This window comes from Moschus berezovskii, chromosome 11, assembly GCF_049115385.1.
Source record: "Moschus berezovskii isolate FMDL1 chromosome 11, NW_MosBer_1.0, whole genome shotgun sequence".
Lineage (NCBI taxonomy): Eukaryota > Metazoa > Chordata > Mammalia > Artiodactyla > Moschidae > Moschus > Moschus berezovskii.
In genome coordinates, this window is record NC_142470.1 from 60,136,196 (window position 1) to 60,186,899 (window position 50,704).

The 50,704-nt window shown below is 44.9% G+C and overlaps 1 protein-coding gene across 1 annotated transcript; it reads left to right on the forward strand.

Moving 5' to 3' along the window:
• Positions 1-8,000: 8,000 nt before the first annotated feature.
• On the forward strand, positions 8,001-40,489 carry RPIA (ribose 5-phosphate isomerase A). Its single transcript, XM_088841375.1, has 9 exons — positions 8,001-8,315; positions 16,235-16,295; positions 18,538-18,593; positions 30,222-30,281; positions 32,330-32,394; positions 33,632-33,700; positions 34,400-34,541; positions 36,302-36,401; positions 39,548-40,489. The coding sequence occupies exons 1-9, from the start codon at positions 8,043-8,045 to the stop codon at positions 39,640-39,642; spliced, it is 921 nt and encodes a 306-aa protein (XP_088697501.1). The 5' UTR covers positions 8,001-8,042; the 3' UTR covers positions 39,643-40,489.
• Positions 40,490-50,704: the final 10,215 nt, after the last annotated feature.

Below are 50,704 nucleotides of genomic sequence, written 5' to 3' on the forward strand. Positions count from 1 at the left end.
GCATTCCTTACCAGGGCCTCTTGTTGTTAAGATAGCTCATGCAAGCAGCTTCAGTCTTGCTTTACTGCTGGGCAAGCTGTTTCAGTCAATACTTTCCCTAATAGCAATACTAAAGCAGGGAAGAAAAAGGGATTTTTTTTTCTCTCAGTAATCTTCTAAAAGGTTTAGGTTGACACCTGCCATTTCTATTATTATCTGTGGTAGGCTGAATAATGGTCCCTCAGTTCAGTTCAGTTCAGTCGCTCAGTCGTGTCCGACTCTTTGCGACCCCGTGAATCACAGCACGCCAGGCCTCTCCCTGTCCATCACCAACTCCCGGAGTTCACTCAAACTCATGTCCATCGAGTCGGTGATGCCATCCAGCCATCTCATTCTCTGTCGTCCCCTTCTCCTCCCGCCCCCCATCCTTCCCAGCATCAGAGTCTTTTCCAGTGAGTCAACTCGACGCATGAGGTGGCCAAAGTATTGCAGTTTCAGCTTTAGCATCAGTCTTTCCAAAGAACACCCAGGACTGACCTCCTTTAGAATGGACTGGTTGGATCTCCTTGCAGTCCAAGGGACTCTCAAGAGTCTTCTCCAGCACCACAGTTCAAAAGCATCAATTCTTCGGCGCTCAGCTTTCTTCACAGTCCACTCTCACATCCATACATGACCACGGGAAAAACCATAGCCTTGACTAGACGGACCTTGGTTGGCAAAGTAATATCTCTGCTTTTTAATATGCTGTCTAGGTTGGTCATAACTTCCCTTCCAAGGAGTAAGTGTCTTTTAATTTCCTGGCTGCAGTCAGCATCCGCAGTGATTTTGGAGCCCCAAAAAATAAACTCTGACACTGTTTCCACTGTTTCCCCATCTAATTCCCATGAAGTAATGGGACCAGATGCCATGATCTTCGTTTTCTGAATGTTGAGCTTCAAGCCAACCTTTTCACTCTCCTCTTTCACTTTCTTCGAGAGGCTTTTTAGTTCCTCTTCACTTTCTGCCATAAGGGTGGTGTCATCTGCATATTTGAGGTTATTGATATTTCTCCCAGCAATCTTGATTCCAGCTTGTGCTTCTTCCAGCCCAGCGTTCCTCATGATGTACTCTGCATATAAGTTAAATAAGCAAGGTGACAATATACCGCCTTGACGCACTCCTTTTCCTATTTGGAACCAGTCTGTTGTTCCATGTACAGTTCTGACTGTTGCTTCCTGACCTGCATACAGGTTTCTCAAGAGGCAGGTCAGGTGGTCTGGTATTCCCATCTCTTTCAGAATTTTCCTGTTTATTGTGATCCACACGGGTGTCCAAATCCTAATATCTCGTGTCTGGGAATGTTATCTTGTATCCCATGGACAGAGGAGCCTGGTGGGCTACAGTCCATGGGGTCCCAAAGAGTCGGACATGAATGAGCAACTACCACTACACCTCCAAGTGTGAAAAGAGGGATTTTTGGGTGTGATTAGATTAAGGTCCTTGAGAGGAGGCGGTTATCCTGGGTTATCTATGTGGGTCAGATATAATCACAAGGCTCCTAATAACAGGAAGGGAAGAGGTCAGAGTGAGTAGTAGGAAACGTGACCACAAAACCAAGTGACGTAGGAAGAAGCCCTAAGTCAAGAATGCAGGCAGCCTCTACCTGCTAGTAACAAAGACAGGACTAAAAGCTGATTCTTCTACCTTGTCTTCTTTTTTAATTGAAGTATAGTTGATTTTGGGTTTCCCAGGTAAAGAACCTGCCTGCCAGTGCAGGAGACATAAGAGACTCAGGTTCAATCCCTGGGTTGGGAAGATCCCCTGGAAGAGAAAATGGCAACCCACTTTAGTATTCTTGTCTGAAGAATCCTATGGACAGAGAAGCCTGGTGGCTATGGGGTTGCAAAGAGTTGGACACAACTGAAGCAACTTAGCATGCGTGCACCCAGGCACATAGTTGATTTACATTTCAGGTGTACAGCAAAGTGATGCTATTTTAGATAGATAGAGTGATTCTTTTCCATTATAGATTCTTACAATATACTGAATATGGTTCTCTGTGCTATACAGTAGGCCCGTGTTTTTTCTTAATATATATTTATTGAAGTATAACTGACTTACGTTTCAGGTACACAGCAAGCTCATTCAGTTATACATATACACATATATTGTCTTTGAAATTATTTTCCATTATAGGTTATTGCAATATATTGACTACAGTTTCCCTGTGATATACAGTAAACCTTTGTTGCTTGTTGCATATCTATTTTTTAATTAGAAATCTAGCATTTTATTCATACTTAGTCAAACAAGTGGAATCAAAATGTTATAAGTTTTTTAGTTAGGCAAAAATTCATAAGTTTTCTAATATATATATATTATACATATTATTATACAGTGGAAGTGAGAAATAGATTTAAGGGACCAGATTTGATAGATAGAGTGCCTGATGAACTATGGACAGAGGTTCATGACATTGTACAGGAGACAGGGATCAAGACTATTCCCAAGAAAAATAAATGCAAAAAAGCAAAATGGCTGTCTGAGGAGGTCTTACAAATAGTTGTGAAAAGAAGAGAAGCCAAAAGCAAAGGAGAAAAGGAAAGATATACCCATTTGAATGCAGAGTTCCAAAGAATAGCAAGGAGAAATAAGAAAGCCTTCCTCAGCGATCAATGCAAAGAAATAGAGGAAAACAATCGAATGGGAAAGACTAGAGATCTCTTCAAGAAAATTAGAGATACCAAGGGAACATTTCATGCAAAGATGGGCTCGATAAAGGACAGAAATGGTATGGACCTAACAGAAGCAGAAGATATTAAGATGAGGTGGCAAGAATACACAAAAGAACTGTACAAAAAAGATCTTCACGACCTAGATAATCACGATGGTGTGATCACTCATGTAGAGCCAGACATTCTGGAATGTGAAGTCAAATGGGCCTTGGGAAGCATCACTACAAACAAAGCTGGTGGAGGTGATGTAATTTCAGTTGCGCTATTTCAAATCCTAAAAGATGATGCTGTGAAAGTGCTGCACTCAATATGTCAGCAAATTTGGAAAACTCAGCAGTGGCCACAGGACTGGAAAAGGTCAGTTTTCATTCCAGTCCCAAAGAAAGGAAATGCCAAAGAATGCTCAAACTACCACACAATTGCACTCATCTCACACGCTAGTAAAGTCATGCTCAAAATTCTCCAAGCCAGGCTTCAGCAATATGTGAACTGTGAACTTCCAGATGTTCAAGCTGGTTTTAGAACAGGCAGAGGAACCAGAGATCAAATTGCCAACATCTGCTGGATCATTGAAAAAGCAAGAGAGTTCCAGAAAAATATCTATTTCTGTTTTATTGACTATGCCAAAGCCTTTGACTGTGTGGATCACAATAAACTGTGGAAAATTCTGAAAGAGATGGGAATACCAAAACACCTGACCTGCTTCTTGAGAAACCTGTATGCAGGTCAGAAAGCAACAGTTAGAACTGGACATGGAACAACAGACTGGTTCCAAATAGGGAAAGGAGTACATCAAGGCTGTATATTATCACCCTGCTTATTTAATTTATATGCATGAGAAATGCTGGGCTGGATGAAGCACAAGCTGGAATCAAGATTGCCAGGAGAAATTGCAATAACCTCAGATATTCAGATGACACCACCCTTATGGCAGAAAGTGAAGAAGAACTAAAGAGCCTCTTGATGAAAATGAAAGAGGAGAGTGAAAAAGTTGACTTAAAGCTCAACATTTAGAAAACTAAGATCATGGCATACAGTCCCATCACTTCATGGGAAATAGATGGGGAAACAGTGGAAACAGTGTCAGGCTTTATTTTTTGGGGCTCCAAAATCACTGCAGATGCTGATTGCAGCCATGAAATTAAAAGACGCTTACTCCTTGGAAGGAAAGTTATGACCAACCTAGACAGCATATTAAAAAGCAGAGACATCATTTTGCCAACAAAGGTTCATCTAGTCAAGGCTATGGTTTTTCCAGTAGTCATGTATGTTTGTGAGAGTTGGACTATAAAGAAAGTTGAGCGCAGAAGAATTGATGTTTTTGAACTGTGGTGCTGGAAAAGACTCTTGAGAGTCCCTTGGACTGCAAGGAGATTCAACTAGTCCATCCTAAAGGAAATCAGTCCTGGGTGTTCATTGGAAGTGCTGACGTTGAAGTTGAAACTCCAATACTTTGGCCACCTGACATGAAGAGACAACTCTTGAAAAGACCCTGATGCTGGGAAAGATTGAGGGCAGGAGAAGGGGACAACAGAGAATGAGATGGTTGGATGGCATCACCGACTCAATGGACATGAGTTTGAGTGAACTCCGGGAGTTGGTGATAGACAGGGAAGCCTGGCGTGCTGCAGTTCATGGGGTTGCAAAGAGTCGGACATGACTGAGCAACTGAACTGAACTGAATTATTTATATATATGTATACAAAATATTTTGCATGGAATATCCCATGGACAGAGGTGCCTGGTAGGCTACAGACCCTGGGGTCGCGAAGAGTCGGACGTGACTGAGCAACTTTACTTTCACTTTTCACTTTCATGCACTGAAGAAGGAAATGGCAACCCACTCCAGTATTCTTGCCTGGAGAATCCCAGGGACGGAGGAGCCTGGTCGGCTGCCGTCTATTGGGTCGCACAGAGTCGGACACGACTGAAGCAACTTAGCAGCAGCAGCAGCATACAAAAGCTTTTCTACTACTCTTGATAAAGGCTTGAGAAAGAACATAAAAAAAAAAAAGAGATGAGGAAATTGGAAAACATAAACTAAATGAAAAGGGAACACTGAATATGAAGTAGAAAAAGTGAAACAAACTGCTGCTGCTGCTGCCAAGTCGCTTCAGTCGTGTCCGACTCTGTGTGACCCCATAGATGACCTCCCACCAGGCTCCCCCATTCCTGGGATTCTCCAGGCAAGAACACTGGAGTGGGTTGCCATTTCCTTCTCCCATGCATGAAAGTGAAAAGTGAAAGTGAAGTCGCTCAGTCGTGTCCAACTCTCAGCGACCCCATGGATTGCAGCCTACCAGACTCCTCCGTCCATGGGATTTTCCAGGCAATAGTACTGGAGTGGGTTGCCAACTAGAGAAAAGTAAAAGATTATCATATAGTCCAGTTGTTTTTAAACATTGCTGCTCATTAGTAGGTCCCGTTGTTTATCTACTTTATATATAGTAGTGTGTTTTAATCTAATTATTTATTCTTTCCATTCCATCATACTTATTCTATATGATATGAATTCAAATAGATATGTTGTATATGTTAAATCATATTTTGATAAACTGTAAGCCATTAAACAATTTCTGGTTTGTACCAAAATCTTGACATGCTCATTTTGTCCATGCATCACCCAATCCATCTGTCTGTTCAGCCATCTAACAACCACTTACTGAGCACCTACCTTTGCTAGTGTAAAGCCCTGTGGACACAGACAGAAAAGGTAAGATGCCGGCTCTAAGCTCTGAATCAAGGAGCTTGCCCTCTAGTGGGCAAACAGATGTATATCAGCGTGAAAAGTACTGTGATAAGTTTATTCAGGAAGTGAGGCCCTAGTCAGGTCTTAGAGAATGAAGAGGCATTAGCCAGAGGAAGATGAAGTTGGGGGCCGGGGTTGCGGAAGGATGCGTGGAGGACATTCCAGGGTGAGGCACCAGCTCTAGCAAGGGCAGGAAGACATGACAAAACAAGGTGCACTGGGAAACTGTTGCTGTCTGTGATTGGTGCTTATGAGGGAGGAGGATGCCAGGGAAAGGTCAGGGTCAGCCCCTGGGAAGCCCCGCATGCCTTGTTAAGATGTTTAGAACTCATCCTGAAAACGATGGGGTGCCATCAAGATGTAAACAGGGATTACACAATCACATTTGTTTTTAAAAATTGCTTTAATTTCCCAGGTGAGTCAGTGGTCAAGAATCCACCTGCAATGCAGGAGATTCAGGTTAGATCCCTGGGTTAGAAAGATCCCCTGAAGGAGGAAATGGCAAACTACTCCATTATTCTTGCCTGGGATATCCCATGGACAGAGGATCCTGTAGGGCTACAGTCCACTGGGTTACAAAAGAGTCGAACAATACTGAAGTGAGTGAGCACACATGCACACAAGCATCCTCTGACCCTTACTATTCCCTCTGTAAAAAAGGACAAAGAGTTTCACTCATCATCCAGCTATACACAACCCTGCCCCAATAGTGCTCTCTGTGGGTGATTCAGGATGGAGTAAAATGGATGAAGCATTTAGTGTTATGGAAACAAGGCCCCTAGATAGTTATGATGTGTATCTAAGGAAGAATTTTAATGACTCTAGATTCTTGCATCTTTCCATACTTGGGAAAGAACTAAAATCATTGAGAATCTTTGTGTGTGTGTGTGATTAGCAGTCTTATTTCACCAAAATGCATGCCTGACTCTATCAAAAACTCAACATTCAATAAACTAAGATCATGGCATCCAGTCCCATCAATTCATGGCAAATAGATGGAGAAACAATGAAAACAGTGACACATCTTCTTTTCTTGGGCTCCAAAAATTATTGCAGATGGTCACTGCAGCCATATTAAGAGATGCTTGCTCCTTCGAAGCAAAGCTAAGACAAAGCTAGACAGCATATTAAAAAGCAGAGATATCACTTTGCTGATAAAGATCCATATAGTCAAAGCTATGATTTTTCCAGTAGTCATATATACATGTGAGAGTTGGACCATAAAGAAGGCTACGTGTGGAAGAATTGATGTTTTTGAACTATGGTGCTGGAGAAGACTCTTGAGAGTCCCTTGGACAGCAAGGAGATCAAACCAGTCCATCCCAAAAGAAATCAACCCTGAATATTCATTGGCAGGACTGATGCTGAAGCTGAAACTCCAGTACTTTGGACACTTGAATGTGAACAGCCAACTCACTGGAAAAGACTCTGATGCCGGTAAAGATTGAGGGCAGGAGGAGAAGGAGGGGGACAGAGGAAGAGATGACTGGATGGCATCGATGACTGGATGGCATCACTGACTGGATGGACATGAGTTTGAGCAAACTCTGGGAGACGGTGAAGAATAGGAAATCCTGGCAGGCTGCAGTTCATGGGGTCGCAGAGCCTGACGTGGTTCAGCTACTTAAACAACAATGCTTGACTACATTTCCAAGACCAAAAAGACATGTATGTACTGGCTCTTCCCTTATCTTTTTGCAATAGAGCCACAGAGCTGAAATGTTATTTCCCCAGCTTTACTCCCTACTAAGCTGCCAGAATAAAACTGAAACTCACTTTTCTTGCACTGTACTTTTTTTCAGTTGACACGCACAGCAAGACACTTTGTAGGTAGGGAAGAAAAGAGAGAGTTGTTTAGTTCAACGACAGTCTTTTTGAGTCAATAAGGTCACACACAGGCGTCGAGTCAAGCTCCATCTGGAGGAAACCTCGCCATCCAATGCTGAGCAGGGCAGAACAACACCTAAGGCTGGGGGGTTCTAAATTTGTAGCCTTGCTCCTGTGGAAGGAGGTCTAAAGGTGGACAAAAGCACAAGCCGCTGTCCGCAGGAGCGTTTCCCGTCTAAAGAAGTGAAGTGAAGTGAAGCCGCTCAGTCGTTTCCGACTCTTTGCGACCCCGAGGACTGTAGCCTGCCAGGCTCCTCTGTCCTTGGGATTCTCCAGGCAAGAGTACTGGAGTGGGCTGCCATTCCCGCCTAGAAAAGTCACTCCCACAAGGACATTTTCATAAGAGCGACTGCCCTGAGGCCTCATACGCCGCCACGTTCTTACGCCTAGAAAATCCAACAGGATTAGATCCAACACGCCCATCTCAGACGCGGGGGCAAACAGAAAACTAACTCTAGCCTCGATCCATTCGGGGCTGCTTGCTCTATCCGAGCTGTCACACCAACGTTCGTTTTCGATTTGCGCACCCGGTCGCGGAGCATTGTGGGGCTGGTAGTCCAGGCTGGGGCGCGGCTTCCGGTCACTGAAGACCTAGAACTACACTTCCCAGCAAGTACCGCGCCTCAGCGGAAGCGGACCTCGTACGTGGGATGCAAGACTTCCGGCGGAGCCGGGGGAGGGGACCGTGGCGGAGGCTGGAGCGAGGCGGCGGGATGCAGCGCCCCGGGCCCTTCAGCACCCTCTACGGGCGGGTCCTGGCCCCGCTGCCCGGGCGGGCCGGGGGCGCGGCCTCTGGCGGAGGCGGGAACAGCTGGGGCGTTCCGGGTTCCCACGTGCAGTTGCCGGGACGCTCGCAGTTCGGCGCTGGCAGCACGAGTACTGGCGGCAGGGAGACTAACAGCGTCTGTCCGGGCCCTTCCGCGATGTCAAAGGCCGAAGAGGCCAAGAAGCTGGCTGGCCGCGCGGCCGTGGAGAACCACGTGAAGGTGAGCAGTTCAGGGCTTGGGCGCCCGTGCTCGGCCTTATGGGCTCTTGCTGCGGGCTCTGAGCGCTGCCAGGTGCGCCAAGTTCCTGGCAGAGCGGGGGCTGCCTGAGAGGGGAGAGAGTACGCACTTGACCTGCCTTGAGACCTGCTCCTTCAAGGCCTTTGAAATATGGAATTGGTGGGGGCCGAGTGCCCTAAAGTTGAGCTGTCAGGCCAGATAACAGTTTGCCAAGTGGAGCGTGGTGGTCTGTGTCTGATGTTCGGAGAGGGGTTAGGAGGGACTTAGCGCGTGGCTTCCTTATCAACAGATAAGAGACTGGGAGTGCCGAGAGGTGTTCACCTCGCTTCACTGCCCAGGGAAGTCGTTGGGGAGCTGATTTGAAAAAAGTGTTTTGAAATTTAACTCCACGGAAGTGCTTAGCTGGGCGCGCACCGGCTCCTGAATGTACTTGCCGGCGGAAAGCGGAGGAGGAGTCAAAGACTTAAACCTCCTCCTTTTGGCAGGGCTCGGGTGGGCACTTGTAGTCTGGAGATCCTCTTTAAGGTCGGGATGTGGAGATGTTTAGCTGTTAATGTGAGGTCGTAATGTAGTGTCAGTGAGGTCGTGACCCCACTTGTTGGCTAAGTGGCGGGTGTGGTCCTCTTGGTGGAGTCTTTTGGATTTGCTGTCAACAATCAATTATCTTAATTGTAAGAATTTTGGAAGCTGGGAGCCAAATGGAGTATCTCTGCCCTTAGGTGGAGTTTCCTGGGTTTCATTGACTTTTAGTGTGTTCTGCTTTCTGGAAAGTGGTATCAGATTCTCTTTTCTCTAATAATGGTTCTTTATTCTTTACGTTTGGTAATGCTTTCGTGCACGAAGTTATTTTGCTGGATAGATGTTAGATCCTCCTACAGCCTGGCCAAGTGGGAGGGGCCCGCGTGGTAACCTGTGGCTCAGCGTGTTCTGTAGGAGGAATGACCGAGTATTCTTCCAGATCCAAACCCAGTGACTCCTGTTCCAGTGCCCTTCCCCCAGTTACATCGCTGCCCTTTTCTGGTGTAATAGTCTGGTTAGCAATAGGAATTTCTATGGGAATTCACAGAGATAATGTCGGATGTGTCATCTGGCTCTCCTTTTGGGATTCAGTGTCTCAGCTGCAACATTGGGACAATCAGCTGAAATTTTAAATGCCTCGAGAAAGTGAATGGTAATGGGCAAATGAAATCTATAAAAATAGAAAAGACCTGTATGTTAGATTTCCTGTTTTCCTATTACTATTTTGTCTTCCTGACCATTGTTTTTTTTATTATGTATTTGGTTAAATAAAAATTTGCAAGCCCCCACCTCAGGCCAGAGCCCCCAGCCACCTGTTGCCTGAAGTTGCCAGACAATCCTGGGGAGATCTCCATTGACCTTTTGGCATTCACCCCAGTCTCAGTTAACATTTTCCTTTGCAGACTTCTTTGCTGAGATGTCAACACTATTTGAATGGTTTTTTAAAAAATAATTTTATTTATGATTTATTTTTGACTGTGCAGGGTCTTTGTCGCTGCTTCAGCTGTTTTTCTAGTTGGTGGTGAGCCGGGGCTACTCTCTAGTTGCAGTGTGCAGACTTCTCATTGCAGCGGGTTCTCTTGTTGCGGAGTATGGGCTCCAGGGCACACAGTTTTCAGTAGTTGCAGTTCCCAGGCGTTAGAGCCCAGGCTCAATAGCTGGGGCGTACGGGCTTAGTTGCTCTACTGGGATCTTCCTGGACCAGGGATGGAGCCTACGTCCCCTACATTGGCAGGTGGATTCTTTATTACTGAGCCACCAGGGAAGTCCTGTATTTTGTACTTTTTACCACTGATTCATTCATTTCATTCCTGTTCTGGGAACTTGTTGAGTGCCTGCTATGTGTCAGGTAGTTGGTGTGGAGGCCAGAGATGTGGCTAAGGGGAGGAGGAGCTGCTGATCCTGGATATTTTGCAAACAAGATCATTTAATTCCAAGACAAGTTTATTGATCGTAGTCCTGTACCTGATTGTCAAGGTTTAACAGCCCTCCCCAGGGTTATTCTTTTTTTTCCAAGGCCAGATTTTCCTTTAGCACTTTGTGTCTTGAAATTGTTTCCTTGTTACCCAACTCAGATTTGACTGCTCATCCCTTGAAAGACAAGTGTTGGCTGGAAAGAAAAGATTGCTTTGTTCTGGAGGCTGGCAACCTGGAGAGAAGGCAGACTTCTAGAACCTACTCCTAAGGTGAAAGGGGACGTTAATTGCAGTTAATCATTTAGGGAGGGGGTCAGAGTCTTATCTTCTGCTGTGTGTAGACCTTCTTCTGATTGGCTGATGGTGAAGTAACTATGTGGTGGTTAGCAGTTTTCTACTTGGGTGGGGCCTTAGTTCCTGTGGAAGAACTCAGAGATGCGTTGTCATGTATATTCCTTGAGGAGGAAGCAGGACCTTGCCTCTCAGTGCTTTATTGACTGCTCCTCCCTTGCTTCTGCATTCCTTACCTTACCTGAATACTGACTGCTAGTATCTGTCCTTTGGAACTCAGGGAAGGTCAAGAAGGCTGTATGAAGCCTATTTTCCTACAAACAACAAACAGGGCACAAGGGCCTGCTCAGTTTTATACTCAGTTTGTATAAGTTTATCAAGGTAGCTTATGTGCCAGGTTCTATTGGTTCCACCTTTGGAATGTTCTTAGAACTGACCTTTCTGTGGACCAACTTTCCCTGTGGCCAGAAGATCGCAGTTGCCCTTGTCTCCTTTTCTGACCAGCCAAGTGACGCACTGTCATCTGCTGAAGCTCCCTTCTGCTCTTAGCCTTATCCTAACCTCCGTATGACATCTGTTACAAGCCAGTAGTGAGCTAGGTGGAGGGGTACATGGATAAGAAGCCCACAGTCTTGTTTCCTTCTCTGCTCTCCTCTCTCCCAGAGACCGGAACATTGGAAGGGACAGACTGCTGGCGTGGCTGTTTTAATGTCACTACCCTCTACCTAGAATACTCTTTCTTGTCTGTTGCTCTTGCCTGTGAGAACCCTGTCCTTCAGGGTTTGGTTCAAAGGCCATTCTTCCTTTCAGTTTTTCCCTAGCCTTGTAGGGGGAGGAATTCTTCCTTTAAATTCTGTAGTCCTCCATACCTCTTAGGTGCTTTACGTTTTATGGTCTAGTTATGTGTGTATCCCAGTCCCATGAAGGGTGAACTTTTGGACGGTAGTAAACTTGATTTTCATTCGACATTGGTTGCAGTGGGACCTCCCTACTAAATGTTTGATGAGTTGTGTGGAGTGTGGACACACATGGAGGTTGTAGGGTGAATCACTGGGGTGTTAGGGTTTCCCTTCCCGAGCCCCGTGGTGCTCCAGTGTGGTGACTACTTCCATTCCTGGGTGAATGGAAATTTTGGAGAATTCTCTACTGAAGGACTTAGGTAGCTACCCTTGACTCAGGTATGCTGGTGCAGGACCGGTCACCACTCAGGCCACGTTCTCCTGAAGGTCTGTAACCTCCTTTGTTCTCTTTGGAGCCTGGCCTTTGCTTTTTGGCTGGCTGAGCTTAAAGAAGTTGGTGGACAATAGTTCCACTAGGTCAACAAAAGAGGTTACCCCACTGGACATGGTGAGCCAAGTTGTGATGTTGCACATATGACCTGTGGTTTAGTGTTGTCATTAGCAGGGGCCTGCTCCTCCAGTGGAGCCTGCCTGGCTACTGTTGGGCCACCTCTGTATAGCTTTGGCTGTTACACTGATTCCTGGCCAGTCATTGGATTCCAGCGCAGCAAGACCACAGGGCTGAAGAGCTTTGGGCCTGGAAGGTCTGGGCAATTCTTGGCCTCTACCAAAAAAAAGCCAAGGGAGGAGCCTTGCACAGAGCTTGTGTGACTCACCCAAGTTCATCTGTGTGCTCCCTGCCTGCTGGGTGACAGGAGAGTGGGAAAAGGAGGAATCTGGCAGTTGAATTACTGTGTAGCTGGAGCTCTTAGCTTCACGTCAGGTGTGATGGTCACGCGGACCTGCCTAGTCAAGGCATTTCCTTGTTTGCTTAGTTTGCTGGGAGTATGCATGTTTGCCTAGTCACTCAGTCATGTATGACTCTTTGCAACTCCACAAACTGTAGCCCACCAGGCTCCTCTGTCCTTGGGATTTTTCAGGCAAGAATACTGGAGTGGGTCACCATTTCCTCCTCCAGGGGATCTTCCCAACCCAGGGATCGAACCAGCATGTCCTGTGTCTCCTGCATTGCAGGCAGATTCTTTAGCCGCTGTATCATCAGGGAAGCCCCCTAGTTAAGGCATTTCCCCGTTACTTGAAGATTTTTACATTTTTATGATGTTCATCTATTTTGTGTGGTGGTGTAGCATTTACTGGTCTTGAAGACCTTGCTGTTGAGGTTTGCCCAGGTAGCTAAGCAGCTGGTAGATGCATTACCTTTGTGAAGGCACCACCATGGGTGGATTCCTGACCTAACACGAGCTCCATTTTAAGGCCTGTTGGTGTTATGTGGTAACCTTTGAGCCAGTAAAAGTGACTTTCATCAGATCAGGAACACAGGGGTTGATGGGCAGAACCCTTTGTAGGTAGGAGAGGCCCAGTTAGAAACAGGGACATTAGCGTTTGATTTGTTCTTTTTTTTGTAATTCCCTCCACCTTTCGTCCTTTCCAGTCTTTTCTTGCTAGGGTTGTCCTCTCACTTTGAGAAGGACTGTATCAGCAGTGGGGTCCATGGGCTCGCCCTGGAGGTTCCTGTGGCATTTGTCCCATGGGGAGTTTGTCCCAAGGGGCCTCCAGGACCTTTCTTCCTCCTACAAAGGGCCCCCCTGCCCCTTGCCAAATGAGTTCATTGTTAATCAGTTGCTGAAACTCTAAGAGATTTTAATTGAAATGTTTCAGCAAATTGAACTTCCTGAAGTTGCTTATTCAAGGTGAGGCTGTGTAGGGGAGTAATTAATATTGCCAAAAAATGACTTTCTTTTTAAAGGTAAAATCATGATACAGATATACAATAACATTATCAGAGGTTTTTTTTTTCTTTCCCCAATTTGATTCATTGAATTGAGGGAACTGGAAAAGATGCTATAACCTGTTCACTGCTAAGTCACTTCACATGTCTGACACTGTGTGACCCTCTGGACTGTAGCCCACCAGGCGCTTCTGTCTGTGGGATTCTCCAGGTAAGAATACTGGAGTGGGTTGCTATGGCCTTCTCCAGAGGATCTTTCCTACCCAGGGATCGAATGCATGTCTTTTATGTCTCCTGCATTGGCAAGTGGGTTCTTTACCACTAGCACCACTTGGGAAACCCAAACTGTTCACAGGAAAACTCAAAGAACCACAAAATTATGTACAGTCAGGGAATGTTTAAATAAATTTACAGGAACTCTTATAAATCTGGAGAAGACTCTTGAGAGTCCCTTGGATAGCAGGAGATCAAACCAGTCAATCCTAAAGGAAATCAGCCCTCAATAGTCATTGGAGGGACTGATGCTGAAGCTCCAATCCTTTGGCCACCTGATTCAAAGAGCTGACTCATTGGAAAAGATCCTGATGCTGGGAAAGATTGAAGGCAGGAGAAGGGGGCAACAGAGGGTGAGATGGTTGGATGGCATCACTGATGGACGTGGGTTTGAGCAAACTCTGGGAAATAGTGAAGGACAGGGAAGCCTGGTCCCTGTAGTCCATGGAGTCACATAGAGTCGGACTTATCATTGACTGAACAAGAATTATAGGATAATTGGATTTCACAAAACAATTTGCATTTCAGTGGGCAAGAATTTGCAGGGGCACACTCCCCTGTAGGATCAGATAATGCCTGCAGATTCCAGCATTTCTTTGAAAGAATCTTACAGTCTCTCGCTCATTTCTAAGTCTTAAATTTTTGCTTCAGTCAGTTCAGTTCAGTCGCTCAGTCATGTCCAAGCGACAGTCTTTGCGTGTCAGTCTTTGAGACTCCATGGACTGCAGCACGCCAAGCCTCCCTGTCCATCACCAACCCCTGGAGTTCCCTCAAACTCGTGTCCACTTAGTTGGTGATGCCATCCAACCACCTCATCCTCTGTCGTCCCCTTCTCCTCCCATCTTCAATCTTTCCCATCCCAGGGTCTTTTCAGATGAGTTAGTTCTTTGCATCAGGTGGCCAAAGTATTGGAGTTTCAGCTTCCACATCAGTCCTTCCAATGAATATTCAGGACCGATTTCCTTTAGGATGGACTGGTTGGATCTCCGTGCAGTCCAAGGGACTCTCAAGAGTTTTCTCCAACACCACAGTTCAAAAGCATCAATTCTTCAGCACTCAGCTTTCTTTATAGTCCAACTCTCAAATCCATACATGACTACTGGAGAAGCCATAGCCTTGACTAGACAGACCTTTGTTGACAAAGTTATGTCTCTGCTTTTTAATATGCTGTCTAGGTTGGTCATAGATTTTCTTCCAAGGAGCAGGTGTCTTTTAATTTCATGCTGCGGTCACCATCTGCAGTGATTTTGGAGCCCCCAAACATAAAGTCAGCCACTGTTTCCACTCTTTCCCCATCTCTTTCCCCTTGGGGTATTGAATTACCTCTGAAGGGCTTTGAGGTCACAAGGGATTGTTGTGAGATTCAACTTTATCAACATTTGTAAATCTTTGTAGGTGCTTAGTAGATGATAGCTGCTGCTTTGGCCTGTAGCTGTTTTGCCCTAAACAGGGACGAGATTACTCCCAGGAATTTGCTTAGGAACCAAGCTCCACATTAGTTCCTGTTAGTACCCTGGCCATCTTTCGCTGTCTGTGGTCTAACTGACTGACCTCAGCTGGGTCCCTGCTGGGCTCTCAGGTCCCTTCCCCCTTTCTTACAATGACAGGCTCAGTAGTGTGATGCCTGTGTACTCATGGAATGGTTTCCTATACGGCCACCAGATGAAGACTGTTTCTCCTGTTCCCAGCTCAACTTTCCCTCTCTCCCCATATTCTCTGAAGCAGATTTGTGTGAAATGAGGATCCCTTGATGTGATTTGATATTCAAGGTTGCCTCAGACTCTCCTCTCTTCTGTTGGCTTTGGTTGGAGCTCTGGATGGTAGACTTGATGCGTCTCTGAGGTTTGCTGTGATGCCACCAACTTGAAGGAGACTGTGGTCAGCCCCTTGCCTTGTGGATGTTAAAACTTGACATCTACAATATGGAAAGATACATGAAAAGTCACTGAAGTCAGGAACCTCTGTTTTCTGCTGTTAATGTACAGCTAGGCTCTGTTTTTCCCTATGGCCTTTCTGATTCCTGTCTTTGGAGTTGGCCAAAAATCCTCCAGTGTTCATCTGCGGGCCATTTCTGTGTGGTAGAATATGAGGAGTGTAAAAAATAAGACAGCAGGCCCCAAAGGGAGTTGCTTATGCCAAGCCCCACATCACCAAACTGATAATTAATTACTCTTTTGGCTCCTCCAGAAATGGAATCTTAGCCCAGCCAATCAAGGATCGCCTCATCAGCACTAGCAAGGCCATCTGCCTGGAAGACCCCTGCCATCCCCTACAGGGAATTCACCTTACAGTAACGAACTCCCTTTTAGCCCAAAGTAGCTTCTTTATTTCCTGATCCCTTCCTGCTATAAAAGTCTACAGCTTAAGAGATCCTTTCTGTTTGCTAGGATGAATCCTGCCCAGTTCAAGTTGATTTTTGCTGAAATAAAATCTTAAAGTTTTAGTCTGCCTCAGTTTATCTTTGAAGAGGAGTAAATGGTAGTGGCATTGTCAAGGATGGAAGGAGGAGGGCTCTGCTGATAAGTTGCCACTGGGCCCCAGAACAGAGTCCAGCTTTGAGGTTCAGTGATTATATTTCTGTGGACACAGTACCTGCTTTGAGCCCATGTCAGTGAATTGCTATTCCTTATAATTTTATAGCTCTAGAAAGGGCACTGGAGTGGGAGTAAAATACAGTATTAATAAAGTTTCCCTCTTCTTTTTTTATCTTTGCAGAATAACCAAGTGCTGGGAATCGGGAGTGGTTCTACAATTGTCCACGCTGTGCAGCGAATAGGTATGTTCTTGGGGCCAACTCAATGTTTTGTGCAGGACGGTGGTGGGGGGCGAGATATAGAGGAGAAGTAGGAAGCGGGCACTGGCTCGGCATCTGCCCAGCTTGGTGCCAGCCATGTGGAGCCTGCAGTCAAGTGAGTATTTCTGTCCTCCTCTAAGTGCTATTCTTGGGCCCCGTCACCCAACTCTGGGGGTTACTCTGGCTTTCTTTGCTCTGAACTGCAGGTGAGGAGCTGAGGAGCTGACTTAAGGTGAGGGGTGTGTGTGTGTGTGTGTGTGTCTGTGTCTCTGTGTGTCTTTGTGTGTGTTCTCCTTGGAACCTTAATCATCATCATTGGTGTGGTGTGAATGTGTGTGTCGCCTCATGGATCCTGAGGCAGGCAAGCCCTTTCAGGCTGGAGGTCCCTCAGGGACACAAATCGAGGCCAGCCCAGGCTTGTCCTATTTGTGACCATGGCATGGGTGTGACCTTGCAGTTGGTGGCTGGCTCCGCAGGTGCTGACTTCATTTGGATTTGGGTGTCTCTGGGCTCAGGAAAGGCTCAGGAACTATCAACCCCGGTGGCTGCTCAACAGGTTTGACGGCCCTGCTCTTGTTTGTGAGAACATAGCCCAGAGGAGAGGCTTTCCTGAATGCTGCTCTCCTGCCTGGTGCCAAGGGGCTGTGCTCAGGGGACAAAGCCCAGGAACGCTCTGTCTTGAAGGAATGATTGTGGTGCAGGCATGCCGGCTTCTGGAAGCCTTCTCATTAGCCTAATGGGGCCTCAGTGTGGTACACCCTGTGCCTCAGCACTGTGTGCATGTCGGGGGCTTTTAGGGCACAGGGGTTACTGTAGATTTTGTAATAGTGCCATCTAAACCTCCCTAGGTGCACATTCAGTGACTGAAGAGATTTGATAATTTTAGTAAGACAGTTTTCCCCTGTTGACTGGGAAAAAGAAAAAGCTCAACCTAAAAATTGAGCATTATGATTTTTGGTTTTTTTTGGTCTTAGCACATGACTTGCTGGATCTTAGTTCCCTGAAGAGGACTGAACCCTTTTCCTCGCAGTGATATTGCAGAGTACTAACCTCTGGATGGACTGCCAGGGAATTCCCCAAGAATTATGTTTTATTTGGGGCATTACTGAGGACTTAAGCCTGGGATACAGCTTTTCAGATAGCTCTGAGGGACTGTTGAGAAGCCAGGACATGTAGGAGTTTTTGCAAAAAAAAAAACCAACAACACAGAACTCCAGTAGTTGAACATCAAAAGATTACTGCTAATTAAGGAAAAACCAGACATCACAAGTTAATAAATTTAGTGCTTTTCTGTGTATGGGAAGATGCAAGAGTCTGGGCTTAATGAAATTACTCTTTTGATGTGCACCTTAATCTGGGGCCAGTGTCCTGTTTTCCTCCATCCTGAATCCTCTCAGGGTGCACCGCCTAGGGTGGGTGCAGTGACTCATGACTTGATGACATCCTTTGTTACTAAAATGAGAGGAGGCATTCTTTGTCTGCATCCCTTGAGATTTTTTTGGTTTTTGGCCATACCATGTGGCTTGTGGGATCTTAGTTCCCCAACTAGGGACTGAACCCTGGGCCCCATCAGTGAAAGCACCAAGTCTTAATCACTAGACCACCAGGGAATTCCTAAGACTTTTCTTTTTGTTTAAATGAAACTTTCTGGAAAGGTGCAAATTTTAAGTGAATAAATAAACCGTCTTTTAACTGCCCTCTGTGGTCTATAAATGATTATATTTTTTACTAAATGCAGAAGTCAAGTTCTAGCTTTTCTCTGTAAAAGGCAATGTAGGGAAGTAATTAGGACTGTGGCACTAGACTGCCTGGGATCAGATCATGGTTCTGTTGTTTGTTAGTTGCTTACCAGTAATTTTTGTCTCTCTGCACCTCTTTCCTCGTCTGTAAAGTGGAAATAATAATTCTAGTTACCTTTGGGTTCCTGGATTAAAAGAATTCATATATACAAAGTTCTTTGAATAATGCCAAACACATTCTAGCAAACACTGATGTTTCTCTTTCCATGATTAGTACTTAACCTCTTTAGTCATTTTTTGTCCTTGTCTGGTGACATGCGAAGTCTGTTTACCAACTTTCCACCAAGGGTGGAGACATGGAATGAAAGGCACCTGTTAGTGGTGGGGATTAGACCTTTTTCGCTGGCTTTGAGCAATTGTGTGTGTGACGAGGAAGTTAAAGTGAGGAGAATGAAAAACCACCAACGTGGCTTTTGTCTTCACAGCGGAAAGAGTGAAACAAGAGAATCTGAACCTCGTCTGTATTCCCACCTCCTTCCAGGTATGTCCTGCTTTCCCTTCTCCATCTTGGCAGTTGTCACTGGATCTTCCAGGTCGCTGAGGACGAGGGGCTGTGGCTCTGGGTTGTGCGCCAGGGTGGTTCTGGGTGAGAGAGTCAGGAGCAGGAGGGTAGTCGACTGATGGGAGATTGCTCCTCGGAAGCATGGTTTCAGAGGTGTTCCTTTATTTACTCTGAATATTTTCAGGGAGGCGAGGTTGTTGTGTATCATCTCTCATTAAATTCATTGAGGAGCTCCTGAGGAGCTGGGGTTAAAGGTTGACATTGCTGGCAATTGGTGCTCCTGTGACATTGTGAACTTGGTTAAAGAAGCTCTCAGTCCTGGAGGCTCAGCAATGCAGGTAGCTCTGGTGAAGGGACAGACCTGAAGGGAGAGGACAGTATCCTTTTGGGCTTCCCTTGTGGCTTAGTGGTAAAGAATCCATTTGCCAATGGGGGAGACTGGGGTTTGATCCCTGGGTCAGAAAGATCCTCTGGAGAATGGAATGGCTACCAACTCTGGTATTCTTGCCTGGAGAGTCCCATGGACAAAGGAGCCTGGTGGGTTATGGTCCATGGAGTTGCAGAGTTGGACATGACTGAGCGACTAAACAGCGAAAGTTTCCTTCTAAGTCAGGTGTGTGCCCCAGCCTGTCAGTGGGAATGGAGGAGGAGGCAGGATAAGAAGTTAGGATAGTGTGTCCTGCCAGAAATTCCTTGAAGTTAAATCTCTTGGAGACTCTGACCAGCTGGGTGGGCACCCAGGGGAATGAAGACAGTACCATAATTCTTATGTCAGGTTGGAAAGGAAGTGGTTTTACCTGGCCTTTCTTGCTTTTGAAATCTGGCTGTCCTGAGGAGATACTCTTAAGTCAGAAGGGTTGTGATGGGTTGCCTTGGTCTTTTGAAAAATCTTAAGTGTGTAATTTTTCCAAATGAATTGATCATCTAGCATTTTTCTTATTTAATGTTATTTGATATTGGTGTTCATTTTTGAAGTTGTATATGACATTAGTTGCTCAGTCGTGTCCAACTCTTTGTGACCCCATGGACTGTAGCCCGTCCTCTGTCCATGGGATTCTCCAGGCAAGAATACTGGAGTGGGTTGCTATTTCCTTCTCCAGGGGATCTTCCCAACCCAGGGATCGAACCTGGGTCTCCTACATTGCAGGCAGATTCTGTACCATCTGAACTACTGGGGAAGCCCACAGTTATACATACATGTAGATTGAAGAGTCAAATAATTCCAGTTTTTTTAATTAAAAAGCAAAACACTCCCTTAATCCCTGCTCCCCCCAGCTCCAACCACCACTGTTTCTTGCTCTTTTCCTAATAGTTATTTATTTGGCTGTTCTGGGTTTTAGTTGTGGCATTCGGGATCTTTGATCATCATTATGGCATGCAGGATCTTTGTGGCATGCAGGATCTAGTTCTCTGACCGTGGATCGAATCCAGACTCCCTGCATTGGGAGCTTGCAGTCTTAGCCACTGGACTGCCAGGGAAGTCCCATAGGTGGACATACTTTTAAAGCTATTTTAGTTCATTGGATGTATGCACCAGAATCTGGAAACTACATACTTTTCTTGCTATTTGCATTTTTTTTCAACTTTAGGTAATAATTCTACACTGAATGGGTGAAAGGAAGATGAGCATTTGATTATCTCTTCCCTCCTTGTTCCCACAGTTCATACACCCTTCTCCCAGTCTTCAGGACGGTCATATTCTGGTGAGGCTTACTGAGTGCTTGCAGAAGGGTGATGTCCAAACTACAGCTGAACTGTTCAGTGTGCTATGGTTACGCTTCCTTACCTGCCCATTGTTCTGTTTTTCTGAAAGTTAAGTAAATCATGCCTTTGTTTTGTTTTTTTTTTCCATTTGTCAGGTTATCTACATACTCCTTACTAATTCAGCCTCAAACTCTTAGCTACATGGACAGTCTCACCTGTCTGGCCAGTGGATATTCCACTCTGTGACTTCCATCTTCTTGCCTGAGTCTTGGTTGCTAGCAGCTGTGCCCTGCTGTGGGTTTGGAGGCGTCTCCCTTCACGCTCAAGAACTTACCTGTTCTGTCTCGTTTTGGATCATCCAGTCCCTTGGTCTTGTTCCTCCTCACTACTCCCCTACATCCTTCAGTTTTGTTTCCTTCAATTTTAGTGAAACATGTCTTTCATATCAGGGGTCCCCAGCACCTGGGCCATGGACTGGTTCCTGTCTGTGGCCAGTTAGGAACTGGGGAAGCTTCATCTCTATTTATAACCGCTCCCCATTGCTTTCATTACACCTGAGCTCCGCCTCCTGTCAGATCAGTGGCAGCATTATGGTGAGTTGTATAATTATTTCATTATATAATCACATTGTAGTCAAAATGCACAGTAAATGTAATGTGCTTGAATCATCTGCAAACCACCTCCCCACCCCTGTGGAACAATCGTCTTCCATGAAACCCATCCTGGTGCCAGAAAGGTTGGGGACTGCTGCTTCAGACAGCTACCCAAGTGCATGGTGTGCAAACTTGTCGGCACTTTGGATGTCTGAAATATCTTTATTCTCGCCTCTCTGGAACTCAGGTATTGGGTATAGCAATCTATGCTAAATCAGTTCTTAGTTCTTGGTTCTGTCTGCTGGCTTTCAATTTGCTATTGAGCTTGGTGCTATTGATTCTTGATCCTTTGTATGAAGTCTATTTTTCATTTTTTCTGAACTCCTACACCCTTATATTATCTTTATCTCCAGTGTTTTGAAATTTCACTTTGGTGTGGGTTTATTTTTGTCCACTGTGCTCGGCGCTTGCTGGGATATGTCATTCTACAAATTGACCATCTTCAATTTGGGGGATTTTTCTTTTTCCCTATTATTCCTTTGATTTTCTTTTCTGTTTTCTTTGATCTTTCTTTTGGGACCCTGGTTAAGTCCTTGGTGCTCATGGCCTGTTCTGTCCTTTTGTCTTTTTGGCTTTGTCTTTTTCTAACCCTTCTATTGAGCTTTCTTTGCTTTCATATGTTTTATTTCATGTAAGAACTCTTTTTGGTGTTCTCTGAGTAGTTTTTGTTAGTTTGTTTTATGGGTTCAATTTTTACAGTTTCTTCTCTAAGCTCCCTGAAGATATTAATGCTTTTGTTTTTGTTCTAAGGTCAGTGTTTTTGTTCTAAGGTCTCTTCTCCCTCTTATCTTTCCTCAGAATTTTTTTGTTGCTGTTATTTACAGTTTGTTGGAATTATAATTTACATACAGTACAATTTACTCTTTTTCTGGTACTTCCCTGATTGTCCAGTGGTTAAGGTTAAGCAATCCACACTTATACTTCAGGAAGCACGAGTTTGAACCCTGGTTGGGGAATTCTGATCTCGCATGCCATGTGGTGCGGTAAAAAAAACAAACAACAAACAAAAAAACCCTTTTTTTAGCATGTAATTCTGAGTTTTGACTGATATAGTGAAGTCACAACCAACACAGACAAATATTGTGAGAATGCTTGGTCTTTTTGTTTTTTAATTCTGGCACTTCTTAATTCTGGTGTTCTTTAGCTGCCTGCTTGTTTTGAACACTAGGTAGACTAAGAAGCTGATTGGAAAGCAGCTCTCAGGGTGAGGGTAATCCTTGCTCTCTGCTTGCCTGCCAAGCCCTTATCTTGGGAGGAACTTCTGGAGTCAGATAATTTTTCTTTCCTTTGACTGTCAGGTTTCCCAGAGTAGACTGCCCAGTGCCCTTTTAGGAGGAGTAGGCATAGCTGCCATATCCTGGGAACTAAATAGAAGACATCTGTCGTTATTCAAGACATAAACCTGCTTCTGATTTCTCCCATTTTCAGTGTTGTTCTTGTGCTAGACACACTGCTACGTTTTACAGTGTGTCTTTGACTCTGGCCTTGATCATATTACTTGTTTTGCCAATGGAATGTGTCATCAGTGGGTTGAAAAGTGCTTTTGCTTTGGGGGCTTGGCTTTTTTGCTCCTGAAACCTTTCTTGTTGCCTTGTGAACAGGCCTAAGCTAACTCCCCTGGAGGGTAAGAGGCATGTGAGTGAGGTCATACTAGACACTTTTCAATCTGTCCATGGAATCATGAGAATTAATAGTTATTTGCTCTTTTAAGCCTCTGAGTATTGGGGTAGCTGCTGCTGCTGCTAAGTCACTTCAGTCGTGTCCGACTCTGTGTGACCCCATAGACGGAAGCCCACCAGGCTCCCCCATCCCTGGGATTCTCCAGGCAAGAACACTGGAGTGGGTTGCCATTTCCTTCTCCAATGTGTGAAAGTGAAAAGTGACAGTGAAGTCGCTCAGTCAAGTCTGACTCCACAGCAAAAGCTCACTGCTGGAGTACCCCATCTTCAGCTGTGCCTGGCAGCCCAGTCCCGAGCCCTGCTGTTTGACCTTCACCGGAGAATAAACATGCTACTTTGGAAGAAGTGGAGAAGGATGAGAAGCTGTAACAGGTTCTCAAACAGCCTTTCAACCAGCTTTCCTTGCTCACTCCCACTGTTGTGTCTGTTTCTGAAGTTCACAGTGTTGCTGCGTCCTGGAACCTTTTGGGAGGTTGCTTAGCTTGCTCCAGTACAGGTTTAGGATTTCTCTTCCTCATTTCTGCCACTTACCATTGTCCATCGGTGGTCTAACTTAAAAAAACTGGTTGCTGTTTTCTCCTCTTTTTGGTTTATGCCATTAAGAAAAATTCCTTTATCATAAATTTAGAGAGGTTTGGGGAAAGAGCTGAGCTAAATACAGGTGTTCACGTTCAAGAAGTTCCAGTTAAACTTCTTTAGTTGGAAGGAAGTTTGATCTGTGTTTTTCAGATAGCATCCTCCCAGCGCACCTGTGTGTTTTGATGGTAATTAATAGCACGGCTGGAAAGTGATGGCCAGTTCCAGTTGATCGGTTGGAAGAGTCATTCACAGTTCATGGGACTTTAAAAAATAAACTTGTTCAGAGGTTTGTTTTTTTCCCCTCCCTCAAATTCAAACTTATTTTTTGTTACACTTAGCCAGCTGTAGTCTCCTGAAGTGACTGAAAGAAAGCCAAAATATTTTATGCTCTATCTTTTAAACAAGTAAACCTGTAGGGACTTAAAGGATTTTTGTAGATTTTCCCTTCAAAGTTAAAAGATTTGGAGAGAGGAAAATAAAAATAGTATTTAAAAGCTAGATCTGGTATAAGCAAAAAAAGCGTTTATTCACAATGGCCTTTAGTCCCCCTGTTAGGTGATAGAAGGGAAGATGCAAAGTTTTCAGGTTTTATTGTAAAACTGATGAAAAACAGGAATGCTCGCCTGCCAGATGCCGCTGTCCTTGATCCCATGAGGCGTTGCAGGCACCAGCTGTGGGACTGCATTGGGAAGGCATTGCTTCCTGTCTTTTTTTCCAGAATTATAAACTAATCATTCTTTCCTGCTCCCTGCACTTTTAAGAGCTGGAGGAGACAGCCAGGAGTTGTTTCATTACACTCTCAGGAGCCCCTCAGCATGTGAGCCTGGAGTATATGGTGTCAGCAGATACTAATCTCAGTTGAGCACCTGTGGCTGAGCCAGCCATGGGGCCATATCCCTACAGTAGGGCTGTGGTGTTGAATTCACTGCATTGGTTTCTCAGGGTTGCGCTGACAGGGAACCACAGATTGAGCAGCTTAAAACACAGAAATTCATTGTCTCTAGGTTCTGGAGGCTAGATGTTGATTTCTTTAGAGGCTGTGAAGGAGAAACTGTGCTGTCTTTCTCCTGACTTCTGGTGGTTTCCTAGCAGTCTTTGGCGTTACTTGGCTTTGCGGTGCATGTCCCCACTCTTACTTCATGTATACGCGTTCTACCCGTGTGCCTCTCCGTGTGTGTGCAAATTCCTCTTCTAAGGACACCACTTGTATTGGATTAGGGCTCACTCTCATGACTTCATTCTGACTTGATTACCTCAGTAAAAGCCCAATCTCCAAGTAAAGTCACAGCCAGAAGTACTGGGGGTTAGAACTTCAACATCTTTCCTTTTTTTTTAAAAAAATTTATTTTTGGCTGTGCTGAGTCTTTGTTGCTCCATGGGCCTTTTCTCTGGTTTTGGAGAGTGGGAGCTGCTCTGATTCTGACGTGGGGGCTTCTCACTACAGCGGCTTTTCTTGTTGTGGAGCATGGGCTCTCGGGCTCCCGGGCTTAATAGCTGCAGCCCCTGGCTCTAGAGCACAGGCTCCACAGTTGTGGAGGCTGGGCTTAGTTGCTCCACAGCATGTGGGATTTCCTGGCCCAGGAGTTGAACCTGTGTCTCCTGCTTTGGCAGATGGATTCTTTACCACTGGGCCACTAGGGAAGCCCCAATGTATCTCTTCTGGGGGGAGCACAGTACAGGGAGGAGGAGTTCACGCCACGCATGGTGATGCTTCTCTCCCTGCGCACAGAGGCCTTGTAGGGGGGTGCAGTCAGATATGGGGAGGAGGGAGTGTTGGAGGACCTGCTGATGGAAGCAGGCCCGAAGGGTTCCTCCTGAGTGGGATCCTTGGGTCATTGTACAGGGCCCTTCACGTTGTGACTGGGGATGCAGACTGTTTAAAGGGAGAGCAGCTGGCCTCCCAGCCACGTAACACAGGCAGAACTTACCCTCTGGGCTCCTTTCACATGCAGACTCTGGACAGGCATTGACTCAGGCAGCTGGCGGCAGTGGTGAAGAGGCACGTGGGATCTAGTTCCTCAACCAGGGGTCAAACCCCAGGTCCCCTGCATTGGGGCCATGGAGTCCTAGCCACAGAACCACCGGGGAAGTCTCATCATTTTTTTTCTTAAAGCAGGAGTTTGTACTAGGTAACTCCTTTTCGAATGAACTCATAATAGTTACTCAACTATTGGCTCAGCTAACTGCTGGTGAAAAGTGTATATAAAATGTGCTCTCGCATACTCTGATTGCCATCTAGGTGGACAAACAGAACATCCTCATGAAACAATAACACTGGCAAATGGTGCAGGCAGTTTTTAAACTTTGGGTTAAATGAAAATGATATATTTTATACAGATTTCTTTCCCCCATAGGAATCATGATAGAATTGTTTCCTTCCATCAGTTTTCATGTAATACATTTGAATGTAGCTTAGTATTGTTTCTAACTAGTGGGTTGGCCAAAAAGTTTGTTCAGGTTTACATCACATGTAACATCTTATGGAAGAACCTGAATGAACTTTTTGGCCAACCCAAAGTTTACAGTTACCAAGGGTCATAGTATATATAATGGGCTTCCCAGGTGGCTCAGTGGTAAAGAATCCTCCTGCCAGTGCAGGAGATGTGGGAGATCCAGGTTCAATCCCTGGGTTGAGAAGATCCCCTGGAGGAGGAAATGGTAACCGAGTCCAGTGTTCTTGCCTGAAAAATGGACATGGACAGAGGAGCCTGGCAGGCTGTAGTCTATAGGGTTGCAAAAGTTGGACACAACTGAGGAACTGAGCACCGATAGTATATACCACAGTTTTATTTGTGATAGAATATCACACTGAACTACATTCAGTTCATATCATTGTTCCAGCAGCATCTGTATTAGGTATCTTTTGCTGGAACAGATTACCCTGGAACTTAGCAGCTTAGAACAACAAACATTTGTAAGCTCATAGTTTCCAGAGGTCAGGAATCTGGAATGGTTGAGCTGCGTGTTTCTTGCCTTGAGTCTGATTAGGTTGCAGCTGAATGTTGGACAGGGCTGCAGGCATCTCAGCTCTGCTCAAAGGATCTGCTTGCATGCTCTGTCAAGTGGATGTTGTAGCCTTACTTCTTCACAGGCTGTGAAGTGGGCCTTGTCCCCGGGCTCTCAGTGTCTTTGGGGCTTGGCAGCAGGTTTTCCTAGTGTGTGTGATAGAAAGAGTAAGTGGAGGAAGGGAGGGAGGAATCTTGTGGGAGCATGCCCTTTCTTCTTATAAACTAATCTCAGCTGGGGCTTGCCATCACGTCTGCTGTGTGCAGTTGGTAACACAGGACCACCTCGGGACGTCATGGGCAGGGATTCCCCGAAGGCATGAATACCACAGTGTGTGGGGGGCTTTGGGGGTTCATCTTCCAAATGTTTTTATAGCCTATGGATCTGTGATTAGTATCGTTTCTCCAGTAGCATGTTGGGAGAAACCTAGGAACTGAGAAATGAACCAGCAGTACCTTTTTTCTTGTTGTTTTCTCCCTTTATTATGTATTTCTCTTTCAAAATCCTGGGCTTTTTTTCTTTTGAACTTGATTCACTCAGCATTTTATTTTACCTTTTTATTATGGAAAATTTCAAACTTCAAAAAGGGTACTGAATAATGCAATGAACTTCTGTGTACCCATCGCCCAGTTTCCACAGTGATCAATTCATGGCCAGTTTTGTTTCATCTGTATCCTATTCTCTACCTGTGTTATTTTGAAGTGAATCCAAGACATAGTATGATTTCATTGTATGTATTTCAGTATGTCTCTCTGAAAAGTAGGGAGTCTTTTAAATATCTCCATAATACTTAAAAAATTAAGCAGTAATCTTTCATAGGATGAAGTAAAAATCTAGGATTCAAATTTCCCCTATTATCTTATCCTTTAAAAATATTTTTTTACAGTTTGTTTGAATCAGGATCCAAATAGGTGCCATACATTGGGAAGTCCAGGGTGTTTGTGTTTTATTGTTAGAGTCTTAGGATTTGAAGATTGACATTGGTCATTATCTATCCTCATCTTTTTATAGGTGAGAAAACTTGCTAGGGATCACGTGACTGGTTTATTTAAGATTAGAACCAAAACCTTATTCTTAATCTCAGGTGGTTTTGACTTTAGGCAGAAGATATTTTCTAGACATGGCTTTTGGTAAAAAGGTTTCCATGCTTTGGTTGATCCATATATTGTAAGCATATAGTCAGTGGTGCTGACTTGGCCACAAACATCCTGATTTTTTCCCAGTCTGCTCTCTCAATTTGCCATGCTCCTCACTAGCAGCCATTCTGGTGTCCTGCCTTTACATCCTCTTCTGAGTGTAGGTATTCTCTTGCTTATTTTTATTTAACAGCGTGGCCTGGAAATTGTCACTGTGTATCAATTTATAGTGATCGCCTTCTGTTATTTTTTTTAACAACATTATTAAAAAAAAACCTTAATGTTCTATAGATTTGGCTCTTAGTTTCAGTTCAGTTCAGTTGCTCAGACGTGTCCTACTTTTTCAGACCCCATGGACTGCAACACGCCAGGTTTCCCTGTCCATCACAAACTCTAAGAGCTTGCTCAAACTCATGTCCATTGAGTTGGTGATGCCATCCAACCATCTCATCCTCTGTTGTCCCCTTCTCCTCCTCTGCCTTTGTTATTTTGAAGTGAATCTCAGTATGATTGCATTGTATGTATTTCATTATGTCTCTGTGAAAAGTAGGGAGACTTTTAAACATCTCCACAATGCTTAAACGATTAAGCAGTAATCTTTCATAGGATCAAATAAAAACCCAGGATTGAAATTCAGTCTTTACCAGCATCAGGGTCTTTTCCAGTGAGTCAGTTCTTCACATCAGGTGGCCAAAGTATTGGAGCTTCAGCATCAGTTCTTCCAGTGAATATTCAGGCCTGATTTTCTTTAGGATTGACTGGTTTGATTTCGTTGCAGTCCAAGGGACTCTCAAGAGTCTTCTCCAGCACCACAGTTCAAAAGCATGAATTCTTCGGCGTTCCGTTTTCTTTTTGGTTTAACTCTCAAATCCATATATGACTACTGGAAAAACCATAGCTTTGGCTAGATGGACCTTTATTGGCAAAGTGATGTCTGTACTTTTTAATATGCTGTCTAGGTTTGTCATAGTTTTTCTTCCAAGGAACAAGCGTCTTTTAATATTCATGGCTGCAGTCACCATCTGCAGTGATTTAGGAGCCCAAAATCTTAGTTGAGGAAGTTTTAAAAAGTAATGTTTAGGCCCTTAGCTTAGGAAGTTTTAAAAAGTAATGGTAGTCTTCCCTCTCCCCCTGCCCCCTCATCCGTGGAGAATACATTCCTAGACCCCCAGTGGCTGCCTGAAACAGCAGATACAACTGAATGTGATGTATATATTTTTTCATATACGTAGATACCTGTGATAACATTCAGTTGGTAAATTAGGCATGGTAAGAGATTAACAACAACTAATAATAAAATAGGACAATTGTAGCAAGACACTGATAAAAGTTATGTGATCATGGTTTCTCTCTCAAAATACACTATTGTAAAATTTAATTCCTTTTCCGTCTTAACTAGGCATTTATGCACTGTAGTCATAACTTTTGCAGTTTGGGTTGCAACGGTGACATTGGCACAAATTTCTTTTTCCTTCTTTACAGTTTCATGGATGGAAGATTTGTTCTTACAATATTAGATTTTAGCAGCCTTAGCGTATAGCTTTTTTCCTTTCCTTACTAAGTTAACAGCTTTTACTGTTGCGTTTAAGAAAGCATTTTATGACTTGTCTTTGGTGTATCTGAATTGCCAGCATCACTGTTGTACTTTGGCGCTTTACCTTGGAGATATTCCAGGTTTGGTTCCATTCCGCCATAATGTAGTATGATACAGAGTGAGCCTCTTGAATTTCCCAGTGCATATAGAAGTTATGTCTACACTCTATTATATTCTAGTAATTTTGCAATAGCATTATGTCTAAAAAAGCAATGGACATACCTTAGTTAAAAAATATTGTTGAAAGAATGCCAAAGCAGTTACAGTAGTAACGTGAAAGCTCACTGGTCACAGGCTACCATAGCAAATGTAATAACGATAATGAAAGTTTGAAATACTGTGCGAACTACCAAAATTTGACACACAACGTGAGCAAATGCTCTTGGAGAAATTGCACCCTTAGGCTGCCTGGAGGCGGGGTGGCCACCACCTTCAGCTGGTAACAAAGTACAGTAACGCGAAGCACAGTACACCGAGGAATGCCTGTGTGAAGTGCGTAAGGGTCGGCTGACCACGAGCACTGTGATACTGTGACATCAGGCTGATAGCTGAGACGGCTAAGTGACTACAGGTAGGGTGTGCTGAAGAAAGGGATGATTCACATCCTGGACCAGATGGGGTAGATAGCAGAGATCTCATCCTGCTATACTCAAAATGGTGTGCAGTTTAAAACTTGTGCTTTCTGGAATGTTACATGTAAAATTTTTGGATTGAGGTTGCCCATGGGTAACTGAAACCACGGATGAGGGCTACCTACTGTACTGTACTGGGCTTCCCTGGTGGCTCAGCAGTAAAGACTGCCTGCCAGTGAAGGAGACTCAGGTTCGATCCCTGGGTCAGGAAGATCCCCTAGAGAAGGGGATGGTAACCCACTCCAGTATTCTCGCCTGGAGAATCCATCTCATGGTCAGAGGAACCTGGTGGGCTACAGTCCATGGAGTTGCACAGAGTCAGACAACTCAGTAAAACAGCAACAACTGTAGTCTGTTACCAGAGGCTTTCGGAGGCCATGACATCATCTTAAGTAACAGGTCACAGAGGAGGGACTGTGTCTAGTGCTGGAGCAGAGTGTTCAGTAGGTGCTGTTTGCCTTCTTCCGTTCTTGGGGCTGGATCCCTATCTCTTGGTTGTACGGGTTGGATTTGGGAGGGGCCTTGGTGGTACTGAGTGTCTGACCCTTAGATCCAAGTGGCTTCTGAGAATCCTCACCCTCGCTCAGAGGTGATGGTTTCGGGTGCTTTTCCTGTTCTCCACAGGCCCGTCAGCTCATCCTGCAGTACGGCTTAACTCTCAGTGACCTGGACCGACACCCAGAGGTAAGAGAGGCTGCTGGGTTTTTCTGCGTCCTTTTTTATGACCGTCACTTGTTCGTGGGCTCAGGCTATCTGATCAAGTCTAGGAGGAAAGTCAGTCAGCCATACTACCTCTTCTCCTGGGACTTTAGATATTAATCCTGGCTGAGGTCATAAGTGGGGAGGTTGTTAATTTCCAGGACATTCCCTGTGGTTTAACTGAGGAGGCTCAGGGACCCAGGACTTCCTGCACCCTCACACAGACATGTAATATGAGCAGGCTGGCCCTTGGAGTTTACCGCTAAATGGAGATAAGAAGCAATTGTCTGAGGCAAGCTTGGGCCTTTGAAAACAGATTAAAACGAAGTTTTATGATTAAGATGATTGAACACATGAGCAATCCAGAGACTGAAGTTGAGGATAGTGTGGAGCATCCTCACAGCTGGCATTTCCTGAGCCCTCACTGTGTACAGTTATTCTACTGAGTGCTGGTCTGTATTAAACCACAGTCATCCCTCAGTGTCCAAGGGGCTTGGTTCCAGGACCCGCTGTGAAAACCAGAATCCACAGATGCTTGAGTGCCATAGTTGGCCTTCTGTATTCGTGGTTCTGCGTCTGTGTATTTAGCCAACCATGGATCACGTAGTACTGCAGTGCACGTGTGGTGGACAAAATCTGCCTCTAAGTGGACCTGCATGGTTCGAACCTGACCCTGTTGTTCAGGGTCACCTGTATTTAAGCTCCTGTAGTCTGGACGGTAGGACCTATTACCATCCCATTTTACAAATGTGAGAAAGGCATGGAGAAGGCAGGTGCTGCCAGCTCTAGAGTGCTGCTGCTTAGAGGGGTTTTGTGGGAAGAGGTGAAAATTTGAGCAGAGCTGTGATGGCTAGTGGCAAGGGCAGGAGAGAGCATTCCAGCGAGAATGGGAACCCTGGGAGCAGCTCCAGGCTAGCATGTGGGCATATGCGGACAGTGCTCAGACTGGCTGGGGAGTCTAGGACCAAGTGATAGAATACTTTGGGCTGAATGTGGACATGGGACCCACGCAGAAAAAATTGCCTCCCTCCAGTCTCCAGAGAGCTGGCTGCGGTGCAGTTGGGGTCAGTTCAGGGTGGGGAGGAGCGTTGTGGACTGTCACCTCATCCTTGTAAAAAGACTGAAGTGAGGCTGCCCCACTGAAGTTTTGGTGGCTCCGTATTAGGCAACTTCTGACTTGCAGCCTGAAGTGAATTTGCACCCTGAGGTTTTATGTGTGCTCAGTCGCTCAGTCCTGTCCAACTGTTTGTGGCCCCATGGACTGTAACTCACCAGGCTCCTCTGTCTATAGGATTTTCCAGGCAAGAATACTGGAGTGGGTTGCCATTTCCTTCTTTATGCTCATGTTTTTAGAAAAATATTCCTGAGGCTCCCATATGGTCCATGCAGAGTACCAGGAGTGGTGAGAAGAATCAATATATCTCTTTCTTGATTTCAAATTTTGAAACATGAATGAACCTATTCTCCTTCACTGCTTTTGGGCTGGCAGTGGAACTTCCTGTTAAAGGCAGTGGGCAAGCCCAGACAGGTGCTTTAGTGGGATCATGGGGGCGGGATCTCAGAAATTTTAATCACATCAGATGTGTGTCAGGATACCCGTGTTTTTGCCATATTAGTTCAGACGTTTCTAAATCAGTGCTTCTCAGACTTTTTTCCATTATTGCCTGCTTCCAGGGAAATTTTAATCCCACAGATATACTATATATCTCTTTCTGTACTTGGAGAAGTTACTCACACTGAGATTGCATGCTCAGTAATTCCAGCTTGTCCACAGAGAAGCCCATCAAAGAGTAGAGGAAGAAGAAAGTGGTGGATGAGCTGCACCCAGGTGTGGTCCATACATGTTTCCTCATGACCCTAGCGGAATAACTTAACCACTGGGAGTCTTAGTTTCCTAACTGGTTAAGTAGGAATAGTAACTGTGCTTGGCTAATAGGGCAGCTGCGGTTTGATGACCTGTTGCAGGTTCATGCTTAGCACAGAGCCTGCCCTCATGAGGGTCTCAGTGGTTTTTGTATCTTTCTTCAACGCAGATCGATCTTGCCATCGATGGTGCTGATGAAGTCGACGCTGACCTCAACCTCATCAAGGGTGGTGGGTGAGTTGTGGGGCCTTTTTTTGCCAAGTATCTGCCAGTTAATCCTTAGCAAATCCAAGTGGAATGCAGGATAAGCACAGTGCCTCTGTGACACACACGAGTTTGTCTTTCTTCTTGGATGTTGATAGCATAAGACTGTAGAGCCATCTGGGCATTTCTGGTTGTTAGTAGCAGTCTGGTGACAGGGACCTGAGCCTGGTCAATGAAATGATTCATCTTAATGGGTTCTCTGTCTGCTGCCTTCTGCTGATTCCAACTTTAAAAATTGTACAGCCAAAAAAAAAAAATTGCACAGCCTAAAGCAAACACATTACTGGGACTAGATTACCAGGTCTGTGGGCTCTGAGCAGGGAGTGATGTGTGTATTCATTCCTTTGGAAAACATTTATTGGGTGTTTCTTGAATGTTAATTTTGGGGAGTTAGGAAGTGGTGAGTTGAAGGTGAAGTCCCTGTCTCTTTGTTCTTATAATCAACCAGACTCTGGAGTGACACAAAATGTGCTTAAAGTCTCACTGTGCTCTCTCTGCTTCATAACTCTGGCTGTCAAATGGCAGAGAGGGCAGGTTGTTCAAAGCTTGTCCTTACTCCTTCCCTTCATGCCACAGTCACATGACCTCCCCCAGCCACCGTGCTCCCTGGAAGATGCATCTTAGTTGGGTTATGCCTGTGGCCCCACTGGGAACCCTTTCTCCCAGACACAGACTCCTGTTTCCACAGTCCATTTACTGAAAGCAGTAGGTCTTAGTTCAGGTGCCATAACAAAAATCTTAGACGTGGTGACTTCAAGGGAAAAATTTGTTTGTCACAGTTCTGAAGCCCTGGGCTTGCAGTTGGCTGCCTTCTCAGTGTAGCCTCCTGTGGTGGAGGGAGAGAGAGTAAGAGCTTTTTGGTATCATCTTAGAAGGATACCCATCCTAATCAGAGCAGAGCCCCACTTCAGCAACCTCATTGAACCACAGTTACTTCCTTAGAGACCTCATCTTCCACATACAGTCACGTTAGGGGTTAGGCCTTCAACAGATGAATGTTGGGGGGCTGAGGGTAGGGAGACACAATTTAGTCTGTTACACAGTGTGATAGAGTTAGGGGGGCTGTTCCTTTAAGAATTAAAAATTAAATTTTTAAGTGTCAGAACTGAATGGATTTTGGTTTCCTGTATCTGACTTTAGTTACCAAATTCAGATTTTGTCTTACTTAGCCCCATGTTTGTTCCTTTGCTTCTTCCCCATTCCCCAGAGGCTGCCTGACCCAGGAGAAGATTGTGGCCGGCAATGCCAGTCGCTTCATCGTGATTGCCGATTTCAGGTACGATGTTCAGTGTTTCTGAACTGTCCACTGAGGAGGTGCCTCAGACGCCAGCCCGCATTTTATGGAGGAGAAAACAGAGCTGGAGGGAGGGGCACTCCTCCTTCCTGTGACTCAGGAGTGCGCCTTGGACAATTATGTTTTGCTTTGGTGCTGAAGGAAGATACTGCTATTTCTTGTGTCCGCTGGAAGGAGGAAGCAGATATCATACTCGTTAACAGAGCATGTCCTTATTGATCACTCATTCGCTCCAGTCCCTCCCTGCAAGGAGTCTCGGAGGAAGCAGGTCTAGCCTGCCCCTGGGCAGTGACCCAGCACCCCTGCTTCCCCTGTGTCTCATGTGATTAGTGTTGTGTACAGTCTTTGACCAGGCTCTCAGAGTCTACTAGAAGGCACTTGTGCTGAGCATGTTAATTAAAAAAAATATTATAGCTGTAGGAAGAGCATAAATGATTATGTTACTCATACCTGTTTAACCACAAGCCAATCATATCCAGGTTTTAACATTTTTATCATATTTACTTCACATACTCTTTTTAAAAACAGTGAAGCACAGCCAGTCCGTTAGAAGCCCTGTACACTTGGCCCTGCTCACTTCCCTTGCCCTCTCACCTCGTTAGTAACTCCAGGCCTGAATTGGTATGTCTGTACCGTTGAACTTACTGACATCTGTTGTACTTCTGACTCTGTTCTTTCCAGGAAAGATTCGAAGAACCTCGGGGATCAGTGGCACAAGGGCATCCCCATTGAGGTCATCCCTATGGCCTATGTCCCAGTGAGCCGAACTGTGACCCAGAAGTTTGGGGGCGTGATTGAACTTCGCATGGCCGTCAACAAGGCAGTGAGTGGCTGGAAGGTTTCTGGAATGGGTTCCGGCTCTCAGGGCCTGTCCTCCTGCTTCCGTTAGGTCTTCTATACCCAGACTGGGCAGGTGGCTTCTGTTTATTATTTATTTGTTGGCTGCACTGTGTCTTCGTTGATGCTCAAGGGCTTTCTCTAGTTTTGGCGAGTCAGGGCTGCTCTGGAAGTGTGGCTTCCTCATGGTGGTGACGTCTCTTGTTGCAGAGCGCAGGCTCTCAGTGCATGGGCTTCAATAGTTGCAGCACTTAGGCTCAGCAGTTGGGGCACTTGGGCTTAGTTGCCCTGTGGCGTGTGGAATCTTTGCAGACCAGGGATAGAACCCTTGTCCCCTGCATTGGCAGGAAGATTCTTAATCCACTGTGCCACCACGGAGGTTCTATCTGTTTATTTTTAATCAGCCTATTGGCTTATTTTCAGAGCACTGGCTTTATCAGTTTCCATATTCACATTCATGTAGACAAGACTATACTTAACACATTGTATATTCCCTGTACAAATGGGCATATTTTCTGTCCCTTGGAATCTGATGCTCCTCAGGTGATCTGATCTTTGTACCTGGATCTCTCTAACAGCTGCTAAAAATGGGTTTGGGGAGTCTCTCCTGGGGCAGAGAGTTATTCAGGTTTTGTGGTATAATTTTCTTTTTTCCTCTTTTCTCATCCTGTGGTTAAATGAAGTACAGTTCCTTGGGGGTTGTAAGCTCCTCCCCAGGAATACACTCCAGATACTTAGTTTAAATGCTTCACTTCAGCTTCTAAAGTGGGTTGAACAGAACTTTTTTTCTTACACTTAATTAAACAAGCAGTAGTAATAATTCAAAAACTATAGTTGCAGACAGAACTATATATAAAAAGTTTGAAACATACAGGAGAGAAAGCAACTTATCTGTAACCCTTCCCTGGTTAACTGTTATTTTAATGTATTTTCTTCCTGGTATTTTATGATTTTTTAAAAATACCACAGTCTTAATCATAGTTGTTATACCGAGCTCCGATGCTGGCTCCCTGTGTAGCTGAGGATTCAAGAGGAGATTGTCAGGGTTCTCTCTCGGAGCTGGGGTTCCTCCACACAAGAGCCCAGCATCTTGCCTTTGGGTGTTCTTACTGGGCTTCCACTCCTCCATTTTGCAGAGCAGTCTTTGTGTTCGGGCAACATTTGTGGTCCTATATGCTTTCTAGTGCCCAAAGCTGCTGTGGAATTCTGGGTTAATTAACTAAAACTCCCCCCAGCCCCTGTGACCCCAGGACCCCTCACTGCTCCATCTTTTCGTTGGGTCTGCCTGAGGTGGGGGGTATGTTGTCTTCCGTTCCGTCACTGATGGTTCTCAGTGTGAAGCTCTGGGAACATTGAGCCATGTTGGTTGTCTGTTCTCTTTCTGTAGTTTTTCCCCTCTAATGATGGCTAAGCATCACGGTGCCCTCACTGTGGTAAATGCTTACCCATGTGGTTTACGCATAAGCTGCCGAAGGAGGTAGGTTCCATTATCCCTTTCTTGCCATAGAGGAATCTGAGGCTCACAGAGGAAGATGGCCCCTGTGAGATATCTGCCTCAGTGGCTTCAGGACTCCTGCTCATTACTGCTTCATAGCACTGCCTTCTAGTAATAGAAAGCATGAGGTGGGAGTACTGGTTGGAGCGGGTTGCTTAAGATACTTGGCCTTGGTTATCACCTCCACTCTCCTGCCCGCTCTGCCTGCCTGAATCTACATCACCTCGTCACTGTGGACAATTATCTTCTAGGGTCCTGTGGTGACAGATAATGGGAACTTTATCCTGGACTGGAAATTTGACCGGGTCCACAAATGGAGTGAAGTGAACACAGCCATCAAAATGATCCCAGGTAACATATATTCTTGAGTGTAAACACCCAGGCTCTTCATAGCTGTCCTGTTCCTCTGGCCACAGGAGGCACAGTGGCTGTGGCTTTGAGACTTGGGTGGGAAGAATTTGCTTTATAACATGTTTGGAATTTCTAACTTCACGCCTTTTCCTTTTCCTCCTGAAAACAGTTTACTGCTCACCTAGCAGCTTTGTTAGTTGGCATTTCACAACCCATTTCAATTGGGGCAGGCATGGGGCCGATGGAGTGTCAGGGTGCTTGCCTTGAAATAAACCCACCCTCTCTGCAAAGAGCTTGACTGCCACCTCTTTGATTCTGGCCTGTTCTCTGGAGAAGAATGACTCAGTTCACCCACGCTCATTAGATTCCTGCTGTGGGCGAGGTGCTGTTCCATGTGTTATAGGGAGTTCTTCTGCCAGGTCACTGTTGATAATCTGAAAGAATTAGCCCTAGTGATAATGCAAATACAGGGGACCTTGTAGGAAACCGCCCACCAGTGAGGGCGCTGTTCCTCTGTGGGAGGATTACTTCCAGTGCCCGCTAGGGGGCTCTGGTGCACCTGCTCAGACCTTTCGAGGCTAATTGAGACCCTGAGGTGTCCTTCGTGAGCAGATTTCTCCCATACTTTGGTCTCCACCTCAGTCAGCAGAAGCTACATCCTAGAGAAGTTCAGAGCTTCATTAGGAACTTAAAGTGAAGACAGTGTAAACAGAGAAGCTAGATGCTGAATTATTTAGCACAGTGCCTCAGGGTCATCCATGTGGTTTGTTCTCTCATCTCTTTTTCTCTTCCTCTTTGCTCTGTTATAATACTTGATGCTGGACCTGGGTCAAGGGAGGAGAGGAGGGAAAGTTTCCCTGTCTATCTCTGTCACCCTGTCTGTGTCCCATGCACGTCCATTTATGTGAGGACACCTAGAGGGCAGCAGAACTGGCCCCTGGCTGCCTACACCCTTGGGTGTTCCACTGCTACACCCGGAGCAGAGAAGGGCCAAAGCCAGCAGGGTTCTTTGCCGCTTGTTCACACCAAGCCACCTCTCCCCTTTCCACTAATCTGGGGATGGGTGTAGGAATGGGTTAGTCACTCCCAGCATCCTAATAACCTGAAGAGAGGTGGCTCTTGAGATCAGACCTTTGACAGCTGCCCTGCATCTCTACTCTTAAATTGTTGAAGTCTTTTCTGAACTCAGTTTGGCTTTCTCTTGAATCAGGTGGAAGCTGTCACCTTATGTTATATTGGGTTGGCCCAAAAGTTTGTTCAGATTTTTCCTTGAAATGTTATGGAAAAACTCAAAGGAACTTTTTGACTCAGTAGAATTTTTGAGAACCCTAGGTCTTGAGTGGCCACTGGGCATGTCTTTGGGAGGCCTCTGTCGTGTCGGTGCAGTGCTGGTAGATGATTTTATTTATGTATGGGGGGCTGTCTTTGAAAATTTTTTTATCCTTTTGAATTTACATACTTCAAAGTTTTAAGAATAAGCAGTGAAAAGTCTGTCTTCCATCCCTCCACTTTCCCCCTGTCTGAAGACAGCCAGTGCTTCCAAAGTTGTTTGTCCTTGTGAGTGTGTGTCCTTCTTGAGTTGATCTTACATAAACACAAGTCCACTCCCCCACCCCCATCTCTTTGTTTACGCAATTGACAGCATACTTGGCACATATTTTGCCTCCTGTTTTTTCTCTGTCTTCCCGTTTTCCTGTTTTTTCCCCACTTTGAAGGTTATTATATAATGGTTCACAAAAGAACTTCCTCATTCTTTTTTTTTTTTCTTAATAATAATATGGCATTCCATCTTGTGACTCTCACGTAATTTATTTAGGCAGATCCACGTGAGCAGATATTTGTTTCCAATCCTTTTTTAGAAGGGGATTACCAGTTGAAAGGATAAGTGTATATGATTTTGCCAGATAGCACAGAATTGCCTTCCACGGATGGCATTAGTTTACCTTCTGCCTGAAGTGCATGCCAGGGTGCTTCCCTACACACTGGGTCCATCAAGTATTATCTTACTGTAGTATGTGTGTATATGAAATATTTTCAGTAAAGTTTGCTAACAGTTGTAGTTAATTTGCACTACTGAATAGTATACCATCATTTTTGTGTGTGAAAAAACGTCTGTATATCCATTCGACTCTAGGGGCATTTGGGTATTTCTAGTTTTTAGCTGTTGGGAACATTCTCTGACATATCTTGTGAGGATCATATATATATATATATACCTGATATATACTGAGGAGTAGAGTTGCTGGATCATCAGGTATGAATATGTTCAGCTTTAGAAGATATACTGAGAAACATTTTCCAGCATGGTTTTTTTTGCCAATTTACTCCTATAGTCAGTGTGTGGAAGTGTCTTTAATTCCACAGTCAAATTCCACTATACTCATCCTGTTGAGTGTGTAGTGGTGTCTTGGTTTGCATTCTTTTTTTTTTTTAAATGTATCCTTTATTTTATTCTTTTTTTTTTTTTTCAATTTTTTTGCCGCACCTTGCAGCGTGTGGGACCTTAGTTCCCCAACTAGGGACAGAACCCATGTCCCCTGCATTGGCGGAGCAGAGTCTTAACCATTGGGCTACTGGGGAAGTCCCTGCATTCTCTGTTGACTAGTTTGAGCACCATTTTCTATGTTATTGGCTGTTTTGGAGAACCTCTTTTGTGAAGTATCTCTTAAGTCTTTTGCCCATTTTTCCGCTAGATTGTCTGTTGTCTTACTGATCTGGAGAGTTTATTCATCTTGACGTAGTATATGAATTGCAAGTATCTTTCAGCCCTTTGTGGGAAAAGCTTCTAAGGCTGTGTGACTGAGGATCACTGGGAATGGGAGCACTTAGAGTCATGATGGAGGGCCTCTCTGAGAAGATGACTGGTCCAGATGTGAGCGAACAGTGTGAGCAAAGGCCCTGAGGCAGGAAGAAGCTTGCACGTTTGAGTACAGAGAGAAATCCAGGATCCCAGAGAGGGAGAGAGTGCACGAAGAAATAAAAATAACCAGAATGAGTTTTCATCACTATGCATGAGGCGCAGCTTTAGATGTATCATTTGTCTGGTGCTGCTGATGGTGGTCACTCCTGCAGACCCAGTGATCCTGGTTTTCTTCTTGCCTTGGGAGGCTGAAGCTTAACACTTCCTTCTGTCCTTCGTCCCACAGGTGTGGTGGACACGGGGCTGTTCATCAACATGGCGGAGAGAGTCTACTTCGGGATGCAGGACGGCTCGGTGAACATGAGGGAGAAGCCGTTCTGAACGGGCCCTGCAGGAGCGCAGTGTGTTCCTCTCACGTCCCCAGCCCACCGCCAAGGTGGCCGCGCCTCTCTGAGCCTTTGCCTTAATGTGTCTGTGCCAGGTGGACAGCTTGGTAGGGTGAAGGGTTGAGGGTTCAATCCAGTCTTCTGAAGTATGTTATTAAATGTCTTTTTAAAAAGAGAGATAGAAACATATATATATTTTTACTATTAAAAATGCTCAGTTGTTTTTTTTTAATAAAATGGAACTTGATTTCATGTTTTATATGAAACATTTACCAAAAAAAAAAAAAGGACTGTCTTTTAAACTTTTAACTTGAGCCTGCTGGTTAAGCTTCTGAATATTGGATTTGCTGAGAAATAGAAGTCAAACTTTTCTTGAAACTGGTGAAATGAAGGGCACAGCCAGCAGCGATTCCCTGATGCCTTACTGGAAACATAGGAGTTCGTTTACTTTTCTACCACACTGTTTTGTTGTTTAGTTTTTGTTGCAATTACGCACAATATGTAGTTCTGTGTTCTAAGAGGTGAACTATAGAAATATAAAAGTCTGGCGAGTATAGGGTATGGTGTGTGATGACTCAGAATGTGTAAACTCTCAGGGGGAGGATGTGGGAGTTCTTCAGCTGAGGTCATGGGTTCATTCAGACCCTTTGTGTTGAAGCCATTGGACAGAAATACTCGCCAGAACTGCCAAAGCACTGCTGTGAAGCACCTTTCGATGACTGTCTTTTTGTTGTTAATAGTTTTTTTGTTCCTTTGTTGTTACTTTGCATGGTTTGGCATCAGAAGTTGTTACCTCTTTATACTGTTTGAAGGTTGAAATAAAACAGTATGGTGCCATTTTGGCTCTTTGTCTTTGTTACAGAATTTGTGTCAGTTTTACAGTAAAATAGGAATCGGTTTTTCTCACTTAATTTACTTTGGATCTTTGATAAGGGGTGGAATCCACTCAAATCTTGAGCCAAAAAGTAGATAAATATTTCCTTTATTTCTGAGAGAGCTTGATAGCAACTTTATTTCATAGAACTTTTGTCACACAAGACATCTATTTTCTATATTAATGGAGACTAACACAGCTGAACAAAAGTCACAGATTATCCCCAAGTTTTATGCTAGTCAGACCCTCAGTCATGGAAGCTGACAAGCAGTAAAATGGGTCACTTGACTTTCCTGTATTCTCCCAGTGTGTAATCTTCACAGTGTGCCCAACGAGCAGTGAACCGTCCAGAAAGCTTCACAGATGGCAATAGAAAGGCTGTGATCAACTCAGTGATGATTCTAGATGGGATTCATGAATCTATCCTGCTGTAAAGGTGTTTGTGTTGAGAGCCCTAATCCCCCAGTGCTGACTTTGCACAATCCTTAGACAGTCATGTCACTCGCCTTGCCCTCTGTTTTGAAGCTTGGATTATAGCTACCAAACCTAGAGGCGTCAGAATTCCTGCTAAATCAAGTTTCAGGCTCAAAGTCAGTCAATCAGGACTGAGCTTTGAAGAGGTTTTCTTTTCCTTGCTGAATTCTCTCTCTTCTTTTTCGCTCTCAAGGTGCTCTTTTAAAGATAGTTGGCTCACACGTTGTTAGGAAACCTGCTGTTAGGAGTGCTTTATTTTCCTCCAAGACTATTTTGGTCTGGATGGTACATAGTTTTTACACAAACTGGGCACTAGGTCTTAGCTGAGAAAGCTTGATAAAACTGCTTCTTGATATGATCCTTAAAAGCTCTTAGGTTAAATTCAGGGATAAAGATAAATGACAAACTACGTTTCTGAAAAACACCTGCATGTTCCACAAGTAAATGCGCTGTGGGTTTCATAGGCCTTCACACCTGTGAGCCAAGTGCAGTTCTCTTGAGTGTGAATGTGAGGTTTTCCTTCTTTAAACACCTGCTGTGTTTCAGGTACACATATAGCAGTTTGTTCTAAAAGTAAATTTTGATTAAAGTTTCTTCAATGAAGTCATTAGTAAATGTGGTCTTGTTGGATGGACCCCATTTGCAGGCTTGTGGTCAGTCCCAGGGGCACAGGACAAATTGCAAACCTGGTGTTTGGGAAAGGTTTATAAGAGTCTGCCTGCAGTGCAGGAGACCTGGGTTCGATCCCTGTGTTGGGAAGATACTCTGGAGAAGGAAATGGCAACCCACTCCAGTATTCTTGCCTGGAGAAGCCCATGGACATGGGATCGCAAAGAGTTGGACACGACTGAGCGACTTCACTTTCACTATATCCAAATTAAGCTGCCACATATCTGCGAGGCATCAAAGGGGGAAAAAAATCACTTGAATTTGAATCTATTCAATTTTGATTTCAGCTGACAAGTTTTTTTTTAAGTTTTATTAATTTTTGGTTCTCTTGGGTCTTCGTTGCTGTGTGGGCTTCTCTTTGCATTGGCTTCTTTCTCTTTGTTGCAGAACTTGGACTGTAGAGCACAGGCTCAGTAGTTGTGACTCGTGAGCTTAGTTGCTCTTCGGCGTGTGGGATCTTCCCTGACCAGGGATCGAACCCCTGTCTCTGCATTGGCAGGCCAACTCTTTTACCACTGAGCCACCAGGGAGGCCCCAGAGCTCAAGTTTTGATATTCTTCAATCGTCAAGCCTTTGCTGAGTCCCCATCATGTGCCAGTTCTCAGTGGGGACTAGTAAAGGGTAGAGAGCAGAGACAAGTAAGACACCTCCTGGGCTCCAGATGCTTCCAGCCTTTTGGGTGAGACAGCGTGACAGAGGGATTGTCAGTTCAGTAGGGAAGAGGGGCTGTGAGGTGGGAGACGTTCCCAGGTGACTGGTGACCGAGCCCTAACCATTACTTACTGTGTGCAGGTTGTGTCCCGGGCCTTCAGTCTGTTATCTCACAGGAGTTTGGTGGTATCTGTTGTGGAGCCTGTGGGAAACAGACTCAGTTTAAGTAACTTTTTCAGGTCAGACACTGGAAAACAGGACAGACTTTTCTGGCTCATCATTCCAGTTGGTTGTAGGACTCTGAAGAGTTTGTGTTCCTTAATGCCGTGTCCACCGTTTGTAACTTGAATTGCAAGTAATTTGTGATTTTTAAAGTACTGAAGTTACTGAACGGGTTTATTGTATATGTGTGTAGGTTCATGGGTAATCCTATAATATTAATAGATTTCTCTTTTCTAATGAGCTTTCTTTTAGTGGGAGAAAGGAACAGAACATTGCGCAGTCTAGGGTTGGCCGTGGGAAGGCCCATGCAGGAGTCAGTCCTTAGGCTGCCACCACTTTTCTCCCCTCCTGTGCTCATTTCCCTTCTCTGCTTTCCAGGATATAGGCACGGTGGCAACCATCGGCACTGCTCGCCTGGGAAGGATGTTTGTGGCTAAGGGTTGTTAGTGCCCTGTAGTCAAAGACTCTTCAGAACACATAACTGAACAAAGTTGATTTTATTTGTTTTTTATTTTTTATTTATTTTTGTTTTTGATGGTGCTGAGTCTTTGTTGCTGTTCAGGCTTTTCTCAAGTTGTGGTGAACCGGAACTGCTCTCCAGTTGGAGTCCTCAGGCTTCTCATTGTGGTGACTTCTCTTGATGTGGACACCAGCTCTGGGGCAAGAGGGCTTCGGTGGTTGCAGCTTCTGGGCTCTAAAGCACAGGCTCAGTAGTTGTGGTGCTCGGGCTTAGCTGCTCTACAGCATGTGGGATCTTCCCGGATCAGTGATCAAACCTGTGTCTCCTGCATTGGCCAGCTGATTCTTCATCACTGAGCTGCCAGGGAAGCCCCAAAATTGGTTTTACTGATTCATTGAATGAAGGAAGTCACATGCCACGAGGAGTCTCAGCCCAAGGCTGTTAGGACTTTAGAGGACTTAGGTGTCTGTCTGGGGCTTTGGGAAGGGTTTTGTTCTGGGTTGGATGTCATCAAGAAGCAGGAGAGTTCTGTGACCCAGCATCCTAATTTTCACCGGGAAAGTAGGGCTATAAAGCTGGGGTTGTAAAGAAGCAGGGAAGGGAGGTGTCCGGTCCTATTTGTGGTCTGGATGACATTCATGTTTTGTCCGTTTCATGGAGACAAAGTGATCATAGAGTCATCTGGTGTTTGTATCACCGTCACAGAGCAGCCATGAAATTAAAGCTTCTTGGAAGGAAAGCTGTGACAAACCTCGACAGCATATTAAAAAGCAGAGACATCACTTTGTCTACGAAGATTCACGTAGTCAAGGTTAGGGTTGCATGTGCGTGCTCAGTTGTGTCCGACTCTTTGTGACCCGATGAACTAGCACACCAGGCTCCTCTGTCCATGGGATTTCCCAGGCAAGAATACTGGGCTCGGCTGCCGTTTTCTTCTCCAGGGAATCTTCCTGACCCAGAGATCAAACCTGAGTCTTCTGCATTTGCTGCATTGCAGGTGGATTCTTTACCTCTTGAGCCATTTGTTTTTCTAGTAGTCATGTACTGGACCAGATGTGAGAACTGGACCATAAAGAAGGCTGAGTACAGAAGAACTGATGCTTTCAAATTGTTCTGGAGAAGACTCTTGAGAGTCCCTTGGACAAGGAGATCAAGCCAGTCACTCATGAAGCAAATTGAACCCAGAATATTCATTGGAAAGACTGATGCTGAAGCTGAAGCTCCAATACTTTGGCCACCTGATGCAAAGAGTCAACTCATTGGAAAAGACCCTGATGCTGGGAAAGACTGAGGGCAAGAGGAGAAAGGGGAGACAGAGGATGAGATGGTTGGATGGTATTATTGACTCGACCTGAGTATGAGCAAATTCTGGAAAATAGTGAAGGACAGGGAAGCCTGGCATGCTGCAATTCCATGGGGTCACAAAGAGTTGGATGCAGCTTAGCAACTGAACAAAAATAACACAGAGTGCCCCTGTCTGGTGATGGTCTGTGAGATTGTTTATGATCCATAGGAGAGCACAGGAGTCTCGCCGTGGGAGCCACGCTAGCTTGTAGCAACACCAAAGTTGGGCTATGGAGCCAGGCCAGTTCCTGGCTGTCATTTCTCTTTCTCAGAATCTGCTGGCCCCAGGAACTGGAGGCCTGAGTGTTCTGTGATCTACTCTTTCCTTCCCTTTGGTTAATGGGCACTGAGCGCTTTCTGTATGCTGGGCACTGGGGTGGCAGGGTCGGGCCACAGATAGCCTCTGCTGTGACTCCGTAGTCTGCTCACTTCCTGTCTCACCTAGCAGCTGATGCAGCCAGACTTAGAATTGCATCAGTCTTCACTCTCCACTAACCCAGTAATCAGATGGTGTTTTTGAGAGAGGTTCAGTGCCTTTGCTTTTTTAGTACCAGGTTTTTTAGTGCAGGACAGCAAAACACCCCAATATAGCCTTGCATTCAGTTGTGCCCTAGTGGACCTCTGCGGATAAACATCTGAAACGAAGCTCTGAGAGGGAAGGAAATGTGATGACTAATATGGGTCTTGGGGTGGGGTGGAATCTGAAGGGGAAGGGAAAGTCCACCCCGGTATTCTGTGCACCGTGCAGGTTATGCTAGTACTAAAGAACCCACCTGCCAATGCAGGAGACCTAAGAGACACAGGTTCGATCCCTGGGTCGGGAGGATCCCCTGGAGGAGAGCATGGCAACCCACTCCAGTGTTCTTGCCTGGAAAATCCCATGGATAGAGAAGCCTGGCGAGCTAGAGTCTCTGGGGTTGCAGAGAGTCAGACACAACTGAAACGACTAAGCGTGCACGCACATTAGGCAGACTACTGATGAATAAAATAAATTGTGTTGGAACTCCATTCACTGAGAACATCTCTGCTTTAGCTGCAAGGTGGAAGAAGCAGTTTCTCCTGGGAAACGAAGCCCTGCCTGTCTGCATCTCTGTCCGCCTCAGTGTACCGGCCGTGAGACCCCCCCCAAATGTCTCCCTGATTAGATAATTACACTGGAGGGAGTTCCCAGGTTCAAGGGTATTCCAACCTGAGTTGCAGGTAGAGTTGCACTCATCCTCATTTTATTTCAGAAGCTGTTCTTGGTGGAGTGTTGGGCCAATCTCCAGTCCCTGATGATTTCAGTTCAGATCAGAACTCTGATCTGAGTTTAGCTCTACTTGGCCTCTGTTCCCGTGTCAGTGGTGTGCCTTGGGTTTCCTGGTGAACTTGTGAGAGGCAGCCCCAAGGTGAGAGCCCACAGGGAGCTGGCACCCAGGGCTGCATAGCACCACCCAGTGGAACTGTGAGCCACATACGTAATTCAAACATTCTAGTAGCTGCACTGAAAAGGTTAAAAAACAAAAAACAGAACAAATTAATTTTAATAGTTAACCCAACAGATCTAAAATATTACTAGTCTGACTATATTCAATCAATATTTTATATTTTGGGGGTACTGAGGCTTCATGTGTGTGCTAAGTTGCTTTATTCATGTCTGACTCTTTGCGACCTCATGGACTGTAACCCACCAGGCTCCTCTGGTCCTTAGGATTCTCCAGGCAAGGATATTGGAATGGATTGCCATGCCCTCGTCCAAGGGATCTTTCCAATCCAGGGATCGAACCTGCGTCTCCTGCATTGGCAGGTGGGTTCTTAACCACTAGCACCAACTGGGAAGCCCTAAGTCTTTATAATAAGGTGTGTATTGTATTTCAGTACGTCTTGTTTTGGACTAGGCACCTTCCAAGTACTCATTCATCAGTGACCCAGGATTGGGGAACACAGTTCTAGAATTGAAGGGGAACTCTGGTATTGTCCTTGTTCTGGATTTTAAAATAATATTTATTTATGGCTGTGTCGGATCTTAGTTGCCGTGTGCAGGCTTAGTTGCCCTGCAGCATGTGGGATCTTAGTTCCCAGACCACGGATGGAATCTGTGTCCCTGGCATTGGAAGGTGGATTCTTAACCATTGGACCACCAGGGAAGTCTCTGTTCGGCTTTTAAAAGGTCCCTTTGATTTCCTGGAGCCAGCCTGGGTTCTACTGTGACCCTAGATGTTTCTTAACACCCACAGAGTCAAATGGACAGCTTCCAAGGGGGTTCCCTTTAGTTGTCCTAATTTGAACTGAGACCTTCTGTGTCTCAAGCAGATGGTCTCTCTGACCTTATAATTGGCCTTAACTCCAGGAAAGAGAACCATTCTTTCAGCTTCTAAGTTAAATGATTATTTTAGCTGAAAGTGTTAGTCACTCAGTCATGTCTGATTCTCTGCGATCCCATGGACTGTAATCTGCCAGTCTTCTCTGTCCATGGGATTCTCCAGGCAAGAATACTGGAGTGGGTTGTCATTCCCTTCTCCAGGGGATCTTCCCAACCCAGGGATTGAACCTGGGTCTCCTGCATTGCAAGCAGATTCTTTTCTGAGCCACCAGGGAAGCCCTATTTTAGTTGAGGTACACTATTTTTTCTGAGAGAGGTAAGTATGATTAGTAACCTTGGTTTGGAATTCCAGTCTTCTGGTTGCTAACTTTTGGACAAGTTTATTTCACCCATAAGCCTTGATTTTTTCCTCAGTGTAAAATGGCTGCAAAAATGTTACCTTTTCAGGTAATTTTGAGGTTAAATGAACTAATTCATGCAAGTGTTTAGAGCAGTTATTGGCACATAAAAACGCTAATCAATCTTACGTTTTTATTAGACTGCTGTGGACTTCTAGAAAATTTAAGTTTCTTGGGTCTTAAAAAATGAAGAATGGTTGGGATGTGCAAAAATAGCTTGCTGAAAATAATTTTGGTGGGGGCACTGGATGGGGAAACCAGGAACTGTGTCATAGGTAAATGGGAGTTCCCTGCTGTCTGCTTTTGTGTGATATTTTCTGTAATAAAAATTAAAAAAAAATTATTTGCCAACTTTTGTTCTGGAATTTGCTGAAAGAAAAAATTGTTACAATAATTTTAGATACCCCTATGAATTCTCCAAGCTAGGCTTCAGCAATATGTGAATTGTGAACTTCCAGATGTTTAAGCAGGTTTTAGAAAAGGCAGAGGCACCAGAGATCAAATTGCCAACATCCGCTGGATCATGGAGAAAGCAAGAGAGTTCCAGAAAAACATCTATTTCTGCTTCATTGACTATGCCAAGGCCTTTGACTGTGTGGATCACAATAAACTGTGGAAAATTCTGAAAGAGATGGGAATCCCAGACCAACTGACCTGCCTCTTGAGAAACCTGTATGGAGGTCAGGAAGCAACAGTTAGAACTGGACATGGAACAACAGACTGGTTCCAAATAGGAAAAGGAGTACGTCAAGGTTGTATATTGTCACCCTGCTTATTTAACTTCTATGCAGAGTACATCATGAGGAACGCTGGGCTGGAAGAAGCACAAGCTGGAATCAAGATTGCCGGAAGAAATATCAATAACCTCAGATATGCAGATGACACCACCCTTATGGCAGAAAGTGAAGAGGAACTCAAAGGCCTCTTGATGAAAGTGAAAGAGGAGAGTGAAAAGGTTGGCTTGAAGCTCAACATTCAGAAAATGAAGATCATGGCATCTGGTCCCATCACTTCTTGGGAAATAGATGGGGAAACAGTGGAAACAGTGTCAGACTTTATTTTTTGGGCTCCAAAATCACTGCAGATGCTGATTGCAGCCATGAAATTAAAAGACGCTTACTCCTTGGAAGGAAAGTTATGACCAGCCTAGATAGCTTATTAAAAAGCAGAGACATTACTTTGCCAACCAAGGTCCGTCTAGTTAAGGCGATGGTTTTTCCCGTGGTCATGTATGGATGTGAGAGTTGGACTGTGAAGAAAGCTGAGTGCCAAAGAATTGATGCTTTTGAACTGTGGTGCTGGAGAAGACTCTTGAGAGTCCCTTGTACTGCAAGGAGATCCAACCAGTCCATTCTAGAGGAGATCAATCCTGGGTGTTCATTGGAAGGACTTATGCTGAAGCTGAAACTGCAATACTTTGGCCACCTCATGCGACGAGTTGACTCACTGGAAAAGACTCTGATGCTGGGAGCAATTGGGGGTAGGAGGAGACAGGGACGACAGAGAATGAGGTGGCTGGATGGCATCACCGACTCGATGGACATGAGTTTGAGTGAACTCCGGGAGTTGGTGATGGACAGGGAGGCCTGGCATGCTGTGGTTCATGGGGTCGCTAAGAGTCGGACACGACTGAGCGACTGAACTGAACTGAACTGATGAAGTGCCATGTAGGATTATTGAGATGTGTGAGTATATGTGTGTATTCTGCCTGGGAAAGTCAGGGAAAGCCTTGTAGTGCAGGTGGTCATTTAGCTGTAACTTAAAAAAAATTTTTAATTAAAAAAATTTATTTATTCTTTTTTAATAAAAAAGAATCAATATTGATGCATTGTACAAGAATGAATGAAGATTGAAAACAATGCTAAATAAAAGACACAAGTTGTCATATATTGTATGACTGCATTTATGTGAAATTCTAGGTGAGGCGAATTTATAGACAAAAAGTGAATTCATGGTTGCCTAGGACTTGGGGTTGGGGGTGGGAGGCATTGTGGGGGAAATAGGGAGTGACTGCTAACAGACAAGGGGTTTCTCTTTGGGAAAAGTTTCTCAATATTTATTCTTTTTTATTCATACTATTGTAGGAATATGCCACCTTTTATTTACTCATCAGTTGATGGACATTTGGGTTTCTTCCACTTTTTACGAATAATGCTGCTATTGATGCACAAGCCTCTGTGGATGTATGTAGTTTCATTATCTGCTTGTGTGTTTGTACTTACTTTTTTTATTTAAATAAATTTTAAAATATACTGTTCTAATTCTTCTGGTTTTTTTCTGTTTGTTTCCTTTTTTACTGTTTATGTTTTCGTGACTTTCTAAGGTGGTTGCTCCAGCTGCTGAATCTTGAAGGAGGAGTGAAAGACCGCCAACAGGCAGTGGTGGGTGGGGAAGGAGAGGAGGAGAGAAGCATTTCGTGAAGGGGAAACAGTGTGCAAAGGCAAGGGTTAGTGAGGAACTGGTGGGTAAGGTAACCCTGAGGAGCTGTGGATGGGTGACAAGTTATGGTGACTCTGAGAAGGAGCTGAGAAAAGGAAAGGCAGGAACCACTTATTGAAGGGCCATGTTCATCAGAGCAAAGGACTGTGGTCTGAATCCTGACAGTGGGGGTGTCAGGCAGTAGAGAGGTATGATCCATCACTGCTAGCTGCAGGGAGGAGGGTGGGATGAATCAGGCAGAGTGTGGGCCACAGAATCAGTTATAAGTCTATAGAAAAGGTTCAGAAATAAAGAGGGGAGGGCGTTGGCAACACTTCCGTATGGTGTTGCCAAAAAAAAAAAAGATTCAGAAAGGCTTCCCAGTTTATTTGAAGCCTTTATTTAAGTTAGTAGAATGTTTTTTTTTCAGTTTCAGGACACAGCAAGTCTGGGTTGTGAAGGATGCTGGCTTCTACTGCTAGGAAACTCTCATGTGGGTACTTTTTCTGAGTGTCACTAGTTACTCTGGGGCAGGAACTTTGACACTTCCTAAATCCAGTTAACCTTAAAAGTACTTCCATTGGAATAATCCATTAGAATAATCTCACACACACAATGAGATATAAATGAATTTGGGGAGGAGACACACTGATCAGTGTCTGTCCAGTGAGATCAATATACAAAAGGCAGACATGCAGAGGCAGAGAAAAGGCAGGTATTGAGTTTAACAGATTTTTTCTTCCTTCTCCCGCATCTGAGCCCCCTGTTTCTATCTGGGGAATTCCTCACTGTGGAAACTTGCTGTGAGGCATATCTTTCTACTACACCTGAAGCGTCGTTTTTTCCTGCTTCCTGGCTCCCAGCGCGTGGACCTAGGCTTGATCAATGGGCTGTTTCTGCCCAGGACGTGAACCTTAAGGGAACATCTCAAGTTATCTATTGCTGTGTAGTAAGCCACCTCATAACGAGCAGTTTAAGAACACTACCAGCATTCATTGGCTCACGGTCCTGCAAGTTGAGCAGAGTTTTCTGGACTCGTCACCATCACGTATGACAGTGTGTGACTTCAGCTGCGCAAACGTGGCAGAGGTTGGCACGTCTTGGGCTTGCCTGGGCCTCTCACTCTCTGCGGGCTATCTTGGGCTTCTTAACAGCATGGTGGCTGGATTCTAAGAAGGGGCATTTCTGTGAAAGCTAGAAGGCTTTCTCAGACATTGTACAATATCTCTTTCACTCATATTATTC

What these genes read in the sequence shown, in the direction of transcription:
- RPIA (XM_088841375.1), top strand. Translation starts at nt 8,043, where the DNA reads ATGCAGCGCCCCGGGCCCTTCAGCACCCTCTACGGGCGGGTCCTGGCC. An exon ending in ACCTGGACCGACACCCAGAG is followed by an intron (nt 30,282 to 32,329) that starts GTAAGAGAGGCT and finishes TCTTCAACGCAG; the next exon opens with ATCGATCTTGCCATCGATGG. An exon ending in AACCTCATCAAGGGTGGTGG is followed by an intron (nt 32,395 to 33,631) that starts GTGAGTTGTGGG and finishes CCCATTCCCCAG; the next exon opens with AGGCTGCCTGACCCAGGAGA.